The 72,089-nt window shown below is 36.3% G+C and overlaps 5 protein-coding genes across 5 annotated transcripts; 1 reads left to right on the forward strand and 4 right to left on the reverse strand.

Moving 5' to 3' along the window:
• Positions 1-18,877: 18,877 nt before the first annotated feature.
• Positions 18,878-19,956, reverse strand: LOC142162255 (uncharacterized). Its single transcript, XM_075218586.1, has 2 exons — positions 19,465-19,956; positions 18,878-19,189 (listed from the first exon to the last, which is right to left on the reverse strand). Exons 1-2 carry the CDS (start codon positions 19,954-19,956, stop codon positions 18,878-18,880), a joined length of 804 nt encoding a protein of 267 aa, XP_075074687.1.
• Positions 19,957-27,071: 7,115 nt separating this feature from the next.
• On the reverse strand, positions 27,072-27,551 carry LOC142162256 (uncharacterized). The gene has a single exon (XM_075218587.1). It carries the CDS (start codon positions 27,549-27,551, stop codon positions 27,072-27,074), a length of 480 nt encoding a protein of 159 aa, XP_075074688.1.
• A 2,080-nt stretch (positions 27,552-29,631) lies between these two features.
• On the forward strand, positions 29,632-32,312 carry LOC107792881 (pentatricopeptide repeat-containing protein At1g14470-like). Its single transcript, XM_016615130.2, has one exon. The coding sequence runs from the start codon at positions 29,741-29,743 to the stop codon at positions 32,015-32,017; it is 2,277 nt and encodes a 758-aa protein (XP_016470616.2). The 5' UTR covers positions 29,632-29,740; the 3' UTR covers positions 32,018-32,312.
• Positions 32,313-32,458: 146 nt separating this feature from the next.
• On the reverse strand, positions 32,459-37,516 carry LOC107792882 (PHD finger protein Alfin1-like). The gene is made up of 5 exons (XM_016615131.2): positions 37,156-37,516; positions 36,987-37,019; positions 35,115-35,343; positions 33,011-33,131; positions 32,459-32,927 (listed from the first exon to the last, which is right to left on the reverse strand). Exons 1-5 carry the CDS (start codon positions 37,241-37,243, stop codon positions 32,652-32,654), a joined length of 747 nt encoding a protein of 248 aa, XP_016470617.1. The 5' UTR covers positions 37,244-37,516; the 3' UTR covers positions 32,459-32,651.
• A 6,392-nt stretch (positions 37,517-43,908) lies between these two features.
• LOC107792883 (uncharacterized) lies at positions 43,909-46,403 on the reverse strand. Its single transcript, XM_016615132.2, has 3 exons — positions 45,972-46,403; positions 45,347-45,615; positions 43,909-44,848 (listed from the first exon to the last, which is right to left on the reverse strand). The coding sequence occupies exons 1-3, from the start codon at positions 46,225-46,227 to the stop codon at positions 44,141-44,143; spliced, it is 1,233 nt and encodes a 410-aa protein (XP_016470618.1). The 5' UTR covers positions 46,228-46,403; the 3' UTR covers positions 43,909-44,140.
• Positions 46,404-72,089: the final 25,686 nt, after the last annotated feature.

Below are 72,089 nucleotides of genomic sequence, written 5' to 3' on the forward strand. Positions count from 1 at the left end.
GACGATGTCAGGGAAACCAAAATAAGCATCCACATTGAGTCGAACATCAGGAAGTAACTAATCAAAGCACTCATTGAATTCAAAGATGTTTTTGCATGGTTGTACGATGACATGCCGGGCTTAAGCACCGATCTAGTGGTTCACAAATTGCCCACTGACCCGACGTGCCCTCCCATCAAGCAGAAATTGAGGAAGTTCAAGACAGATATGAGTGTGAAGATTAAAGAAGAAGTAACCAAACAGCTGCAGGCAAAGGTTATTCAGGTCACTCGATATCCTGATTGGTTGGCTAATGTGGTGCTAGTGCCGAAGAAAGATGGGAAGATCAGAGTGTGTGTCGATTACCGCAATTTGAACAGGGCAAACCCCAAGGAGAACTTTCCATTACCCAACATCCATATCTTGATCGATAATTGTGCCGGACGTGAGATCGGGTCTTTTGTAGATTGCGATGCTGGGTATCATCAGATTCTGATGGATGAAGAAGATGCGGAAAAGATGACATTCATTACGCTGTGGGGGACTTATTGCTACTGGGTAATGCCTTTTGGCTTGAAGAACGCTGGGGCAATGTACATGAGAGCAATGACTACGGTGTTTCATGACATGATACACAAAGAGATTGAGGTGTACGTAGATGATGTGATCATAAAATCTAAGCGTCAAGAAGACCACGTGGCAAACCTAAGGAAGTTTTTCCAAAGACTTCGAAGGTACGACATTAAGCTCAACCCGGCCAAATATGCATTTGGTGTTCCATCTGGAAAGCTACTGGGATTCATCATCAGTCGGCGAGGCATTGAGTTGGACCAGTCAAAAATCAAATCCATCCAGGAATTGCTACTGCCGAAGAACAAAACAGAAGTAATGAATCTGTTGGGAAGGTTGAATTATATCAGCAGGTTCATCGCTCAACTCACGGCGACTTGTGAACCTATTTTTTCGGCTACTAAAGAAAGATGCTGCGATAGAATGGACGGCAGAATGTCAGGAAGCCTTCGACCAAATCAAGGGGTATCTATCAAACCCACCTGTGTTGGTCCCACCTGAACCAGGAAGACCGTTGATTCTCTATCTAACGGTACTGGAGAATTCATTTGGTTGCGTACTGGGGCAACATGATATCACAGGAAGGAAGGAGCAAGCCATCTATTATCTTAGTAAGAAGTTTACGGTCTATAAGGTTAAGTACACTCAACTTGAGAAGACGTGTTGTGCCCTAACTTGGGTGGCACAAAAGTTTAAACATTATCTGTCATCATATACTACTTATCTCATTTCACGCTTGGATCCACTGAGGTATATTTTCCATAAGCCTATGCCCACAAGGAGGTTAGCAAAATGGCAAATATTACTCACAGAGTTCGACATCGTCTATGTGACAAGGACGGCCATGAAAGCCTAAGCATTGGCCGATCACTTGGTTGAGAATCCTGTTGTTGAAGAATATGAGCCATTGAGGACGTATTTTCCTGATGAAGAAGTGATGCATATAGATGAGTTGGAATTATCCGAGGAACCAGGTTGGAAGCTCTTCTTTGATGGAGCCGCAAATGTGAAAGGAGTTGGAATAGGAGCGGTACTTATTTCTGAAACAGGACATCAATATCCTGTTATGGCACAGCTATGTTTCTATTGTACCAATAACATGGCTGAATATGAGGCATGCATTTTGGGCTTACGGTTAGTTGCAGACATGGATGTCCAAGACGTCTTGGTCTTGGGAGGCTCGGACCTCCTGGTGCATCAAATCCAGGGTGAATGGGAAACAAAGGATTTGAAGCTTATACCATATCGACAATGTTTGCACGATCTGAGCAAGCGATTTCGATCAGTGGAGTTCAGACACATCCCAAGAGTTCACAATGAGGTTGCCGATGCTTTGTCTACTTTAGCATCGATGTTGCACCACCCAGAAAAAATTCATGTTGACCCGTTGCATATCCAGGTTCGTGATCAGCATGCTTATTGCAATATGATAGAGGAAGAAATGGATGGCGAGCCATGGTTTTATGATGTCAAGGAATACCTCAGGATGGGGATATACCCAGAGCAGGCCACCGGAGATCAAAAGAGAGCCATTCGGCGATTGGCAAATGGATTTTTCCTCAGTAGAGGAGTGTTATACAAAAGAACACCAGATTTGGGATTGCTGAGATGTATAGATGTTGGTCAAGCCACGACAGTGATGACAGAGGTACATGCGGGAGTTTATGGGCCACATATGAGCGGATATGTATTGGCGAAGAAGATTCTTTGATAAGGGTATTATTGGCTCACTATGGAGCGTGATTGTATCAATTTCGTGCGAAAATGCCATTAGTGTCAGATACACGGAGATTTGATTCATTCTCCGCCAACAGAATTGCATACAATGTCAGCACCATGTCCATTTGTTTCATGGGGCATGGATGTCATTGGACCGATTGAGCCGGCAACTTCCAATGGTCATAGGTTCATTCTGGTCACCATCGATTATTTCACCAAGTAGGTTGAGGCAAAAACTTTCAAGTCGGTAACCAAGAAGGCGGTGGTGGATTTCGTTCATTCCCATATCATCTATAGATTTGGGATCCCCAAAGTGATCATCATGGACAATGGCGCTAATCGTAACAACAGTTTGATGAAAGAAGTATGTCAACAGTTCAAGATTACACACCGTAATTCCACCCCGTATCGTCCCAAGGCGAATGGCGTGGTTGAGGCAGCCAACAAGAACATAAAGAAGATATTGAGGAAGATGGTAGAAGGGTCCAGGCAATGACACGAAAAGTTGCCATTTGCATTGTTGGGATATCGCACTACTGTCCGCACTTCAGTAGGTGCAACTCCTTATTTGTTGGTATACGGAACAGAAGTAGTGATACCGGCAAAAGTAGAAATTTCGTCCCTCCGGATTATCGCTGAGGCTGGGATTGATGATGATGAATGGGTCAAAGCCCGATTGGAGCAGTTGAGCTTGATTGATGAAAAGAGTTTGACAGCAGTATGTCATGGTAAGTTGTATCAAAAGAGGATGGCAAGAGCATATAATAAGAAGGTGCGTCCTAGGAAATTTGAAGTAGGACAGCAGGTGCTGAAACGAATCTTGCCACATCAGGCCAAAGCAAAGGGCAAGTTCGGCCCGAATTGGCAAAGGCCGTTTATTGTGACCAGAGTGTTATCCAATGGCGCCTCATGTCTGACAGATGTCGAGGGAAGATGCATCGACATGGCTATCAATTCTGGCACAGCCAAAAGATATTATGTGTAATTCCTTTAATTGCAGTTGATGTTTGTCTGTTTGTACTTGGCATTTATCGGAGAATGAAATGACGGAGGCAATTCTTTCTTCTATCCAAACACTTTAACCTTTGCTTCCCCCTTTGAGACTTATTTATTCTTTCATACCCCTCTCTTGGAATCACTAATGAAAATGAAAAAAAAAAAAAAGAAAAGGAAGAAAAAATAATAACAAAATAAAAAGAAAAGCCACAAGAAAAAGAAATACAAAGGAATCGAATGAACTACGTTCGACCTGATTCCTCAAAGAGGATACGTAGGCGCCTCACGACTCAGTCATAGTATAATAAAAATCAAAAAATCCCCCAAACAAGAAAACTGGGGCAGAAGTTACGTTTTAAATTGTGGAAAAAAGTTTGATTCCGAGAGTTGTAATGTTTTACCCATTAAAGTTATTTTGAATCTTTTGATATCCTTTTCCTTTTAGCCCCACACAAAAACCCATATTTGATGTCCAAAAAGACCTCCCGATCAGTATCCGAGAGATGCCGAGCAGGCAAATGAAAGCCGAGAATAACACACTGATCCCCGACTGGAAGAGGATTATGAGCCGACGGAATTGATAGCCAAAAGAATCCCCAGTAGAGAGAATCTTATCGGCAACACTCCAATCCCCAGCTGAGAAAGAGAAAATAAAATGAGAGAGTCTTATGGTGAAAACCTTCACAGGCACCGTAAGACGACGAAAGCTGAGAGAAACAAAATGAGAGAGTCTTATGGTGAAAACCTTCATAGGCACCAGAAGGCGACGAGAGTTGAGAGAAATGAGAGAGTCTTATTAGTGAAAACCCCTCGAAGGGCACTATGAGGCGACAAGATAAGATTAGCGGAAAGGATCCGTCGAGGCATCAAGCAATGCAAAAGTGTTGATTTGGCAAAAAGAGTTCGGCGCCTACATATCCCCCAGCGAAATGAGGCCACCAGAAAGATTGATTGATACAAATAGACTGGGTTGATTATCCGGAATGCACGACATGATCGTTGGGATCGGTTATATCATTCAGATAAGTCCTTTTCCTTTTCTTCTCCCCAACATTCGTTCGGAAAGACTTCTTCTTTTTCCATCTTTTGAAATCATCACTTTTCATTTCTTTTGTTTTAAGAATTTTTCCTCCAGCAGTTTGTTTTGAAAAAGATTTTTCAGAGCTTACTACCAGTTGCCAAAACGATGCAAAGCAAAATGCAAATAGGACAGGCCAAAGATAAGGCGACAAAGCGAAAAGAAGTTTGTCGCAAGACCAAATGATGAATGAGTCTAGATTCCAAGAGGACCAAATTTCCAGGGGAAGTTGGAGAAAAACAGAAAAAATAACAGTTGAAAAGTTATGGATCAAATTCCAAGAGGATCCCCAGCAGATTTGCGAGATGCAGGAACAACTCCGACAGATTATCGACCAAGTTCCGCGATAGTCGGACAACACAGAGCGGGGAAGGAAGAGAAAAGAAAAACCATCCCCAGCAGGAATATCATCCCCAGCAAATAATATCAACCTCAGCAAGTTTTGTAATAAAACGCAAAGCAGGGAAAGATAAAAGGGAAAAACCATCCCCAGCAGGAGTGGCATGACCACTCACCACGTTTTAAACTAACAAATTTTTCTTTGATTTGAAGCAGGTAAAGTAAATGTTATTGACAGCGGGAAGACATGGCCACAAAGAAGATTATCAAACTGGGGCAGAAAATTCTCTCATTGCAAAAAATTTCTTGAAATCAGATACCCACTTGGGGAAGATGGAAGATAACACAAGTTTTGAAGGAAGTGGAATCTCCAGCAGTTTACGAGAGAAGGCAATACAAGTTTTAAAGAAAGCAATCTTGGAAGAAGCAAGATAACCCAAGTTTTAAGGGTAGTGGTCTTTGAATCAGTATCATCCCCACCATTGTTAAAAGGAGGAAAGTAACTAGTCTTAAAGAATGAAGATAATTCCCCAGTAGTGTTATTCCCGGCAGGTTTCAGAGAAGTGAAAACACCAGTTTGAGGGAAGTAATTGTTGATGAAGTCAGGAGACCGCCTGTAGAATGGAGGTTGTTAAATTTTAAGTTGGAGTCAGGAGCCCGCCTGGAGAATGGAGGTTGTTAAATTTTAAGTTGGAGTCAGGAGCCCGCCTGTAGAATGGAGGTTGTTTATGTTTTAAGTTGAAGAAGTCAGGAGCCCGCCTGTAGAACGGAGGTTGTTATATTTTAAGTTGGAGAAGTCAGGAGCCCGCCTGTAGAATGAAGGTTGTTAAATTTTAAGTTGATGAAGTCAGGAGCCCGCCTGTAGAACGGAGGTTATTATAATTCAAGTGTTTAAGAAGTTAGGAGCCCGCCTGTAGAACGGAGGTTGTTATATTTTAAGTTGGAGAAGTCAGGAGCCCGCCTGTAGAATGGAGGTTGTTAAATTTTAAGTTGATGAAGTCAGGAGCCCGCCTGTAGAATGGAGGTTGTTATAATTTTAAGTCGAAGAAGTCAGGAGCCCGCCTGTAGAACGGAGGTTGTTATATTTTAAGTTGGAGAAGTCAGGAGCCTGCCTGTAGAATGGAGGTTGTTAAATTTTAAGTTGATGAAGTCAGGAGCCCGCCTGTAGAACGGAGGTTGTTATAATTTTAATTCGAAGAAGTCAGGAGCCCGCCTGTAGAATGGAGGTTGTTAAATTTTAAGTTGATGAAGTCAGGAGCCCGCCTGTAGAACGGAGGTTGTTATAATTTTAAGTCGAAGAAGTCAGGAGCCCGCCTGTAGAATGGAGGTTGTTAAATTTTAAGTTGATGAAGTCAGGAGCCCGCTTGTAGAATGGAGGTTGTTAAATTTTAAGTTGATGAAGTCAGGAGCCCGCCTGTAGAATCAGGAGCCCGCTTGTAGAATGGAGGTTGTTAAATTTTAAGTTGATGAAGTCAGGAGCCCGCCTGTAGAATGGAGGTTGTTAAATTTTAAGTTGATGAAGTCAGGAGCCCGCTTGTAGAACGGAGATTGTTATAATTTTAAGTCGAAGAAGTCAGGAGCCCGCCTGTAGAATGAAGGTTGTTAAATTTTAAGTTGATAAAGTCAGGAGCCCGCCTGTAGAACGGAGGTTGTTATAATTTTAAGTCGAAGAAGTCAGGAGCCCGCCTGTAGAATGGAGGTTGTTAAATTTTAAGTTGATGAAGTCAGGAGACCGCCTGTAGAATGGAGATTGTTAAATTTTAAGTTGATGAAGTCAGGAGCCCGCCTGTAGAACGGAGGTTGTTATAATTCAAGTGTTGAAGGCAGGAGCCCGCCTGGAGAACAGAGGCATACATTCCAAGTTTCAGAAGTCAGGAGCCCGCCTGAAGAACAGAGAGGAATACATTTCAAGTTTTGAAGTCAGGAGCCCGCCTGGAGAATAGAGGAGTACAATTCAAGTGTTGAAGTCAGGAGCCCGCCTGGAGAACAGAGGCATACATTTCAAGTTTCAGAAGTCAGGAGCCCGCCTGAAGAACAGAGGAGCCTGCCTGGAGAACAGAGGAATACATTTCAAGTTTTGAAGTCAGGAGCCCGCCTGGAAAACAGAGGAGTACAATTCAAGTGTTGAAGTCAGGAGCCCGCCTGGAGAATAGAGGAATATATTTCAAATGTTGAAGTCAGGAGCCTGCCTGGATAACAGAGGGATATATTTCACGTTTTGAAGTGAGGAGCCCGCCTGAAAAATAGAGAAGTCAGGAGCCTGCCTGGAGAACAGAGGAATACCTTTTTAAGTCAAGTAGTCAGTAACCCGCCGGAAGAGCAGAGGAATACAACAAAAATCAAGAGGAATACAACAAAAATCAAGAGAAATACATTCAAGATCAAGAAGTCAGGAGCTCGCCTAGAGAGCAGAGGAAGACGACAATGATCAAGATGGAGACATTTAAAGGATCAGTAATCAGGTACTAGCATAGCGAGAGGGAGATCATTTCAAGAAGTCGGTGCAAAGCGGCAACAATGGATTTCACCGGGAGAATACAAGTCAACATGACAACAAGAGTTGCAAGATCGAGTTTGAAGATGTAGATAAAAATCTTGTAACTCATAGTTGATAGACTTAGTTAGTTTTTTTTATTTGATGTAATAACAGGACCGCGGATCAGAACCTCGACGGAACGACACCTCGACTGGCTCTCCACCTCGACATACTCGATAATCTCACTCACTTCTGAACTACACATGACCTGATTCCTTTATAGCCAAGGATATGTAGGCAGCCCAAATACCAGGGCTTGGTCACATTTCCCTTTTCTCTTAAGTTTTGGTCTCTTTAAATAAAGGTCGGGTCAAAAAACATGTCTAGTCGTTCTTTGTCTGAAAACTCTTCACGTTTCCAGTCAAAGAGGGGCAGCTGTAGACATGTGATTTTTGATCTTCCCCAAAAATTTTATATTTTGAGCACGTAAATATTTAATTTAGGCCTAATATAGCTATTTCAACTCATTTTAACTCTTTTATTTTATTTTCTTACAAGAAAAATACAAATTACAAACAAGTATTTTAGTTTATGTACTTTTCATAAAAAACAATTTTAAAAAAATAGTACCTTATTTTTATCTTTATATAATTTCAAAACACAAAAATAGTTTATATTTAGTTTAATTAATTAGGATTAGCTTTGGTATTGTGCAATATTTCTATCTTATTTTAAAATGCATTATGTACTATTTCAGATTATGAAAAAATACAAAAAAAAAAATATATATATATTGCATCTGCATTTTGGATTTTATTTTACATTTTTAGATTAATTAAGTAAGTTGTTGTTGAAAAAATAGAAAAAGATCATAAAAAATAGTCATGTTACATTTTACTCTTTAATTTTCAAATTTTGGCAATTTTCTTTTAATTTGGTTTTTAATTGGTTGTAATAATTATTAGAGTTAATTAATTTAATTGTCTAAGATAATTTGGGGATAGAAATTAATTTAGGTTTTATTTAAAAAAAATGAAAAAAGAGTCTTACCTAACTAATTAGGAAGCTTCTATATTTGTAGGGTAAAACTAACACTAATGAAAATTAAATAATAACACTAACTAGTGGATAATTAAAGAAGATAAAAGTATAATTTGTAATGGAAGATGCACTAATTTGATGCCTATTTAGAGATTAGAGAGCTGGAGAAAGAGGGAGGAGAAGTTAAAAAGATAGAGAGGAAAAAAAGATGGCTTCTTCTTAACGAAGACAGGGGGTATACACTCGATATACAGTCATTATACATTATATATACACTAGAGATATTCTCGATATACACGGACAACCAACGAAAAGAGGGTCTTCTTCCTCCTAAAAATTCTACATCTAGAGCTTAACATCCACCATGAAAGAGCCACGAGATCTCATCTTCTCCACCTGAAAAACACCCCATAAAACGCCCCAAATAGTCCACTTCCAAAACTGTTCCGGCGAGTTTCGAGGTCGTCGAAGAACGTAGTTATGAGGTTTCCGGTTTGAGGTTTCGATTTTGCTTGCGGTTCCTGTTTGACTTTGCCGTTGTTGTTTTGTTTGAATTTGAAAGATAAGGTCAGCTCCTATTTTCTAGCACTTTGATAATACTACTGTATCAGTGTTGATCTTCTCAGCTAGTTTGGTTATTGTCGATTTTGCATCCCTGTATTTGTTTGACATAAAATATGTTATTATCTTTAGTTAGTTGGAAATGTGAGTTTAAGTTGAAGGCTTTTTGATTTATTTGAAGGTTGCTGAAGAAGTACATGTGGTTTCCCTTTGAATTTAAAACTCATTATTTAGAAAGTAAACAACAAAAGCTATGGAAATTGTTAGCTAAAGTTGAAAAAGTATTGCATCATTGTGTCCTTTAGATGTGTTTTAACGATGTGTTGTATGTAGTTGTCAAATTAGTGCCTTTATTTATTATATTAGCGGTTAACTTTTAAGATGCCTGAATGATGTGATGTATCGTATATCTACTTGTGAAATGGCCACGTTTCATATTATTAAATTCTATGAATATTCTCGCGATATTTTGTCAATAAAGAATTTAATATCTTTTGATCTCTTCTATTTTGGTTTCACCTGAACCTATGTCAAACAATTTTGATATGCTTGTTTTCTGCACATATTGGAGCAAATGTTTACTTTAGCAGTAATGTACCGCAGATGTATCCACAATAGTTCTCCTATTGAAGATGGTTTTCCACAATATATTTTGTTCATAATCCATAGCCCGCATATAACTAATTTTAATACTTTAGAAATCGAGGCATGCCATTAGTTGAATTTTCCATGGCCCTCGCAAATTTGAAAGTGCGTAGTTGCTTTAGGCGCGTTATTTTAATAATTTATCTTCCTAAACTCGGGTGCGCATTTATGTGACCCAAATCTAAATCTCAATAATGTTGGATAAAATACGTCACGGACCGCGGGTGCATTTATGTGACCGGGTTCAAGACGTGTTTTAGATGACGTTGAATTTTTCTTAAAAATTAAATAAAGAAAAGCGGTTTAAGTTAAAATTTACACATAGGTTTAAACATGTACTAAAATCAGATAATAGGCCAATTATAACAGTTGAGCGACCGTGCTAGAATCATGGAACTCGGGAATGCCTAACACCTTCTCCCGGGTTAACAGAATTCCTTACCCGGATTTCTGTGTTCGCAGACTGTAATACAGATTCAATCTTTTCCTCGATTCGGTATTTGAACCGGTGACTTGCGACACCATTAATTATCCCAAGTGGCGACTCTGAATTTTAATTAAAATAATCCCGTTTCGATTGTCACTTAAATTGGAAAAAACTCCCTTTATTATACCCTCCCTGGGGTGTAGGTGAAAAAGGAGGTGTGACAGACACCATACTTTGCAAGCAAAGTGTCAAAAGCTCTATTGCAAAAATGAGACCCCCAATTACTTATGATTGCACGAGGAGTACAAACCTTGTAAAAATGCTCTTCTTGAGAAATGCAACAACACTCCGGGCCTTATTGTTGGGCAAAGCCACGACTTCAACCCACTTTGAAATATAGTCCACCGCTATAAGAATGTATGTGTTCCCACATGAGCTAACAAACGGGGCCATAAAATCAATGCCCCATATATCAACCTTGAGGATGGTATTGAGAGGCATCTTGTTTTCTTCGAAATTCCACCCGCTCTTTGACGTCACACCACTTCACAAGTTCACTTGCATCTTTGTACAAAGTTGGCCAATAAAACCCACAACTAAGAATTTTGGAAGTCGTCCTTGCCCCGACATGATGGCTACCATAGGGAGAGGAATGACAAGCCTCAAAGTACTCAATTGCTCTTCCTCCGGGACACACCTTCGGATCACACCATCTGTGCAAATATTGAACAAGTACGGCTCATCCCAATAGAAATCCAAACTATCCCGCTTGAGGTTCTTTATTTGATTAGAAGAGAGCTCACACGGGATTATACCAGTCACAAGGAAATTAGCAACATTCGCAAACCATGGCATACCATTCATCGACACCGAAAGAAGTTGTTCGTCGGGAAATGAATCATTGATCTCTAGGCCCTCACGAGGACTCCCCTCCTCCTCCAAACGGGACAAGTGGTCTGCCACTTGGTTCTCACTACCCTTCCGGTCCACAATCTCCAAATCAAACTCTTCAAGTAATAAGACCCATCGCATCAGTCTAGCTTTGGAATCCTTCTTTGTCATCAAGTACCGGAGTGCGGCATGGTCGGTATGGATTATGACCTTGGCACCCATAAGATACGACCGAAATTTCTCCATTGCGAACACAATAGCCAAAAGTTCTTTATCGGTCACCGTGTAGTTTACTTGAGCATCATTCATTGTCTTGCTCGCATAGTACACCGGATGAAACATTTTGTTCACTCTTTGACCCAAAACCGCCCCAACCGCAACATCGCTCACATCACACATGAGCTCAAGAGGTAAGCTCCAATTAGGTGTGGTAATGATAGGAGTGGTGGTCAACTTATGCTTGAGAAGTTCAAAGGCTTGCATACATTTTTCATCAAACATGAACTTGACATCTTTTTCCAACAACTTGCACAAGGGATTCACTACCTTCAAAAAGTCTTTGATAAATCTCTGGTAGAACCCCGCATGCCCAAGAAAACTTCGAACTCCCTTGACAGATGTAGGGGGAGGGAGCCTTGAAATCACATCAATTTTTGCTTTGTCTACCTCAATACCATGCTTTAAAATTTTATGCCCAAGAACTATGCCCTCTTCCACCATAAAGTGGCATTTCTCCCAATTGAGAACAAGATTGGGTTCTTCACAACGGGCCAAAACTCTATCAAGATTCTTCAAACACTCATCAAATGAATCTCCCACAACACTAAAGTCGTCCATGAATAACTCCAAAATGTCTTCTACCAAATCGGTGAAAATGGCCATCATGCAACGCTAAAATGTAGCCGGTACATTACACAACCTAAAAGGCATCCTAGAGAAGGAAAATGTGCCATATAGACACGTGAATGTGGTCTTCTCCTGATCTTCTAGAGCAATCAAGATTTGGTTGTTCCCAGAATACCCATCCAAGAAACAGTAGAAGGCACGCCCAACAAGTCGGTCTAACATCTGATCAAGAAAAGGCAAAGGAAATTGATCCTTGCGGGTCACTTTATTCAACTTGCGGTAGTCCATGCATACCCTCCAACCGGTGTTGGTTCTGGTAGGAATCAACTCATTTTGTGAATTCGCAACTACGGTCATGCCACCCTTCTTCAGTACACATTGCACCAATGAAGTCCAAGAGCTATCAGAGATGGGTTACACAACCCCGACATCCAACTATTTGATCACCTCTTTTTTCACAACCTTTTGCATTGCCTCGTTCAACCTCCTTTGATGCTCCAAGGAGGGCTTTGCATCCATCTTCCAGAATAATTTTGTGCATACAAAATGTAGGGCTTATCCCCTGAATATCAGCTAAAGTCCATCCAATTACCTTTTTCTGCTTTTGAAGCACCGCCAATGTGGCATCAACCTGCACGTTAGTAAGACAAGAGGAAAGAATAATTGGCAAAGTAGAACTACGGCCTAAGAACTCATACCTAAGGTGTGGAGGCAACAGTTTCAACTCCAACACCGAAGGCTCCTCAATTGAAGGTTTTGTTGGTGGAGTCTTCCTATTCTCGAGATCCAAAGAGAGTTTCCTAGGTGAGTCATCTTTATAGTTTCACAACCCATAGACCGCTTCTTTGTCACCAAGTCCTTCATGAATTTAGCATAGCCCGACATTTGTTCAAGAGCCTTCACTAAAGACACATTAATGGATAAGCTCTTCATCATGTCAATAAAGTTTTTAAACTGATTCTCATTTTTTTGCTTCGCGAGCCTTTGAGTATAAGGCGGAGGTGACCTTGGCAAAGGATCCTTGGCTTTAGGCACAACCAACTCCGACATGTCTATTATGTGTTCCCTAGACGGCTTCACATCATTTTGAGTTTCCACCTCGGAATCTTGAATATCAATCCTCACTTTTTCATTCACATTCTCATCAATCACATTTTTAACCACCAAAGGAACTTCATCTTCTTGCAACTCAACATCATCACTAAAGATTTGCTTTTGTTTGGAGGCATTCACATTACCGCCTCGTCCACTCCTTGTAGTTACCTCCATAACATGATTGTTCCCACCTTTTGAGTTCACTACCGTATCACTTGGTAGAGCACCCTTAGGGCGAGTATTCAAGGACTGGGAGATTTGGCCCAACTGAACCTCCAAATTCCGAATAGACGTATTGTGGGGAGACAACTGAGCATCAGCATCCGCACTCTTTTTCATCATCTGTTCGAACATCATTTCAGTTCTCCCCATATCATTTCTAGAAGAACTGAGACCTTGAGATGGAAATGGGGGTGGATTGTTCGATTGTTGGTACATTGGGGTCCTTTGAAAGCCTTGCCCCCAGTTTCCTTGGTTTGAATTGTTCTATCCACCTTGATTATTGTTACAACCCTAATTGTTGTTACCATTTCAATTTCCTTGATTGTTTTGATTGTTGTTCTGATTGCCCCAGTTAGAGTTTTGGTTGTTGTTCCCCCAACTACCATTGCCTTGTTGTTGCTGATTGCCCCAATTGCTTTGGAGTCTCAATTGTTGTTGGTTGGAAGAATTTCCCCTTTGGCCTTGATAATTATTCACGTATTGCACCTCTTCACTTTGTTCATCAAAATCATCATCTTGAAATCCACCACAATTATTGTCAAATTGCTCCAAATTCCCTTGGTTCTGTTGACCTCTTTGTCTTCTTTTATTGACAAACATGTTAACACCCTCCATGACATTCACTTGGTGAGCATTTTGAACTTGTTGTAACTGTGCCTTTGCTAGTTGGTTCATAGTAGTTGTCAACTCAGCTATAGCCTACCCATTATCATGTAACTCCTTATGCAAATAAGTAACCGTGGGGTCACCCTGGGGCACGTTGGCTCTACTTTTCCACGCAGAAGAAGTGTCAGCCATCTCGTCAAGTATGTCACAAGCCTCATCATAAGACAGCTTCATAAAGTTTCCCCCAACAAGTTGGTTTACTATGCACTGGTTTGTTTTGTTAATGCCCCGGTAAAAGGTTTGTTGGATCATCGCCTCGGTCATATCATTGTTGGGGCATTCCTTCACCATTGTTCTATAGCTCTCCCAAATCTCATGCAAAGGTTCAGTGGGTTCTTGCTTGAACGCCAAGATCTCATCTCTCAATGCAGCCATATGCCCCGGTGAGAAAAATTTTGCAATGAACTTATCCGCTAACTCATCCCAAGTAGTGATGGAATGGTTGGGAAGTCGCTCAAGCCAATCAAGTGCTTTCCCTCTAAGTGAAAATGGGAAGAGTCTCAACTGGAGAGCATCCTCAGACACATTAGTTTGCTTGCTCCCCCAACAGGTGTCCACGAACCCCTTAAGATGTTTGTAAGCATTTTGATTCGCAACGCCCGTGAAATATCCACACTGCTCCAGCAAAGTCAGCATCACATTGGTTATTTGAAAATTGCCCGTCCGAATCTGGGGCGGAACAATTGCACTTGCATAGCCTTGGTTTGGAAGCACTCTCGGAGACACTCTTGGAGGTGGCGGATGAGGGTCTGGAATATTGTCATTGGCATTAGCATTGGCCTGGTGGCCTATACGTTGTCCTTGAGGTATAAGAGGCACCTCATCATTTTCAACATCATTTACCTCCTCCCCCGCAATCACATTTCCAAGAGGGTCATTAAAATTTGCTGTCATTTCGTGCCTGAAGTTGTGATACAAACAAGTTAGTAACAAAGAAGGAAAGAAGAACAATACACAAGACTATTTAGATAGATAGACAAAACCATTAGCTCCCCGGCAACGGCGCCAAAAAGTGATCGAGAAAAACCCTGTACTACTATTGAGTAGCGAGAGAGGTCGAAGCAGCTTTTACCCGATTAAGGTCGGGATCAATTTCCACAGGGAGCTAGATATTGGAGTCGGGTGTCTATCTAAAAAATAGGAAAAGAAGCTATTTATACTAAGCTGACAATTCTAGATGAAAATACCCCTGCGAGGTTAGTGCGGACCGCACAAAATCAAGTGCGGCCACACTAAGGCTCTTGACTTGAATTTCTAGCTCTCTGAACTTGGGCAATGATCGCACGAAATCGAGTGCGGCCGCGGTGGCTACTAGTGCGGTCCGCACAAAAAGGAACGCAAACCGCATTGACCTTCATCCTCCAAAACACCACCTCTCTGAACCCTGGCTCCGCGGACCGCACTAAATCGAGTGCGGCCGCAATGATCCCAATGCGGACCACACAAAACCTCTTGCGGTCGCATTGCCTTTTGGCCTGAATGACAACCTTTTTGAACTTCATTTGTACGGATCGCACAGAATAGTGTGCGGCCGTACTGGCCCTGTTTGACTGAGCTTTGTCTTGTCTTGGTACTTGTGCAAGTTTCACTCCTTTTTGAGTTGATATTTGACATCTTGTCACCTTGTTGATTAAACCTGCAATCATGCACAACTTGTGAGCCTTTAGGACTATTTTGTACACATTTCTAATCAAAATTTGAGCATGAAGGAGTGTAAAATGCATCATAATTCCTAGTTATCAGTCACGAATCAACTTCTTTTGCTCACATTTCGTCCAACTTGCTCCTACACATATGAATGCACGTAATGAGCATAATTCACTACAAAAACTCATGTAACCTACTGTAACCACACAAGTTATGAGATGAAAGTATTTGGCCGCTTATCAGTAATCTTGAGTTTCAAAATGATAACAATCCTCCTTCTTTAAGATATATAATTTTGCTTGTCTTCACTCTCAATTTTGCCTCCAATATTAATAGGATCATATGTATTGTTTCAGATATTTGGGAATAAAATTTTATTTCCTTAAACATTCAACAAAAGTATCGTAAGGTTACTGCACTTATTGTTACTAAAATGTGGAGTTTATATCGCATAAAGAAAGAAAGAAACTGATAAACACAATCAAACAAGTTTTATAATTGCGAAAGATCTAAATCAGCTGGGATAGTTTGAAAGTCATCAATTACCCTTCAAAGAGAGAAAATGCAAACATGATATAGGAAATCTTTTTGAAAAATATTAATACCATATATATAGAAAGAACATGAATGACAGAGGTGTGATGAAGAAATAGAGATGTATCACTTGCATTGCATATTTAAAGTTAGACCAAGTGTTAAAGGAATGAGTCTTTCCATCACTGTAAAATATACTTGCATAGTTCACTTTAGTTTATTTCACACGTAATGCGGTAATGGGTTCGCAAAATGTAACTTCTTGTGTACACCCAAAAACATTCAACAAGGACTAAAGATTCTAGAGATGGGACAATTATATTTAGTTCGGAATTAGCCTAAAAATGCCACTCAACATTCATAAATGGCCTATCGAAGCCATCCGTTAAAAATATGTTATTTCCATGCCATTGCCGTTAAAGAAATGGCCTATCTATGCCATTATTTGACTAACAGATGGAATTTGTTTTTAATTTTTTTTTATAAGATTTGAATTTCCACGTGTCCTGTTATTATTTGTCCGAATTAACCCTTGCCCCACTTAATTCTATCCTTGGTTAGATCCATCTACCCATACCCAAACCCAACCCGGTTAAAACAAAACAAATTCCTAACCCAAACCTAACCCTTCATACCAAATCCCCACTCTCCAATCCTCTCTTTCATAAAAAAAAACTCATTTCTCAAAATTCCCTCTTTAGTCTTACTAGGTTTTCGAACGGAAGCAAAGCTATTGTCGAAGGTGGCTTCAAAAATGTCTGATGGGTCAAGCAGCTCAATTGACTCAAAGAGGAAGTGTCGTTGTGGATTTGTAGCGCATCATTTTACGGAAACAACTCCTATGAACTGTGGGAGACGTTTTTACAAGTGTCCATTGCCTGAAGTAAGTATAATTTACATAATGCAATTCGGCATTTTTTGTGTAATATTTTATTTTTATCGGAACATAATCGGAGATTTTATTATATAATTACTTGGCAGAAACAAGGTTGTGGGTATTGAAAATGGGACGATGTTGAATTTCCCTCGCGAGCTGTAATCGTCATTAGCAGTCAAAAGAGAAAATTGGAAGCTTTTGAAATTGAAAGAAATAGGTTGTTGAAGAAGATAGATGATTTAGAAGCTTCTATTGTTATTGATGTTCCAACGATAACAGAGTTGAGGGAAAGATTGGATGCACTTGAAGTATCTTCTATTGAGGATAACTTGAAGATTATGGAGTTAAGGGAAAAAGTATTCCGGCAGTCGATTTTCTTGATTTGGTTGTTCGCTTGCCTTATTGTGTTCATGGAAGCATGGGCTACCAAATGATCCATGTAATGATCATTGCTTAGAATTTTAAAAGTTTGGTCTTTTGTTAGGTATATGTTTGTTCTATGTAATTTGGACATGTTTCCAATTTTCCCGAATCATGTAATAGTCTATATTGTGAACTTGTAATAGCTAGACTTGGTAAAGCTAATGCATAATCATTGTGCAGTTTTGAAGTTGATAGGCTTGCTGAACATTTTATGAATTAGGACTGTTTGGATGGCATGAGGAAAAGAGACTTGTCAATTTGCTCTTATCCTTTTCAAACATGGAAGCAATAACTGGACATTAAAACTACACATAATTGATGCCATACTACACTGCAAAAACTGGACATAAAACAGCACAGAATTGAAGCTAAATACTGCAATAACTGGACATTAAAACTACACATAATTGATGCCATATAACACTGCAAAAACTGGACATAAAACTGCACAGAATTGAAGCTGAACACTGCAATAACTGCAGATAATTGAAACTAAGCAACACTGTAAAAACTGGACATAAAAACTGCACATTCAGCAGTGTCAAACTGTATTCACACAGTATTTTGCTTAGCTAAACATTACAAAAAATAGTAGGTTAGCTGCCAGTGCTAATTATAAAGAACAATACTTTAAACACTCTAGCTGCTAGTGCTAATTACAAAAAATAATACTTTAAACAGTCTAGCTACTAGTGCTAATTACAAAAATAGTAAACTAGCTTTCAATCAATCTGCTGGTTCTCTTTGGCCCTTCCTTGCCTTTATTTTGTACTTCTTTTTTCTAACTTCTACTTGAAGTTGGCTTGAAGTAATTGCTGGTTTTCCATTCCAAGTAGCCTTTGTGGGTGAATAAGGCAGGTTTGTTGGTGTTGCTGCACCTATTTCATCTCCAGTAAACTGGATCCTTCTTGTACCAGTTGCAATCATCTGTACCTTCCTCATAGCTAGTCTTGTGTCAGTTTCAGATATAAACATTGGCCTAATTGTTGGGTCTTCATCATCTCCAACATCAGGTCCATAACTGTTGAGCTCTTGTGTTCCAGCTTGAGTGTTAAATACTGACTGTTGTGACTGTTGTGTTCCCACTTCAGTTTCAAAGAATGCTTCACCAAACTCATGTGTTTCATCTTCTGAAGATGTCAATGTGGGGATTGTGTCCACAACTTTCCCCTTGTTTGAACCAAGTCCAACCCCACTACCCTGCCAACCAAAGACAATAGTTAGTAAATAATCTACAAAAATTGTAATTATTTCATAAACTACAATAAATATAAAGCTTTACCTTGTAACATCCTCTTGCATTATGATTTTCATCACCACATTGCCTGCATGTCATTATAATTCCCTTTCTTGAACTACTCCACTCACCTTTCCTCTTCAAAGCTTCATCAGCAACCCTATTCCTCTTTATTTTGGGTCTTCCAACCATCTTGACAATTTCAGGTGGCTCCATGGCCTGACTAGGCAGAACTTTCCAGAATTGCACCCCTCTAACAGGCTGAATTTTGTACTTGTATGTTAGCAAGCAAGCCTCCTTACTATACCACCAGTGTATTTGTGTCACTGGTTCAATCTTCTCATGCATCACTGCCTTAATAGCATGGGGACAAGGTATTCTAGATAAATCACTGTTTGTCTTTACCTTCTGTTATTTCATAGCCATTGTCTCCATTAAAGTTCAAAGTGCAAGCATGTGATTTTCCCTATAATCATGGTATAGTTTCATACATGGTGGACTGAAATTGTCAGTCCAGCTCATAGCTTTTCCTTCATAGTTTGCAAGCCTTTCCATTACCTTGATCCTTATGTTCTCCAACATCTTGATAATTGGCATATGTCTAGCATTTAGAATCCATGCATTGAAGGACTCAGTAAAATTGTTATCCACATTAGATTTTTACATTGTGTATCAAAGTAGGCTCTACACCATGCTTTTGGTGGATAGTTGATCAAGTCCCTTGCAACATCCTGTGACATCCCTCCAAGCTTCAACAACTGATCTTTAAATTCTTCTTCATGAGTACTCCAAGCACACCACCATATCAACTTCCTCATTTCCCCACTCCTCCATTTTTTTAACCAGTTGGCTTCAATGTGTCTAGCATAATACCTATGATGAGCATCAGGTAGTACAGTGCTCACAACATCTAATAACCCCTGTGATGGCAGATGAGAACAGAAGAAAACAATAGAAATTAAACATACTTGAAACAGATGAGAACAGAACATAATTGAAACAGCAGAGAATAGAAGAAAAAACAGAATAAAAAACAGCAGTTGAAAACAGAAAAAAATAGAAGAAAAATAGAAGTAAAAACGGCAGTTGTAATAGATGAGAACAATAGAAAAACATAATATAAAACAGCAGTTGAAAACAGAAAAAAATAGAAGAAAAACAGAAGTAAAAACAACAGTTGAAAACAGATAAAAACAGAAGCAAAAATAGAATTGAAATAAGAGTATGGTATCTTTTGCATGTCTGATATAAATGTCACTCCAGCCCCATTATTTAGGTCCAAAGACCTCTTCAAAAGATCAACAAACCAACTCCAGGTCCTGCTTGTTTCCTTGTCAACCACTGCCCAAGCAAGTGGATAGAACTGATTCATAGAATCCTGTCCCATTGCCACCAATAGCTGACCCTTGCATTTTCCCTTCAAGAAAGTACCATCCAAACCAATAAGTGGTCTCAGTCCACTTTTGAAGCCTAGCTTCAAATCTTGGAAACATATGTACAATCTCAAGAACCTCCTTTTTCCTTCTTCAAAAGCATCCTTTGATATGTTGATTGCAACATCACTCCCAGGATTAGATAGTCTTAGTTCTTGACCATAGGCTTCAAGCTTGTTATATTCATCCTTGAAACTCCCATCAAACTTCTCAAGGATCATCACTTTAGCCCTTTTAAGCTTAGATCTTGTCATATTAAACTTAAAATCATTCTCTAAGTATTCTTAATAGTATACTTGAGATTGTTTTGCAGTTTATTCTTAAAGTATTGTGCTAATGTCTTTGCATCAGCATTTGAATTTTTATAACAAGGATTATAATTATGTTTTGCCTTCAAGTTTTTGATACTAAACTTATTAGTCTTTTTATCCCTTGAGATAGAACATCTAAAAGGGAATCCAACATCACAAATATATCTAGCTCTAGTAGGATCTGTTTTTTCAATCTTCAAGCCATATCCATTAGCAATTGCATAATAGTTCACTACCCTTCTAGCTTCCACAATATCTTTAAATGTCATGCCCTTATCCAACTCCTTAAAGTTCTCCAACCTATCACTCAATACCCTCATCCTTTGTTTGCTAATAACCTCAAGTCCTTCAGAATCATATTCAACATCAGATGGAGCATCAACATCAAAATCATAGTCCCCAATAACATGCTCATTTTCAGATACTGCTTCAACATCTACATGGAATGTTTCAGTATGGTGCAGAATACTTTGAGTATGGACAGTCAACTCTAACTCATCTACAACAAACAAGTTCATGATTTTGAAGCTATATATAGAACCTATAACAAGAGACTGTAATGCCCTGATACCATCATCTCCATCAATTATATAGAACCTACCCGACGGCCCAACAACTAAAAGTTGTTTCACTTCAATAAACCCTAACTCTTTTGTGAACTCTTCACATAAATCTTTATAAGACAACAAATCTGGGTCAAACCTATTCCACATATGGACCAGCCTGTTATTATACAATACTTCTGGAGAAATTACCCATTCACCCCTATAGTTGAAATACACGTCAACTGTGTCAGTCATGCTTCAATGAAGTTCACATGCAAAAGAAAAACAAAATAGAAAATTGAGGGAATAAATCAGAATTACACATTTCGGCAATTAAAAATACAAGAATAACAAAACTCTAGAAAGATAATTTTTTTTTGGGGGGGGGGGGGGGGGCGGCATAGAAAAGAACAAAAATATAAAATTAAACCCCACATGCACAACATTTGAAAGACAACCCCAAATAAAAGACAAAAACATGTAACCCCACATGCACAACAATCCCCACATGAACTGAATTTACACCCACCCTATTAAACCACAACCACCAAATTAAATAAGTTTTTCGATCTACTAACCTTGATAATTACATTAATCTTCCAACAAAATCAAATTTTGAAGCCACCTTCGACAATAACTTTGCTTCCGTTCAAAAACCTAGTAAGACTAAAGAGGGAATTTTGAGAAATGGATTATTTTTGATGAAAGAGACGACTGGAGAGTGGGGATTTGGTATGAAGGGTTAGGTTTGGGTTAGGAATTTGTTTTGTTTTAACCGGGTTGGGTATGGGTATGGGTAGATGGATCTAACCAAGGTTAGAATTAAGTGGGGCAGAGGTTAATTCAGACAAATAATAACAGGACACGTGGAAATTCAAGTCTTATAAAATAATTTTAAAAATAAATTCCATACGTTAGTCAAATAATAGCATAGATAGGCCATTTCTTTAACGGCAATGGCATGGAAATAGAAAATTTTTAACGGAAGGCATCGATAGGCCATTTCTGAAAGTTGAGTGGCATTTTTAGGCCTTTTCCGTATTTAGTTATTGATGTGCAAAAAGTAGAGAAGGTGAAAACTACCAAAGTCTATTTTAGAACAAATAAGATATGTTTATTTAACTATTATCACTTGATTCTTGTTTTTCTGAACCTGTTCCATGGCTACAAATATTCTCTAGATTCCCAGACTAATTCCAACAACAAGAACCCGCCGTGTGCCAAACCTCCCTATTAGATTGTCATAACTTCCACTGGCAGACTAAAAAACTAAAAAAATTATTTTCTCAATCCGAAACCAAACAAAAAAATCGAAAAACCAATCCAAACTGGAATTTCGGATTGGTTTGATTTGATTTTTTGATTAAATCTGAATAATGCACACCCCTCATGGCTCTTTATTTAGACACTTCATTGTTTCTTTTTTAACTCTAATATTTTCTGTTTTTCAATTACTTCATAATTTCAATTGGAGTGAGTTAAAATCCTTGGGATCCTTTGGTTACCGAGATAAAGATACTGATTCTGAGGATAAAATTTGAGTTGTATTTATTTCATATTTGGTTATAGGTCTTATCTAATATCGATATAAATTTTATACAAAAATAATGGTATTGACAATCTCATATAGAAGATGGGATAGCTAATCGCTTGAGATATCCCACAATTGTAAACCAAACCAGGAGAGAATAAAAAGTTGAAAGTATATGTTACTGAATTCGTTCCTTGCCTCATTGTTGCTATTTCAGTCCAGAGATGGTAAATTCTCGTCAAGTTTGAGAGATCAAATCTCTCATGAAAATCATTCCACATTTTCCTCGCATCTGATGCATAGACAGTACTTGGCATTAATTCATTTGAAATTGTGCTTCCTATCCATGACAACACTATTGCATTGTATTTTTCCGTTGTTCAACCGATTCCCTTCTGTACCTAGCCATTACACACTATCCATCCACAAATCTAGTTTGCTCTTTCCTCACAAGGCCAATTTCATTGCTCTGCTCCATAGGGTATAATTTCTGGCCCTGTGAGCTTTATTGAAATTAAAACCAGCCTGGAGTGTATCCAGCTTGAAGGTATAATGGATGATTGTGATCAAGTGAACTTACTTCATTTTTCGTCATGTCCGCCTCTTTCAGCTCGAAATTGTTCTTATTCAGTCGGAGCTTTATGCCGGAGTTCACGCCACACGATCGCTGCTCTGATACCATATTAAATTGAGGATTAACTTTGTGAATCTCAATCAATTAACAGAAATAGGAAGCTAGGGTTCATCTATGCAAGAAGAATATTCTAGAATCTAGAGAGAATGAAGTATGAGAAAGAAGATATGATTTTTCTTTCTTGCTTTATAAAATGCACAAGTCACATACTTTTATACAAATACACTTGGTAGGATCACGTGCACATCATGTGCTGCTCACTAACCAGCTTACCAACAACCTTAATTAACTACACCAACAGTAATTAGCTAATATAGCAGACTAAATACTCTTTACTCTATTTTAATACTCCCCCTCAAGCTGGAGGGTGAAAGACACCGAACACTCCAAGTGTGGATAGAAGTGACTGGTGCTGTGTAATTCCTAGAGCTTTGGTCAGTAAATCAACAAGCTGGACTGTTGTATTGACATGTTCATCATAGTCTACAGTAGTGAGCTTTGTGTTCACCTCTAGTGGTGTGTTAACTGGTTTAGCACCACTTAAACCAAAATCTGAGATCAATTCAAGCGTGTACTTCCTTTGATTGAGAAGTATATCATCCTTAGATCTTAACACCTCAGTTCCCAGGAAATACCTTAGCTCACCTAGGTCCTTCACTTTGAAGTTTCTATGCAGTGTATTCTTGGCTTGCTCAATTACTCTTTCACTGTTATCGGTGATTAGAAGATCATCCATATATACCAAGACAATGACAATTTTATCATTTTCTTTTCTGGCGAATAGAGAATGATCATAAGGGTTTTGAAGATAACCTTCTTCTTGGAGAGCATCTATGAATTTTATGTTCTATTGCCTTGAGGCTTGCTTCAATCCATATAATGATTTGAGTAGCTTGCAGACTTTATACTCCCCCTACCTCTGAAAACTCTAAAGTAGGATCATATAAACATCCTCTTGTAGATCTCTTTGTAGAAATGCATTATTGACATCCATCTGGAATAGATGCCCCCACTTCGAAGCTGCAACACTGATTACTGTTTTCACTGTCACCATCTTAGCAACAACCTAGAGCTGTCAAAATGGGTCAGCCCAGTCCATCCCAGCCAAAGCCTCACGTGTATTTAAATTTGGTGGGCTAGGACGGGCCGACCGACCACATGAACATGCCTTAAAATAGCCAGCCCAAGCTGGCCTTTCAATTTTTTTTAAGAAAAAAGAATTTCTTTAAGTCCTTAAATACCTTTTCGTGATATAGTCGATTAATCATGTAAATAACTTTTGTTTGCTTAGAGCGTAAAAAAAGCTTGATATTTGACGAGGAATTTCGTAATTGAAATGCAAATTCTCTATATCTCTAACTCTTCTTTTTTAAAGTTATATGAATATTTTCTTAATGCTTTTCTTTTATTTTTTTCAGATTCAGGGTTTACTTCAACAAGTTTAAATGCTAAGGTTTTTTAATTTAGGATTAATATCATTTGCTGATTTCATCATTATAGTCCATAAAATTTTTAAAATTTCTGAAATTTGCTAGTGGTCAATTATTTTTTTAAGTGTATTTAAAATTGATCTTTTTCTATACTAAAGAGCAGTTTAAATATTAATAGTATATTAAAGTAATCCAAACTGATCATTGACCACTTAAAATAATATTTTCTTTTGAAAAATAATTATTATTAGCCAACTAAAACTTTTCGAGTTCGTTATTAATTAAGCAAAAGAAAAACTAATTTTGGCATATTACATACATGTCAAAAATCTAAATTTTAGTTGATATGGAAGGGTAAATGAGCAATCTTGGATTGGGGAATGGGGATTATAGTTAATAGTTTTTTTTAGTTTTTAATTTTTTAAATATTAAATATTTACTAGCTAATTTTTAGCCCACGGGCCGGCCCAGGCCCAACCTCGGTTGTTCTCAAGGGCCAGCGGGCTGACTTGGGCCGGACTTATAAGCCTTAGTTTGAAATGGGCTTAAAAATTCTAGCCCAACCCTACTCAAGCAGCGGGCTGAGTTGGGCTGGCCTCACTGATTAAGCCCATTTTGACTGCTCTAGTAACAGGTGAGAAGGTTTCATGATAGTCTAATCCTTCCTGTTGAGTGTAACCCTTTGCAACAAGCCTGACTTTATATTTTTCCACTTCTCCATTTTGCTTGTACTTGACTTTATATACCCATTTTAACCTATAGTCTGCTCCCCTTTAGGTAAGTCAACAAGCTCCCAAGTGTGGTTTTTCTCTAAAGCATCAACCTCATGTTATATTGTTTCAATCCATTTCTGATCTTGAGATGCCTCCTTGAAGTTTCTTGGCTCAGTGGGGCCTGAAAACATGCTCAAATGCTGCTGATAATTAGCAGATAAGTGATCATATCCCACATAATTTGCAATGGAATATGAGTACTTAGCATACCCTATTTTGATAGTGACATAGTCCTTTAACCAAATGGGTAGCTTAGTAACTCTTTTACCTCTGTCATTATCTGCCATTTGTTCAGCTGAATATTGTCCTTCTATTGGTTCCTCGTTAGGCATCTCTTCATTAGATTTTGTTGGCTGACAATTATGTATTGTCTCTATTGAAGAATTAGGTGCAATGTGTTGTGTATTTGTCTGATGATCTGCAATGTCATGTGTGTGTGTAGTTTCTGTAGACTCACTTCCATCTTGGTGTATTGGATCAGGTAGCTGCTATGGTGTAGGTGAAGCATGAGAATTCTCTTTATTGTGTCGATGTGTACCTCCTAAATTGGTTATTGGCATGAATAATACATCATCTTCATTTTCAATTGGCATGGATCTGAAAGGGAAAGTTCTTTCACTAAAACTGACATCCCTACTGATAAAAAAGGTCTTAGTGTCCAAGTCAAATAGCTTGTACCCCTTCAGAGTCTCAGAATAGCCCATTAACACTACATTCCTTGTTCTAGGAGCGACTTTATCAGACCTAGGTAGATTGTTTGCATAGCATAGACAACCAAACACTCACAAATGATCCATCACGAGTTGCTTGGTGTTTTGCCTTCTAGTACCGGTGTAGGCAACTTATTTATTAGATAGACTGTTGTTTTAACACATTCACCCCAGAATCTGACTGGAATAACGTCTTGAATTTTTAATGCTCTTGCCACTTCTAAAATATGTCTATATTTTCTTTCTACTGTCCCATTTAGCTGTGGTATGTAAGCACAACTTCTTTGATGAATGATTCTAAGAGGAGTGAAGAGCTCATCATATTGAGAATTAAAGAATTCTTTGCCATTATCCGACCTTAATATTTTCACACATACATCAAACTGATTTTTTATCATAGTCAAGAAATCCTTAAGTACAACTGACATTTCATAGTTAGATAGAAGTAAACAGATGCAATTGTACCTACTATAATTATCCACCACAGTAACAAAGAATTGTTTTCTATCAAAAGTAGGCATTCTATAAGGTCCCCATACGTCTACATGTATCAGTTAGAAAATACTACTAGTGTTATTCTTACTAATAGGAAACTTTAATCTCACTTGTTTTGCCATTGGGCATATTGAGCATTGCTCTTGCACTGTGTTATTTAGCTTGTTCTTCAGTCTTGGTATATGTTGCATTGCTATAGCTGAAGGATGCCCTAGCCTTAAGTGCCACAACTCAGCTTCATCTGCACCTTTTATTACAGCTGCTCCTACTGTAGGCTTTACTTCTCTTTGCAATATGTAGAGTCCATTATTTTCTCTACCAATCCCCATTATCTTGCCATTGTAAAGTTCCTGAAACACACAAAAGTTAGGAAAGAAAGTGACCTTACACAACAATTCCTTGGTTAGCTTTGATACTGAAAGCAAATTAAATTTGAAGTCTGGCACGTGCAACACATTCGTGATTTTATGACTTCCTAATATCACTGTGCTTCTTGCACTAGATATAAATGACTTATTTCTAGTTGGTACTTGTACTCTGCTGCTATGACTCTTTTTTAAGCTTCTTATGTCTTCTAGCAATTCCTTGCAGGGTGTAATATGGTGTGATTCCCCTGAGTCTATTATCCATTCACATATATAAGTCTCAGAAAGCAATGTAACAGTACCTGTTACCATGTTCGAGTTGAATTCACCTGGTGGAGTTTGTTAAGCAAGCTCATGAGTTGTGAATACTCTTCCTCAGTAAAAAAATATCCCTGAACCTAATCCTCTACTACTGCATTGTTGATGCTTGGCTTATAGCCTCCTCCAATCTGTGTTCTGCTGCTAGATTGCCCAAGATTTCTACCAAAATGATCGTTTTTTCTTCTTACTTTTAAAGTCTGGGGGTACCCTACAATTTTATAGCAATTTTCCTTCAAGTGGCCTTTATAGCCACACTATTCACATATCATCCCTGGTCCTCTTGGTTTGAACCCTTGCGGTTTTCCTGCAAGCATAGTTAATGGATCTTTGTGAGTGTCCACAACACCAAGTGATCTCTGGCTCTTTTCCTGTGTGACAATCGCATAAGCTTCATTTACTGTCACCACTGGTCTCCTAGCAAGTATATTGCTTCTTACGTTACTGTAACTTTCATTCAATCCCATAAGGAATTGCAGTAAACGTTGTGACTTCAGGAGTTCAATAGATGTCCTCGCTTCCTCACAATCACAACATGATAAAGGAGCCAACACATCCAATTCTTCCCACAAATCCTTCATTTTCGTGTAGTAACTTGTTACTGAATCCGTTCCTTGCCTCATTGTTGCTATTTCAGTCCAGAGATGGTAAATTCTCGTCAAGTTTGAGCAATCAAATCTCTCCTGAAAATCATTCCACACTTTCCTTGCATATGATGCATAGACAATACTTGGCATTAATTCATTCGAAACTGTGCTTCCTATCTATGACAACACTATTGCGTTGTATTTTTCCCATTGTTCAACCAATTCCCTTCTGTACCTAGCCTTTACACACGATCCATCCACAAAATCTAGTTTGCTCTTTCCTCGCAAGGCCAATTTCATTGCTCTGCTCCATAGGGCATAATTTCTGGCCCCGTGAGCTTGATTGGAATTAAAACCAACCCTGGAGTGTCTCCAGCTTGAAGGTATAGTGGATGATTGTGATCAAGTGAACTTACTTCATTTTCCGCCATGTCCGCCTCTTTCAGCTCGAAATTGTTCTTATTCAACCGGAGCTTTATGCCGGAATTCACGCCTCACGATCGCTGCTCTGATACCATGTTAAATTGAGGATCAACTTTGTGAGTCTCAGTCAATTAACAGAAATAGGAAGCTAGGATTCATCTATAGAAGAAGAATGTTCTAGAATCTAGAGAGAAGGAAGTATGAGAAAGAAGATCTGATTTTTCTTTCTTGCTTTACAAAATGCACAAGTCACAGACTTTCATACATATACACTTGGTAGGATCACGTGCATATCATGTGCTGCTCACTAACCAATTTACTAACAGCCTTAACTAACTACACCAACAATAATTAGCTAATATAACAAACTAACTACTCTTTACTCTATTTTAATAGTATACGTTCATATAAACTTATTAGAGTTGGTAGTGTATTTATTTTTAACATTTTGAGTATACGTTTATATAAACTTATTCATTTCAAGACTAGTATCAGTGAATCAAATCGAAGTAATTTGTCCACGTTTAGAAAACAAATTTCAATGATATAAATATTATTAATTAGAGTCAATATGAGAAAGTCGTAGAAGTTATTTAAAAATATACGTAATCGAGTCGAGGTATTCAAGATGTTACAATTCCAATTCCTACTTGTTTTTAGTACACTTTTTGATAGCTAAAGTTGAAGATAAAAATTGTTTCGCCTGGTTAATGATGGTTACATTAACAATATAATATATATACACCTAGTAAACTATTAAATTATAAAGGTAGTTTATTTTTTTAACATAAGTAGTGAATACATAGCCATACTCCACCTTATGCAGGTAGGGAGGCTGGTTTCTATAGACCCTCGACTCTAAGCAAATTGTTGAGTATTGAGATTTTGATGATTAACAAAGTTTGTTCAAGGAAATGCTATCAAGAACCAGGTCTCAACGTAGCTGCTTAACTATTCTAAGAACTAGGTCCTCAAGGCTCATGATTGCACGTTCTTATAAGACAGTAACTTTATCAGAAAGTGACTCAAGTCCGAGTTTGTTGGAAGAGGACTGCTACATGATAAGGTTGTTGTCTAAGAAGATATGCTTGCATAGGTGAGAGACAAGAGTCCCAAGATTTGTGGAGTCATTGGAGCAGTAGGAGTCCGATCAAACGAGAAGCTGAATGTGCATAGGATTCCTAAAAGATCTCGGAGTCCAGGGAGTTTAAATACTACTATCTTTTTGTACTGCTGAGATTATCCTTGTACACATTAACAGAAGAACTACATTTTCTATACTCAAGTTGATTACTAGTGTTTGTGTTCTTCTTGAGTCAGTTTAGTAAATGTGTTTTAGGAAATCAAGTTGTAATCAAAGTGTCATATATAATCAGTGAATTGGAGTAATTGTTAGGTTTTGCAAGTTAGAGTAACTTGTAAGTCAAATAGTTGAAGTAGGAGAACTGGAGAATATTAAGTCACAGGTTTGTAATCGATACATTTGGCTCATTGTTTTAGTGAAATTGAAGCTAAAATCCTACGTGGTAGGTCGTAGTTTTTGCAGCTTTTGAGTCGGGTGAAAATTGATGCGTTTACTTTACTGTTTATTTTACTTATACTTAAGAAGTAAGGTAACGAACCAAGTTCTTTAGTAATCTATAAAGGTACTCAAATTAACACAAGTATACAATATCATAACATTGTAGAGAAGATATGCATAGTGTACAAGTCAGGAAAACACTAATAACAATAAGATAGTAGAGCAACCAAAACATAGGCAACATCATATAGTAATAGACTTTTAAGAATATAAAAATGCTAATATAACTACTTGAATGAAAAGAAAGACCTTAACTGCATACTAGTTGTAGGGAACAGTTAAGTTGGTTGACAATAAAAAAAGTCCAACGTTGGCACCGAAACAATGTAATGTAATGTCACACTTGAACACGGCAGCACTAAAAGCGACCAAACTAAACCACTTGAAACAGCTTCATGCACAGCTCTTTCAAAACTCCCTTTACCCCGACAACTACTGGGTGGCGCAGCTCATCAATCTCTGCACGCGCCTCCACGCTCCACCCACATACGTTCGCCGAGTTTTCGACTCGGTCGACCAACCCAATGTCTTCGTTTTCACCAACATTCTCAAGTTCTACTCCCAATTGGGTGCCCACGCTGAGGTACTCTATCTGTTTGACAAAATGCAGAAATACAATGTAACCCCTGATGCGTTTGTATATCCCATTCTCATCAAAGCAGCTGGAAAATGCGGCGTTGTGTTCCATGCTAATTGTATTAAATTGGGTCATGAGTGGGATAGGTTCACTCGCAACGCGATTATGGATATGTATGGAAAATTTGGGCCTTTGGAGATTGCTCGGGAACTGTTTGATGAAATGACCGAGAGAGCTGTTGCGGATTGGAATGCTATGATTTCGGGGTATTGGAATTGGGGGAATGAGGCTGAAGCGAGGAGTTTGTTTGATTTGATGCCTGAGAAGAATGTGGTTACTTGGACTGCAATGGTTACTGGGTATTCGAGGAGGAAAGATTTGGAGAACGCTCGAAGGTACTTCAATCAAATGCCGGAGAGAAATGTTGTGTCGTGGAATGCAATGCTGACGGGGTATGCTCAAAATGGGTCAGTTGAAGAAGTTATAAGGTTGTTTAATGAGATGGTGAGTTGTGGGGTTCGCCCTGATGAAACTACATGGGTTACTGTCATCTCTTCTTATTCTTCGCTTGGTGATGCTAGCCTCGCCGAGGCCCTTGTCAAGATGATAAATGAGAAGGGTGTTCGCTTAAATTGTTTTGCAAAGACTGCGCTACTTGACATGTATGCTAAGTGTGGGAACCTTGCCATGGCTAGGAAGATCTTTGATGAATTAGGTACATATAAGAACTTAGTTACATGGAATGCAATGATTTCGGCGTATGCAAGAGTTGGTGATTTGGCTTCTGCAAGAGAACTCTTTGATACGATGCCTGAGAAGAATGTCATCTCTTGGAATTCAATTATAGCTGGTTATGCTCAAAATGGGCAATCAAAAGTGGCTATTGACCTTTTCAAAGATATGATAGAAAAAGATATGCTGCCAGATGAAGTCACCATGGTTAGTGTGATCTCTGCCTGCGGTCACCTTGGGGCTTTAGAATTTGGCAATTGGGCAGTGAATTTCCTGGAAAAGCATCAAATCAAGTTGAGCATTTCAGGGTACAATGCTCTAATTTTCATGTACTCCAAGTGTGGAAGTATGAAAGATGCGAAGAAAGTATTTCAATCAATGGAAACCAGAGATGTAGTTTCCTATAACACATTGATTACAGGTTTTGCAGCTTATGGCAATGGGATTGAGGTTGTTGATCTGTTGTGCAAGATGAAGAAAGGAAATATTGAACCAGATCGAATAACATATATTGGGGTACTAACAGCTTGCAGTCATGGTGGACTGCTAGAAGAAGGTCGAAGGATATTTAACTCAATCAAAGATCCAGACTCTGATCATTATGCGTGCATGGTTGATTTATTAGGTAGAAATGGTAAACTAGACGAAGCAAAATGTTTGATAGAAAGTATGCCAACTCGTCCACATGCAGGAGTATATGGGTCCCTTTTACATGCTAGTCGAGTTCACAAAAGGATAGACCTTGGAGAATTTGCTGCTAAAAAGCTCTTTGAAATAGAACCAGAAAATTCAGGTAATTATGTTTTGCTTTCGAACATATATGCCTCAGCAAGAAGATGGGAAGATGTAGATCGGGTGAGAGGGTTGATGAAAATTGGAGGAGTAATGAAGACAACTGGATGGAGTTGGATTGAACACGAGGGTGAGATGCACAAGTTTATAGTGGGTGATAGGTCACACGTGCAATCAGAAGATATTTATAGAGTGCTGGCTGAAACAAAAAAGAAGATGAGGCTAGCTGGATACATGGCTGATAAGAGCTGTGTTTTAAAAGACGTTGAAGAAGAAGAGATGGAGGAGATGGTAGGGACCCATAGCGAGAAGTTGGCTGTGGCTTTTGCACTTCTTGTTACTGAACCATGTTCGGTCATAAGGGTGGTGAAGAACCTCAGGATATGTAGGGATTGCCACACAGCAATCAAAATCATTTCAAAGTTGGAGGGGAGAGAGATTATTGTAAGGGATAATAATCGATTCCACTGCTTCAGTAAAGGGCAGTGTTCTTGTAAAGACTATTGGTAGTCATGCCATTCTGTGTACCAAACTACAATATCTGATGTTCGGCTCGCACATAAGCATATTTCCTAGTTACAGGAAAATAGTTAGGCTCTGTTTGGCTGGCTACTTTGTTCTACCAACAATCTTTATGTTGTGTGGATAGAAACACACTTGGACATCACAGTTGACCATAGAGAAATGGTTCAGCCAGAGGTTATTGCTTGCTCTGATTCTATTATGAATTGGACAAGTTATAGGGCGGTGATTGTTAGATTGTTTTTGTTCCACCAGCAATTGAATTCATTTCAGTTTCACATAATAACAAGTTTAAGGAGGTTGCTGTTCCCCTATTAAAATTAAGATTCTCAAAAGTTTCTAAATTTCTCATACTACCGCAGCCTGGTATTTAGATAAGCCATTATAGTAAAAGAAAAAGATGAAAATATACCCTCAAACACAAGATGGTAACAGGCACAAATGTAATTATCTAAAACGCAATCCAAAAGCAAGATAAACAGACAGAAAATATTTATGAAAGGGACATCCGATCAGCAAACATTCAACTTTGATACAGATGACACTTAAATAACTGAGCTAAAAGTTCTAGACCTTCCAACATCACAACTTGATTGATGCTGCTCTTTAAAGTTACCACAATTTAAACTCTAGCTCTCTTGCTACTGCAACTAGGACACTTATACTGCTTGATGTGTTCAGCTTTTGCTGGAGTAATCTTCACACATTTGCCATGGAACCATCTCTCGCAAATATCACAGCAAATCCAGAATTCATCAGTGGCGTAATTATCACCACAAGCTCCACAGAGAGTTGCCCCTTGTTCATCATCTTCTTCTTCTTCCTCCTCCCCACTTTCATCCTCCATTTTAGGTGGAGATATCTTTACTGCCTTGGGCTGGGGGTCTGGCTGTCGAGACTGCAAACCAAAGATGATAGCAAAAATCATTTATGAGAGGAATAAAAATATAATTATACATGTTAGGTCATGTATATGAGAACCTTTCCACTTGATTTGCTTTTGCTGCTATTATTGTGAGCGGCATCATGTGCCTGCTTAGCAGCTCCGGTTACAACCTCAAATACTGTTGGCAGATCATTTATCATTTGGAAAAGCCTCTTCCTGTATACATAATTTCCAGAATAAAACAATTATCCTCTCTAAATTAATATCAGATAACCATTTAACCAATGGAAGCCACATCTATGAGATTGGACTAGCTAGGCAAACTATGGCACTTGACAAATATAAACCAAATTCAAGTTAACATTTATGGACATAGAACACATGATTATGGAACCCCACGCGATCCAACCAGTTTCCCAGTATAAAATCCAGCTTATAAGGATTTCTGTCATAGTTTTGTGTTCCAAGAGATCCTCTAACCTACACGAATAAAGAGTAGAAAAGAAAAGAAAGGGGGGAGGGGGGGATGCTACACAAAAAGTTGCTCCAAGTGTTATACAGCACTTGTGCCATCCTGACATGTTAGACATCCTTCGGTAACTCAAGTAATCACTAACTTATCCAATGATGCTACAGCCAGTATTAATAGCTGATGGTGAACCTCTCAAGATGTCAGACCTCCTTCGGTTCACCCCACTGAGCACTATTTTATTCGATGAACATCCAAAAACACCAGCAGAAGGTAAACATCTCAACATGTCAGGCATCCTTAGTTTCATTAACCAAACACTATCTTAACCAATGATGCCACAAACCAATGCAACTAAGTGAATGAATTTGCTTTTATCTAAAAACTAGCACCTAATAACCTTCCCCAGAATAGAGAAAGGACCAAGAGCATTGCAAATCTTTAATCATTCCCTTTTTAAAATAAGGAAATTGTAAAGAAATTCTATAACCATAACCTAAAAATGGAAGATGTTTGAAATCTCATCACACCAAGAATATCATTGCAACAAGTCATCAATGTGCCCACCAAGACAAAGAAAAACAATTCTTTTCATGATGGAGAGAATATAAAACACCGTCAACTTTGGTTAAAGGTGGATTCCTATATTGGCCAAATAATCTAACTGACAGTAATTCTTCATCCTAGAGTTTCTAACTTGGTTAGTAATTACAGCTAAGACTTATACTTTAGAGGGTTACTGTTTTAAACTCAATATATTTGCAGTTTTGCACCTTCTTGGTGCTTTTGTGAGAATATATTTAACATGAAAAAAATATTTTTAAACTCAATACCATCAATTGACCACAACTCTGTCTATGTGAGACTTGCAAAGCATGGCTGGCCCTATGCCAATAAAGGAGAAGGGTTGTGGTAGATAAATGGCAAGCGTAAGATCGTCTAACTATGATGAATTCCAAATACTGAATCTTGGAGAGTGCAAAGCGGATAAAATGAAGCAGACATAATTTGTTTGGGATAAGGCCTAGTTCATTGGTCAGTTGACTGTTGGGTCAACCTCAGTGAGATACAGCAAACAGGTCAAACACTATGTGGTAAGCGAGAGGACAATAAAAAGGAATATATATACCAATTTCTTCATCAGCGATTGAAGGGTAGAAAAGGGAGCTCCAACTGTCTGGGTTAGAAAAGGGAAAAAAGAGACTTCCATAACATGATTCTTGATTAAATTTCTTCTGTGATTTTTCATGGAACAATGATGTCTCACCTATGAAACAAAAAAAAAAAAAAAAGAAAAAACGGACAGCAAGCATTTAAGCTTTTCTCCCTGAAATCGGTCAGCGGAGCACACAAGTTCTGGATGCACCAATTGCTTATGGAGGTGAGTTTTAAGCAGCATGACGGAAATTAGTATGTGAAAGAAGTAGCTCAACTTATGCCACCACAGCCACCCCCGAAAAGATAAAAAGTGTTGTAGACAAGCAAAGACTACCCGATAGACACTGCAATGACAGAGTTTAGAAGGGAGCACAGAAAATCCACACAATTTATTAGGACGCCAGCACATGGCACAACACTTATTTACATTTGCCAAAAGGTAGCCCCAGCCCCCAATGTCTTCATCAAACAAGATAAACATAAATATGCAAATGAAATACAACAGATAGGAGCAAGGTGGAAAAACAGTAAAAGAAGATGGTGAAATCTAAAGGTAACAGACATTATAATACCTTTCACTCTTGCCGAACCCAAACCGTGCACCAAAGTAGAACGCAACAGAAAGCAACCATGAATCACTGTGAACAGCAACAAGTGATAACCAGTCTTTCTCTTGCATTCCATCACGTGCAAAATTTATGCCTAATGCTGGCTCCGGAAGTTCTGGAGGCACCTCTTCCACAGGGAGGTTTACTTCCCACGTCTCACTAGGAAGCCCATAGAGACACAAGTTCTCCTTTTCTGAAAGTAAAAACATGTGTTAAGTTCAGAAAAGGTTATAAACACTTCATAAAGACATAAATGATCTGCATAAGTAGTCTAAATAAACCAACAATTGAACAACACCCAATGAGGGAAACACCCAACAAGCTCAAAACAAGGGAAAAGAGAGGGTACACTGTGAAGTGAGGGAAAGGGGGGGGGGGGATGAATGATGCGACAACACAAAAGAAAAATCTATTTTCCTGACAACTTCCAAGTCGCAATTCCACGAAGCCCTTAAATAAATACACTGTCATAAAGACTGACACAACTGTTTGATATAGTAGCCGATTGATATACTTTGTGATGAAGGTCATAATCAGAATTTCTGTTAATGGGAAAAAAATAAATAACAGCAACGAAATAAAGAATTTGAACGAGTTCTTCAAATAGAGTTATTTACAGACACTATAATAGATATAAACAAGTTAGACACTGCATCAAAGAAAGAAGTCAAACATCCGGGACAAAGCTACATTATGTTTCACTATTATATCAAATATTTCAAAAACAATTCATGAATTATGGCACAAAAAAGCACCTCTAATCCTGGCAACATGCAAAATAAGGTTTTCCAAATAACAGAACTCTCACCTCCTCAACCCCCCCAAAGAAAAAACCTAAAAAAAAGAACTTGTCCAGAGAGGGAAAAATAGAAGACGAGAACATTTATTAATCACAAGGTGAGAATATACTATCATCACACACTACCACAAACTTCAACCATTTTAATTAAACTGCCTCAAGACACCTTAAGTAACTATACACCAAATGCATCTACATCAAAGTGCTTTCAACACTGCAATCATATTTTTCTATCCTCATAAGTATACCAGTTGATACAATCAGAAAAAATCTGACATTTTTTTTAATGCAACAGACACCGAAACAGGCCTATTCACCCATAGTAAACAAGATTAACGGTTATTAGACTTTTATATCAATGTGATAGAGAAATGATGATCACTGCCACATAAAAGAAGTTTTACAGCTCTTCTTCCTTGAGATTTGATAACAGTCATCAACATTATAACGAAAACACTTCTGACATTGAAACTCTCGCTAAACGACATAACATTCTAAGTAATGATCTCATTGTTACAACTTATTTTGGAATACAGTTTAAGATCATGACACTTTTGTCATAAATGCAGAAGAATTACTCTTTCAAATGAAGACGACAATTAACTACTCGTTAAAGATTTGATCTTTCCATTCCTGCATAACAGCCAAAGAACACATCAAATGCCAAAATGATGCAAACAGACAGAAAGCTCTAACAACGTGTTTTAGACCACCCTACGGGGCAGCAACATTAAAAATTACAGAACTGATACAGTAACACTACAAGAAGCAAATTTATGAAAATCTGATATATTAACAGTCAAAAGGTCCTAATCAAGTGGCTTAATCACTCTATGGACGAAGACGATTTAAAATAAAGTAGGAACATGAAACAACAGAAATTTATAAGAATTAGAAATACAAAGAAAACAATTCCAGAAATTAAAAGCTACTGCATTCAGAAATACAACTCAAGCTCAATTATCCAAAAAGAACCAAATGTACACATATAGATGGACCACAACAATCCAATCAAACACTGAGAAACGAAAACTCACCAGGATCACACTGCTGATAAAACTTCTCAACATCTGCAATAATTAATTAAAAAAAGCAAAAAATCATAATTAGCAAAACCAACAAAATTCAGAAACACCCAGAAAGTGCTTATGCTCAAAAACACATAAAAGCGCATGAGAAAAAAAAAAAGGAAACAAATTTACAAACCTACGGTAAGTGCTTTAATTAAACCAGCTCTACGACCTTTGAAATCGTTGAATACTTCTTCTACAGTCCTAGGTACCGGATTTTCCATATTATCCTTTTCTCCACGCAATTTTCAACAAACCCACAAGCAAAAAATTGAGTCTTTGGAAAAACCAAGAATTGGGTAGAAGGGAATTAGGGTTTTGTGCTAAGAGCTAGGGTTTCCTCTTCATGTTTGCCCAAAATTTAAAATTGGCTTGCTATGTGCTGTAAAAATGAAGAAGATAAATAAAAGTTTAATTTTTTATGAGAAATTGTAAGAAGTAATAAGAAAAATTGTAAGAAATGGATATAAAGAGAGAGAGAAGAAAGAGAGGAAACAGCGGGAAGAAAAAGGAAAGTGCAGGGTGGTGGGGGAGAGGGTTTTAGCAGCTGCCTCTTTTTTTTTTTTTTTTTTTTTTTTTTTTTTTTGAGGGTAAGCGCTATTTTAGTAAAATAAATACGTAGTATATACTGTAGTATATTTTTTGGTTTTAAAATTTTTATTTTTTGGTGAAAACTTATTAGATCTATAGGGGTTTCTTTTCTTGTTGGGAGAGATGAGAATTCAGAAATCTGATGCGAAATGCCTTTTTCTTTCTTGTTAAAAATTATAGCCTACTACTTGAGAATTTTTTATTGGTTGGGCCGAAGATTTTGCCTTGGAGAACGAAAAGGTTTCTCTATCTTCTTTTTCTTCTTGTTCTGAGGAAGAGGTGTTAGAATAGAATGATAGTTGTGATTTGTGAGTTTTGATTTTGACATTTGTTAAGCAGAGGGTCTATCCTAACAGTGTTTTAATATTCTAGAGCAAGTCTATATACATATTACTCTCTCTAAATTTTATTTGTGTAAATTTACTTGATTTGTTGTTGTTGCTATCATAGGAGTAAGGGTAAGGATAAGGTCGACATCCGCACCTTCTGTGAAAATTCGATGTTATTATTGCTAACATTGTTGTTGTCAATAAAAGTTGGACTGGGATAGAAATAACACGAATGGCTTCTTTGCTTATAGTACTTTTTAGTCTTCGTTATCCAATTTGGATGTCCTTGTTTTGTAATCAAAAGTGGAGTAGTTTATATTTTTCACTTTTTTAAAGTGAAAAGTACGGAGGGTGAAATTCGTTGGGTTGTGTCTCGGTTGCAATTGCACCATTATTCCAAATGAAGTAGCATCGTTTTTTCTCTTTTCTTTAAAAAGAATAGTCATTTTCGGTTAAAGCAAGACAAAGCTTTCATTATTGTATCAAGTATAGTCAGTTCCAAGACGGTTTGGTTATTGTAGTTGATGGCAAACATAAAAGTAGTTTAATTATGATAAAATCCTTTGAGTGGTTTCGAAATGTTCATTTAACCGATGATTCCAACTAATTTGAGAATGTAGGCTCCTGATGCTGGACTTCATCAATGACAGTCACTGCTTCTTCAATCCGAGAATCTGCTTGTTTGTCTTTTAAGGCCTGTGTGGCTTGGTTCAGCTGAGCATGTGGGCGAATGGAGTACCCCCGAAGGCCAATGGAGGCCTGAATACAAGACATTCTAGAAAATGGTCTTCTATTCATACACTTTCAAGAATAGATTAAATGAGACTTTGATTGACAAAGTAGGGGAATGTGAGTCTTGTCTCCTTTCTCTTTGTCCTACTCGGAGGAATGATACTGACTGATTTTTTTTTTCTTTTAGCTTGTAGTTGATTGATTGATCGATGAAAAAGATGAGCCAAAGAGAAAGAAGAAAGAAGCTCTCGAGTAAAAATTGAATTAAAACGCGATTGGTTATACGGGACAACTCCAACATGGAAATAGCTGAATAGCTTTTTAATCGCTAATTGTCATGTAGTAAAATTACTCTTTATTTTCTCGCATGGTTTCACCATTTCTATGTTTTCCTAAGAGCTCATGTTCTAGTTGGTTTGACTTCTTTTCTCTCCAAATTAAAGACTGTAAATATCAAATGAAAGCCAATAAACAAAAAGGCGTTTTCGAATTTTGACCATCTCATCATCTTAGCAATGGTAGTTGGTGTAAACTACTCAAGAACAGAGAAGAATGAGTAGTATGTTTATTATTAAAGGAAACAATAGTGCAGTTTTCATTGATTCTGATCTCTTTTTATAAACTTGTTTCACTGCTCTGAACTCACATATACTTTCTAAAACAACCACTTCACAGAACCTGCCATTGGTTCGATTCAGCTTCAAGATCCCATAATTGATTCAGATTACTCGATCACTTCTCTGCGCTATTAGTAGTGAGAATGGTCTCAAAAGTTCTGGTTTTGTCACCACAACTTGGATTTGGCTTGAGGCTTTGTAGTAGTAGTAGTAGTAGTTAGAACAGTTGGTACTCATTTGATAGTATCACTTTTGTTGTGCTGGTAAATACAACGGTTTAAGCAGTTGGGTATTTCAGTTGGATGGTTATTTGTCCCATATTCGGTTACTTCTGTTAGTGATTCCCTATTTTAGGTTTAGTTGCAAATAGCTTCACTACATATGTGATGAGAAGTCACTGTGAATTGTGAATGGGAGGCTTCCTCTCTTTGTTTCTCTAATTTATCCTCTTCTTTACCCTCTATCCACTTTGACCGAATTCCTTCATGGATTGTTCTTCCCCTCAATCCCTTAAATTCTGCTCATCAAGTAGTTTGATCAACACTGGTGGTGGAACTGCACTTTCAGGATAAAATTATTGCCAATGGCAATGGATATTTATGTTGAAAACTCTGGACTTTTTCGGCGCAAGATTTGCAAGATGAGTTATCTGATTTTGATTTTGTGGCTTCAGATGCTGATAGGTATTTGTTTTCTAACGTTAAATCTGCCATTCCTAGTTGTGCTGATGGGCTAAAAGACAAACGTCCCATTAAAATGTTGATTTGTATTGTCGAGCTTCTACTGTTGTGATTGTAGGACGTCCTAATGTAAGGAAATCAGCAGCAAGGAGATTCCAATTTCATTTTTCAAAACACGTCTATTTCTAGTGCAACGGAACACTCCGTTTGATATGTGTCATGTAACTATTATTTGATTTGTCTGTGTATACAAAACTCTACTGAGCATGTTACAGGAGAAGACTAAGAGGTTGCAAAATTAGGCGATTTGCAGTTTATGGAGTTAGATTCTGCTGGGTTTTAGAAGCAGTGGCTTGTTCTGTTTAGGTAGAAGCGACAACATGACTGGAAAGGAGCTGGCAAAAGATGAAGTAGCACTCTTTTATCGTTGATGCAAGGTTAGTCTTGGTATGAGTAACTCTCTCTTCTTAAATGTACATACTACTGCTGCTAATATTCCAGAATTTACTTGGACATAATTTCTAAAATAACTTCTCGTTTTTGTCAAATCACATGCCTCAAGACTGATAATCTATCATGAATGGGGTACCTGCATCTTTGCAAACTGGATGTAGAATATCTAACTGAAGTGCGAATTCATTAGTTATCAGCTCACTTCGTCAAGCTTGAATTCTAAATGTAACTGTCACTATATCGTGTTATGACTAGAGACGGAAAACAACCCATTTTTTATGCGGGACACTGGTTGAGGAACAACGCAATTGGAATCAAGACTATTGTGGTGACAAATAAATCTGAGAACTTGATGATGGTGATGGTTCACTTGCTTACATTCCCCATTGTATCTGTTAACATTGCATGACAGCTTTCTACAAGATGTTCCTTCACGTTTTGAATAAACTTTGGCCTTTAACTTTCTCCTTATGTTAGTACTCCTTCTCAGAAAACTGTTCCCTAGTTTACAAAATAGAATACAGCTGTATATTATCCTTCTGACATATCTGCAATATTCGCCCCCGCCACTTTCAAATCCTGGGTCCGCCTCTAAATATCAATAAGAATATAGTAATCATACATTACGTTACTCTGTTCATCAATTTCAATTATTCAAATACTATACAGAGGTATCTTTTCCCCTTAAACGAACTCCAGCATCTAAACAGATGTGAACTCCAATACTTCAAGCTTGATGTAGAAGTCAAATAATGCTTCCTTGATATGATATGTGCTTTAATTTTTCTAAATATAGAAGACTTTAGTAGCAATTCTTGTAGGTTCTGCAAAATCACTATCATACTGAATCTTCAAGAGAATGACCTATTACTATTAGTAGTTGGACAACCTATATATACGTAGAAGAAAAAGGAGCTCGGAGCAGAGCCGGATCCAGTATTTAGAAGTAGCACACGGGTGCACATTTACATTCAACCAAAATTTGCTTTGTATATAGGGTATCATTGCTAATATATTATTTTTTTAACGACATGTACATGTATATATCGAATTTTTATCAAACTTTACGGGTGCCGATGACTCCTCATTTGTCCGCCTTTGGTTCGGAGTCTATTCCTACACTACAAATTAAAGAGGTAATTAATGTGCAAGTTTCAAAAAGCCATCGAGATCAATATACATGTTTCTTTTTTCTTATTTCAATTTATAGTAGATTAGTTCATGCAGGTTCAATCATTTCAAATTGAAAAAAATTAGTGAGACACACCAAAATGAGATAATACTCAAATCAATAGTATTCAAGTTAGTAATTATTCATTCTTTTTGGTCTAATAAGAAAAAATCTCAACAGATTTAATTGCATATCAAACAACACTAAACAGTCATTTCCTCTTGACTTGTCTTGGACGGCTAGTGTCACATTGGCCGTTTCCAAATTTTTGTTATAAAGTCATGTCATTCTCCAGTATCTTAGAGTCTGGTATCGTTTAGAAAAAAGATTGTTTTTAGTCAATAAAATGACTCAATCTTATGCATACTTGGTCAATTAAATGATTCAAGGTTCTGTCACCTACAAATAAGAAAAACTAAGAAGAGTTCGTTCTTGAACCTTTTATTTTTTCAACTGATTTTTTGCCAATAAAAAATAGACAAAATATTATATGTTAGAAAAGCAACGTATATGAGATTACGAAAGGACTTGTTGTTACAAGAAGATAGATATGGGTTTAGTAAGTATATATATTTTCCTATAATAATGATTCATATTAATAAATAGGAAATTAAGCATGGATAGTAAAATACGAAATTATTTAAACAAGTGTTCTTCATACATTTGAAATAAAAGAGAAAGAATGTAAAAAAGAATAATACATCCAAAGAAGAAAATAAACCATATATTGTTATCAGCAATCCGCACTTCCCTTTGAAATTGAAGAACGTAACCTCTCCACCAAATAATTATTTTTTGAAAAAAATATTAGTCCAAGATAGTATATATAATTTCAGCCAATTATACCATCCAATTAAATATGGCTTTCCAAACAGGATCAAAATCACATTTTCGTCGTATTACACGTGAATTTGGAATGTGCTTGGCCTAGTCATTTCATAATTCCGTCCCGCCACTTAATATAAAGCTCTTTTAATAAATAGGAAATTCTAATTAGTAATTAATAAGGCTCTTACTCTTCTACCCTCTAATTAGGAAAACAACTTTTGACAATCAAATACTCTAAACTTAACAGTTTGTGAGAACACGTTTATCTTTTTTTGGGTTTTCCAGCCGGTGTTCGGTAACCGTATTTGACCCCGGCTATATCCGAATTCGCGCTGCGTAGGGTCCCATTGGGGGGAGAGGGGGGAACACCCCATTGGGGGGAGCGCTCCATATCAAGAATTTTTCCATACTCAAAACTCGAACCCAAGACCTCTGGTTAAGGGAAGAACAATCTCATCTACTGCACCACATCCTTTGATGGTAGAAAACGTTCATCTAAAATACCAAAACATGCAACCTCTCAATGGCGCACATATACCCTCTCCCTCTAGTCACAAATGTTAAGAAAATGTACAAGATAATATTTCTCCTTGATGGATAAATAGAGTAGCATTTTGTTAGAACGATGTAAAGAACTTTTTAGACTAGCCGACACATATATATAGAAAAGATAATCTCAAGAAATAACGTAGCTATATATATAAATAAATTGGATCTAGTACTGATATTTTACTCAACAATGAAATCTTTGTAATGGATTAGTTACCACCAGAACTATTCAGGCAAATCTTGATGTACAATTAATTTGTCTTCTATATAGATGTTGGCTTGTGAAAATGCGTTCCTTTTCCAACATTTTCCATATGCAGTTTTGTCTCTTCATAGTCATCTGTGAATCAATCATATTATATCATTATTTCTCATGAATAACAGTATGTTTATTGGAACAATAGACAGTCAGCTTTTTATGTTCATCCCTTTTGATTCCAAAAACTTCAATGGAAACGATTTTGCCTCTTTATCATTTTGTTAGCTATATACCTGAATAATGAAGGGACATATACTAGACCCGTGGGGACGCAGGTGGTTGCAAGCGGGTTCAACTGAATCCGCTTCACAAAAAATAATATTATGTATATGTATAAATTAGGATTAAAGCTACGTAAATTTTGTATAAATATTTTATTTGAACCCACTTGACAATTACTATTTTGCGATTAAAGTTATATACTTCTAAGATTGAACCCGCTTGCACAAAATTCTGGGTCCACCACTATACAAGGCACAATGTTTTGATTCCTAAAATAATTCTAGATATAATTAGTAGGTATTTTTCTTTTGCTTAATAGTAGAAAGTAAAAGTAATTCACTCCATTAGTACTTCCTCTCCAAATTTTCCCAAATATATGTCAAAGCTAAAACTTGTAAACAAGAAGGCCTTTAACTCGATATAATCAACAAAAACAAAAATGTTGGATACCATAGAAGTTAATGAATTAATTAACTATAATTAACCTTTTTCCTTATTGAAAAGTACAGCTAAATCACATATTTAATCAAGTACCGATAGTAAGAGAAATTACAATTAACTAAAAACTAATAATCTAACTAAGATCCCAAAACCCTAACAAAGGTACCATGCACATTATTTTGACCACTGCTAGTAAAAATATAGAGCTCTATGTATATATATATGTCTATTAGTAGCTTATTCATAAGACTACCTGAAGGGGTTATTGGGTTGGTAGTCTTTACAGTTTGCATCAGTTTGAATTGAACTCCATTCCCATAATCTGTCTGAAAAAGACGACGAGGACGACTGAAGAGATCCTTGGAACAATAAAGATTGAGGCTGCGCATGTTGTGGTAATACTTGTGGCTGCAAAAATTGCTGGGATGCAACAGCAGGAATATGGTTAATGGGATTATTATGAAAATTCTGATTATGAAACACGACCTGCTGATCTAAGTTGATTAGTTTGTGGAGATCATCGACTACAGCACCAGTACTACTCTGTGAGACTAACGAAGCAAAAGGCGATAAGGAGCTGGATGTTGTAAGGAGGGCTGAAGTGACTGTGTCCCTAGCCATGGGGTCTAACGCGATGGAATTGTAAGAATTTGAAAGGGAATTGAGGCCGAGAGATGTAGCGACGTGATGATGATGGTGGTGATCAGTGCTAGTACTGCTTGCACTTGTTTCAGTACTCAATTTTTCATCAATTTGCTGTTGGGAGGTTTGACCTGCTACATATGGAGAGATCAATGAATTTTGTACTACTTGTTGATGGTGTTGTTTCTTGATTGAATTAGTTGTCCCTCTTGAGGAAGAAGAAGATGATGCTCTTGTTGTGGGAAGTGATCGAGGGAGAGATGGATGGTCTTCTACTCCAGATCTTTTATGGACACGACACAGTGAAATTTCAGCCTGAAAAACATCGTATAGATTCATTCAGTAACTTACACAACAATCAAAATTTGACCTCTTGTGAATTGAAAAAAAGGATCAGGAGGTCATAAATTCGTAACTTCCATGCATGTTAATATATTGGATCTACGTTTTCGTCATGGGCATTTAAAAATTAAACTCAACTAAATTTATGATTAAATGAATCCCTTGTCAACTTGGTAAACTACGTGCATTTGTTCTATTCACATTTTTCTTCCTCATATGTTGCCCTTTTCATCTTCTATGAGCTTAATCTTAACATTGAGAATGAAAAATTAGTAGTATTAGGTTTTCTAATGAACCATTAATTGGAGCTAACATTGATTGATTCTGTAGCTTCCCACTTTTGAATAAATAGTAGGTCAATAGTCAAGCTTGATATGCACATCTTTGTAACCAAGAACACCATAAGACGGTCAAGAAATGAGGAATTTGTGAAGTTACTCTTATTATAGAGCAAGTAATTGAATCCATTACCTTTTGTAGGCGTTCAGTCTCATGCTGTGGCAGACGATATTCATTCATAATCCAACTAGTTCTAATCCCCTTAGGAGCTTTGCCGGAGTAGAAAACCAATGTCTTTTTCAGGCCAATCGACCGCGAATTCTCGCTTCGAATCATTCTATCAGCTCCAGTAGCTTTCCAGTAACCTGAAGTTGTCACCCTATTAGGCCTGTCCCCATTTCTGTACTTCCGATCTCTTGGTACATAGAAATACCATTCCTTCTCTCCAATTGATGCCAACGCTAAAACCAACAAAGCAAACCAAGTTATAAAACTTACAAGAAAACCCCCTAAACACTTCCAAGATTATGTGCTAGCACCAAGAGGCGGATGCAATATTTGTACCATTAATTGTCTCAACTAAACTCAGTATATTCGACATGGAAACATTAAATTCTGAACTCATAATTTCAAAAGTACAACAAGTTAAAGAACGAAAGGGTTGAACCCATCAAGTTTAAAATTCTAAATCCGCCTCTACTAGTACCAATATCAATACGGAGAATGATTGAGAAAAAATAGGAAAAGTGAAAGAGTAAGAGATTGGAATTCAGTGAAATAGGGAGATAAAAGGAGAGTAGAAAATTAATATATATACCAGGAAGCTCCCAAGGGTCATAGCGATAAAGATCAAGAAAAGTGATGAGTTCAACATTAAAACGCTTGCCTTCAACCTTACGGCGAAGATAAAACTCTACAAGTTCTTCTTCAGTAGGGTGGAAACGAAAACCAGGCATGACCATGTCATGTTCATGATCATCATCATCATCTTTAATGGTGTTGTTAATGTTGTCGATGGTGTCATCTTGTTGGCTTTGGCTCATGATGATGCTTGTAAATGGGACAATTGCCATAAAAATACTAAACTAGTATGAACTTTAATTTCTTTAGTAACAGTAACTTGTCATAAAGGGAATCCAACTCCCAATTATCTTTAGGCTAAAAAGTGGGAGTTGCTTCGTCCCCTTTATATTACCTGGATTTATTGTACGATAATGCAAGCTGTGGATGAGAGATATGAACAGAAAACAAACCCACACAAGTCAAAGTCTTAACTATAGTCCTCTCTCTTACTCTAGAGGGTAGAAGAAAATGTGGAGTTTCTTTTTTTTTTTTTTTTTTTTTTTGCATGGGGTGGGGTAGGAGTTATTAGAAAGATCTACATAGCTATCAGACCCTACATGAGAAGATGTTGAGTTAAGATGAGAAAAAGACATCACAAAAAAATATGACAGGGTGTCTAGCGGTGGGTTTGGAGGTTTCTTAATTATCCCCTGTTGAAGTTATTTTCGTTTAGTTACTAGTACTACTTTCTTACCCAAGATTTCACATTCAAGAGTTATCTCTAACGACTTTAATATGAAAAGTGTTGAGTATTGAGATTTTAATGATTAACAAAGTTTGTTCAGATAAAATGCTTTAAGAACAAGGTCCTCAACATAGATGCTTAACTGCTGTGCTCTAAGAACCAGCTCTTCAAGGTTGATGATAGCATGTTTTTGCAAGACACTTACTTTATCTCAAAGTTACCCAGGTCCGAATTTGTGGGACGAGGACTGCTAAACATGATAAGGGTTGTTGCCCAGGAAGATACGCTTGCATAAATGAGAGATAAGAGTCCCAAGACTTGTGGAGTCCTTGGAGCAGTAGGAATTCTATCAAACGAGAAGCTGATTATGCATAGGACTCCTAAAAGAATTCAGATTCTAGGGAATTTAAATACTATCTTTTTAGACTACTGAGATCAACCCTTTACACATCAACTGAAGAACTACATTTTCATATACTCGAGTCGAGTACCTGTGTTGTGTTCATCTTGAGTCAGTCTAGTAAATGTATTTTAGGAAATCAAGTTGGAATCAAAGTGTCATATATAATCAGTGAATTGGAGTGAGTGTTTGATTTTGCAAGTTAGAATAACTTATAAATCAAATAGTTGAAGTAGGATAACTGGAAAGTATTGAGTTACAGATTTATAATCGATACATTTGGCTCATTGTTCTAGTAAAGTTGAAGCTAAAATCCCACGTGGTAGGTCATGGTTTTTGTACCTTTAGAGCCGGATGATTTTCTACATAAAATTATTGTATTTACTTTACTGCTTATTTTACCTTATGCGTAATAAGTAAGGTAATGAACCAACTTTTTTAGTAATCCAAAAAAGCACTCAAACTAACAATTGGTATCAAAGCAGGTCGTTTCATACACGATTAACACTTAGAGAGATCTTGAAAGAAAAATGAGTGATCCGTCTGGATTTAACGAAGGACAGTCAACTACTAGACCACCTCTATTTAATGATAAATATTACAGTTGGTAAAAAGCAAGAATGAAAGATTTCCTGATGGCAGAAGACTGTGAACTATGGACCATAGTGAACCAAGGTCCACTAACTCCTACTAAACAAAATGGGCAAAATGAAAATGTTCTCAAAGACCCCTCTGAATTTGTGGCAACAAATTTCAGAATGATGGAGAAGAATGCAAAGGCTAAGAAAATACTTATCTATTGACTTAGTTTTGATGAGTACAACAGGATATCAGCTTGCTCTAATGCAAAGGAGATCTGGGATGCACTTAAAACTGCTTATGAAGGAACAAACCAAGTGAAGAAATAAAGGATTGAATTTCTTATGAGGAACTATGAGCTCTTCTCCATGAAGGAGTCTGAGCCCATCCAAGAGATGATGATTAGGTTTACTATAATAACAAATGAACTGAAATCACTTGGGAAGGTATTTACTTCAGAAGAGTTGGTTAGCAAAGTTTAAGGATTCTTATAGCTTCATGAGAATCAAAAGCCACAGCTATTTAGGAAGCCAAGGAGATGGATAAGATATCGCTTGATGAGTTGGTTGGAAACTTAAAGACTCATGAAATGAGAAAGATAGAACTGCGCCAAGGAAGAACCAAGAAGGGATAAAGTCTTGGCTCTTAAGTCATCTGAAGAAGATGAATCTGACAGTGATGATCCTAACCTAGCAATGTTTTCTAAGTTCATGAGGAATTCCAAAAATGTATCTAAGAGAGAGAACAATGGTAAGCCTAAACAGATCGATAAAGCCACTTATGATGGGTGCTACAAGTGTAAAGAGCTAGATTACATGGTCAAATAGTGCCAAATGTGGGAAATTGAGTGGAATAAAGAAAGAGCTAAAAAGGAGAAACAGGAAAAACTGAGAGAGAAAGGTCCAAACAACGGAAAATTTTTAGGTAAGGATTCACTGAAGCAATGAAGCAGTCTTTTCTAGCATTATATGAGGACAATGGAAGTGATAAAGAAAAAGATAAAGAGGATGGGTCCACAAGTCTCTATGTTGTAATTGATGCACATCAGACAGTGGAAACAGAACCTCCAGTACATCTTGGAATACACATTGGAATACCTCTTCTATTTGATGGACATCACTATGATAAATGAAAGATGTTGGAAACATTCCTTCAAACCACTAACTTTGATCTATGGCTGATTATCAGTCATGGACTAATCATCCCCACCAAAGTGAATAGAGAAGGAAACAAATAAAACAAGAGAGAAGAGGCTTATAATAATAAATATTATCATGTAATCCAGAAAAATGCTAAAGTAAGGGACCTGTTCAACAGAATTTTGCCCAGAAATATTCTCTACGAGGTGCCATCTTGCATTTCTGCTCATGATATATGTTGAGGACCTTGGAAACAGATTTTGGAGATGAAAGCCTCGAGGTGGCGCTGATAGCAATTGAGGAAAGCCAAACATAAGAACAAGTGATAGGGATGATGTCCATGAGTGATTCAGAGACTGAAGATGAGACAAATCAGGTAAGTGTCTCTAACTTGAAATAAACCATTCATGTTATGTCTAAAAAATAGCTAATGGCTATAACTGTGGCCATGATGAGTGATATGGACAAGATGAGTAATGGAAATGATCAATTAATAAGCAATATTTCATGTGTTAAACTTGACCTCAAAGAACTTGAATCTGACAAAGCTGATCTTGAAGGACAGGTCCAAGACCTTCAGAACTAGGTTCTTGAGCTCATTTCTAAAAATGATAAATCATCTGATACACACGGTAAAGGAAAAATGAGTGATATGCAAGATAAGCTTCAAAAAGGAACCAAAAGAGGCTAAAGATAATCTTTGTGATGTTGAATGTAAAGTATTGCAAGAAAATCTAGAAAAAGCTAAATATGAACTATCTAGGCTAAGGAAGTGGCATAGATCCTTATATGCATTAAATTGGCTTAATGAAAACTACAGCATTAACAAACTAGGAATTGGCTATAAAAAACTTGTTCCTAAATTGATCCAAGGTATGTAAGAATTTCTGATAACAAGATGTGCACTCATTGTGGGAAGGAAGGATACTTTAGAGATACTTGCCCTACCTTAATTCATGCTCAGTTTAAGAGCACTTATGATATTGCTAAAAATGTGAAGAAGGAAGAAGAACCAAAAGTCAAGCCTCTTGTCCAAACTAAGATGTTAAAGTCAACAAGAAAACAGTTGTTAATCCGCTTCCCTTCTGGGCAGGATAAAATATGATTCATCATTTTTTAAATAAAAAGGGACACAAGCTTCTCTGGGTTCCCAAGACTAAATTGTGATTTCTGGTGCAAGCTAAAGTGGGAGGAAACAATCAAGACTGGTATCTCGTCAATGGTTGCTCAAGACATATGACTGGAGAAAAGAAAATTTTCTCTCGCTAATAACCTTCTAAGAAGGGAGTGTATCATTTAAAAATGAGAAAAATGAATAGATAATAAGTATTGGTAAGGCCGGTAAGTCACTCTCTCATGCTATAAAAGATGTGTATTATGTAATAGGACTTAAATATAATCTCCTTAGCATTTCTCAAATGTGTGATAAAGGAAATGAGGTAAAATTTAATTTCTAAATCTGCAGTGTCACTAAGCTTGATATTGATGAAATTGTGTTAAAGGATAAAAGACACAACAATGTCTATAAGATATCCATTATATCTTTTCCTCAGAGTGAGCACACATGCTTTAGTGTAGTGGAAGATGACCCACTGTTATGGCATAGAAAACTAGGACATGCTAGTCTATCTCAACTCAGCAAGTTGGCAGCGAAGGACCTGGTCCTTGGACTACCAAAAGTTGAGTTCACCTCAGACAAGGTATGTGATGCTTGTGTCAGAAAAAAACATGTAAGGTCGTCTTTTAAATCTAAAAAGGTTGTCAACACCTCCAAACCCCTAGAACTCCTTCACATGGACCTATGTGGACCAATAAGAGTGAGGAGAAGGGGAGGCAAGAGGTATGTATTTGTCATTGTAGATGACTTTTTAGGTACATATGGACCTTATTTTTGGAATCTAAAGATGAAACTTTTGATATTTTTTGTGTGTTTGTCAGAATGATCCAACAAAATCTGGTTGTGATGTTTTAAGTATAAGAACAGACCATGGAACTGAGTTTGAAAATTCTAAATTCCTTGAGTTCTGTAGCATACATGGAATTGATCATAACTTCTCTTCACCAAGAACTCCACAACAAAATGGTATTATGAAAAGAAAGAATAGATCTCTAGAAGATATGGGGAGGACCATGCTGATTGAAATTGGGTTGCCTAAGAGCTTTTGGGCTGAGGAAGTCAATATTGTTTGTTACTTGCTAAATAGCTATATGGTCAGACCCATTCTTGAGAAAACTCCCTATGAGTTACTTCGAGAAAGAAAGCCCAACATCTCTCACCTAAGAGCTTTCAGGTGCAAATGTTTTGTGCACAATAATGGCAAAAAAGCTCTAGGTAAGTTTGATAACAGAAGTGATGAGGAAATTTTCTTGGGTTACTCACCGCATAGTAAATCTTACAAAGTTCTTAATAAAAGAACTATGTGCGTAGAAAAAAATGTTCATGTTATTTTTTATGAATCTAACAACATGGCTAAGAAAGGTCTACAAGATTAAGACTATGACATAGGACTCACTGATGAAGGAGCTTCTAAAGAACTTGAACATTAATATGAAGATGGATCAGAAGATCCTAAAGAAGTTGAAAGTGATCATGAGGTACAAGAAGAAGAGAGAACTACTTTGACTGCTAACCAGACTGATGAAGTTGTACCTACTAACATTGTTCCTTTGGTCACTCCTTGGGTGAACCATCTTTGAGGATGCTGATTAGACCTTGGAAACATCAAAGTTCACACCCCCTTGAGAAAATCATCTCTGATCCTAATGCTGGAGTGTAAACTAGGCCATCTTTGAGAAATTTGTGCACTTACAATATTCCTCTTGCAGGTTCACCCTAGGAATATAAAACATGCTCTGAAGGATCCATATTGGATTAAAGCCATGCAAGAGGAGCTAAATCAGTTTGAAAGAAGTAAGGTTTGTCACTTGGTGCAAAGACCTAAGAACAAAACTATCATATATACCCGATGGGTATTCATAAACAAGATGGATGAGCAAGGAAATATAACAAGGAACAAAGCCCGACTTGTGGTTCAGGAATATAATCAAGAAGAAAGAATTGACTATGATGAGACATTTATACCTATTGATAGAATGGAAGCTATAAGGATACTAATAGTTTTACTGCACACATGAAGTTCACCCTATATTATATAGATGTACAGAGTACATTTTTGAACATTTACCTAAAAGATGAAGTATTTGTTTTAAACAACCTCATGGGTTTGAGAGTGAAGAATTTCCTGACTATGTGTTCAAGTTAGACAAAACCCTGTATGACTGAAACATGTTCCAAGAGCTTGGCATGAAAGACTCTCAAAATTCATCTTAACCAATAACTTTGTAAGTTTATGAGGAGTAAAGAAAAAACTGTTCTGATTGTAGAAGTATATGTGGATGAATGAAGCAATGTGCAAGGAATTCGTTGAGATGACGGGGAATGAGTTTGAAATGAGCATGGTGGGTGAATTGAACTTCTTGGGGTTACAAATTAAGCAAACACCAACTGGAACCATGGTACATCAGCAAAAATACATCAAGGAACTGCTAAAGAAATTTAACATAGACTCTTCTAAGTCCTTAGATATTTTCATTGCCATGGCAACAAAGCTGGACCTTGATGAATGAGAAAAAAATGTTGAAAAGAAGCTATATAGAGGAATGATTGGGTCACTGTTGTACCTTACAGCAAGCATGCTTGATATTGTATTTAGTATGGGATTGTGTGCAAGATTTTAGGCAAATCCCAAAGAGTCTCTTCTAAAGGATATCAAAAGGATACTAAGATATCTAAAAGGGACTCCTAATTTGTGTCTGTGGTATCCTAGAGGGTATAGTTTTGATTTAGGTGGTTATGTTGATACTAATTATGCAGGTTTTCATATTGACAGAGAAATCACTTCAGGAACATCACACTTTCTTGGTTCTTGCCTAGTGTCTTGGGTAACAAATAAGCAAAACTTAGTGGTTTTATCTACACTTGAAGTAGAATATGTGGCAGCATCATCTTGTTGTGCTTAGTTGTTGTGGTTAAGACAACAACTATAGGACTATGGTATTTTTATTGATTGTGTTCTTGTATTTTATGATATAACTAGTGCCATAAATATTGCTAAAAATCCCTATCAACACAAGAGAACTAATCACATTGACATTATATATCACTTTCTTAGAGACAATGTTGAATAGAGAAATATCTCAATTAACTTATGTAAAACTAAAAACCAAATTGCTGATATTTTTACTAAAGCTCTGAGTAAGGATCACTTTGAAAGGAATAGACTGGATTTTGGTCCAATTAATACTTCTAACTATGTTGAACCCCAATGATTGGCTAGAAAATTTATAATAAGATGTAGATGGTCGAGCACAATGTGTTTGATTCAATATCGTGCTTGTTTTGAGTACAGACACTCGTCCAGAAAAGTCTAGCTAATAACAATGTCTTATGATACTAACCTATAGTGCTGAAGCTTTATTGAAGAAATGAGTAAGGAGTTACTAAGGAATTGATTCTTTGACTCAAGTACGTGACATATTATCTTAATTCTTTGGGGCTTAATATTTGAAATTACTGCAATGCTCAGACTCTTTAATCCAGTTAGCATCACCCTTAGTTGTCATCCAGTTAAAGATTAAGGGAGAATCCTATAGCAATTAGAGTCTAATTACTACTAAAATTCCAACAGTCAAAAGTAACTGTTATTAGAGTCCCACTAGAACTCAAATTCGGTTACTCTTTTTCTTCCAGTCAAATCAGAAGTTTCCTCTTTAAAAGTCCCCTTGTGATATGTTTCTCAGACCCCATTGTTCCTCTCAAACCCTAAGTAAGAATCAAGAAATATTTCTCTGTTTCCTCATCAATTTCATTCTCTCCTCACTATGCATAAATCTAGCCAAACCCTCTCTAAAGCAAAATCATCATCCAAGACTGAAGTCAAACCCAAGATCATGAAACCCAAAGCAAAGAAAAGTACAATCATCAAGTGAAAATGCACCCGCACCTATTCCTTCTTCACATACACCCTCCATTGTACCTGCACCATCGTCCCCTGTTCATGTTTCACCCACTATTACCACTTCTACTGGACCTTCTCTAGCAAAACCACCTTCCATTGTACCTGTGTCTACTTCGAAAAACATCTCTAAGTTTACTAAGATCAAGGCTACGTCAAGGAAATCTGTTAGGAGTGGCATGGTAATGATTGATGTTGTTGCTAAGGTGGACATAATGGTTAAGGAAGCTGTGGCTCGGGGGGAATCAATGTCAACTACTACAGATCAAGTAAAATTGTCTTATTTCTGCTATTGATGTTTCACCCTTAGATATTGTTCCACCCACAAGTGATAAACTATGAGTGGGGAAACTTACTATAGAAACAGACGTTGCAACTCAGGAGAAAATGGTAGATACCACCAATGTTATGCCTATGGTTGGGGGGAAACTGAGAAAGAACCAGTGAATCAAGAGGCTTTAGATAGTCTCTCTTTCAGCTAGATTGAGGATGATGATGATTATAGAGGCGAGGAAGAAGGATGAGTGGTGGCTAGTCATGAGAAGCTTTAGGGGTCAGGACATGGCTTAAGATACTGATGAGAAAAAGAGTGATAATGAGTGGGAATCTGGTGAGGGAAAGGAGAGTGAGGCAGAAGATAATTTAGATGAACAAGTGGGGAATTCTGGAGAGAGGAAGAAAAATATAGTGCGGAAAAAGATTATTATGAGAGTGAAGGTGAGGAAGAAGAAAAGCGATGTGAAAGTGAGTGAAAAGAAAATGTAAATGGGGAATCTGAAGGCTCTACGGCTATTGCGAACACTATCATAGCCCCTTCAGAAGAAGCAAGTGGATAGAAAAGGGCCGAAGAAACTAGCCTCTGTTAACTCTTTTTACTGGAGATGAGGAGATTAGCAGTGATGAGGATGATTTACCACTGTCTACAGTAGGGAAGAAGAGCAAGAAGGCCCATGTGAAAGAAACAAAGTCAATTATCCCTACAAGAACAAAAGTGGCTCCTCCTGCTAGGATTCCTCTCACAAGGAGTAAAAGAAAGGTTGTTGATGAACAAATTATTAAGGAGTCAAGAGGTACCAAGAAGCCAAGGAAGTAAGTTCCAGTATTGAACATGTGGTTGAGTTGGATGAAGAAGATGAGTCAGATTCTACTTTGTAAGAAAAGACATCAGCACAGAATAGGAAGGTTGTTAAACCCATTAAGGAAGCTACTACATCTAAGAAGGCCAGTAAAGGAAATAAAAAAGAAGGGTATGCTTGCTGTGGTTGATAGGCTCACTGAGTTCAGGAACAGAAAAGTGTTGAATGGGAAATTTTTTGCAAACAATGATGAGAAAGGGATAACTCAGTTAGTTGAAAAACTTAAGCTACAGGGATGGAGACACATGTTTGTTAAGGTATTCCCTCCTATGTGTGCCTGTTGTGGTGGAATTCTATGTCAACTTCCAATTTGATAGCAAAGTGGTCAAGAGTTCTGTAAGAAGGTTTGAGATGGAGTTTGATGCTGAGGAGCTTGAGATGCCACTCAATATCCCCTCTTTAGATTTTGATAATTACTTGAAGAAAAAATGGCTCTCCATAAACAATGATGTGGACACAGGAATTGTGGTCACAAGGAAGTTCTCTAAGAAGTTTGAGTTAGATGCTCCTCAGAAAGTATACAAGACTGATATGACTCCTTTTCACAAGCTGTTGTTTCACTTTGTGAACTCCTGCATATTGTAGAGATTTGAGAGAAGGCAAGAGTACCCTGTTGGACATTGCTGTAATGGAACTACTTGATACTCGTAGAGCTATCAATCTCCCTAGCTTGATGATTCAACACATGATAAGGGCTGCAGACACTTCCAAGTTAACTTCCAAGCCTAAGCATGATATGTCTTATGCCTTCATGTTGACTGAGTTGTTTGGAAAGTTCAATATTTTCTTTTCTGAGCTAAAGTTTGGAAACTGCAATGATATTCCAGATGATGTTACCCTCAAGCAGTATGGCTATGAGAAGATCAAGGCTAGGGGACCAACAAGTTCTGTTGTTTTACATACTAGCAGTAGGGCAGCAGAGCTCACTAAAAGGTTGGAGTTAGCTCTTAAGGAGAATGTCAAGCTTAGAGAAGACAATGATGAGTTGAAAAAAGAAACCAAGCAGCTTAGAGAGGAGCTCAGAAGGGACAAAGAGGCTCATTCCCAACAGATTGCCACCCTTGTGAAAGCCTTGATCCCATCCTCCTCTCACCTTTGACCCTAGTTCTTCACCCCATGTCTTTAGCTTATTGTGTTATCCCAATGGTGCTTTAGTTCTTGTTTCTTTTGTTCTAGTTTTGAGTAGGTTACATGATGTTTAGTTTATTTTGCTCTAATATTTTAAGTTAAGGCCCTGGGCTTATTTTGGCACTGCTAAATGACTTCTTTTATAATGTTTTAATGTTTCGCACATGGTTATACACTACAACATTATGCATCTACAGCTACGAATTCTTTGCTACGAATAAAAATAGTGTGGCTATTATCTAGCAATAGCCATAAAAATTGAAATTCACTGGCTGTTCACAATTTGGTGAAATTTCTTAGCTACAAAAAGTAAATTGGCAAAGCTAATTCATACTTTTTGCTATAGTTGGTTAGTATTGTGACAATAACTGCGAAAATAGCTATACATTTACTGCCACATTATAAATTTGTAGCTAATTGTTAGTTTTTGCCATACATTTAATTTATTGTAGCAACAATAAATATTTAGCCACAATAAATTATGCCAAATAAAATATCGAATATATTTGCTTCAAGTTATAAAAATCGTGGCAATAATTGGCTCAATAGCTACGATGAATATCATGGCAAAATAATATAGCCACGAATTTATATGGCTAATCTATTTCTATAAACAACTATGCTATGTTTACCAATATTTATTTATTAATTTAATAAAAAATTCGCCATAGTTTCCCTTGAGAATCCATCAATATAATACCTGGTAGAAAAGATCATTCAACTCAATCCAACACTATTGAATATTAACTCATATTCAATTGGAGTAATTCACTAATATAATAAAGTAATACATAAATTCTTTAAAATAATAAAGAACTAAACACCGTCTCTCAAATAAATAAGTAAAATTTTAACATTACTTGAGGATAAAAAAATATGCAAATAAGACTTCTAAATATTTTACAGTAATAAATCTTCATCATCAGTTTCAGGTTCTGATTCGATGTCTTCAATAATATCATCATCTAAGGTAACATTAGTGCTAATAATATCAAGATCATTTCTTCTCCAGTTCATAAAGTCTTCATCTTCATCAAATGTACCAGAGAACTCTTGAGCATTTTGTTGAAAAATTTCTTCACTGAGAGCACCACCAGTAAAATAAGTAGAATGACCATTCAAGACAATGGACCAATTGGGATGAAGATTATCCTTAACATAAAAAACTTGTTTTGCTTGAGATGCAAGAACAAATGGTTCATTTTTTGCTAGCGTTCGTTTAGTATTGACACTAACAAAGCCATGTTTATCTATCTTCACTCCTTTTTCAATGTGATCAACATCCAACCAATCACATTTAAATAAAACAATCCGTTTACCTTCAAGATATTGAAGTTCTACTATTTCGATCAGAGTACTATAATAATTTATATTTTGGCCATACATTATTCCTCGTACTAAAACACAACTATTTTGCTTCACCCTATTTCCTTCGAGTTGTTTAGTATGAAATCTAAAACCATTTATCTCATACCCTTTGAATCTTTGGACTCCATCAAAAGGACCTCTAGCCAAAGAATATAACTTGCAACTTACTTGTAAATTTCCTTTCTTGCGCATTTGTACAATCTGTATAATAATAAATAAATAAAATAATGATGCTAAAGAAGTATTACAAATAAAAATTAACAATGTAATGAAAACTTACTCGATGGAAAAACCAATCATCGAAGTTCATGTTCCTATTATTCTGCTCACACTCACTCTCGTACTCACTGTTTAAAATAACCATAATAATTGAGAAAAAGGCTAACAAAATCAAGCAGAAATGTACAATGGCATAAAGAAACATACTGTAAAAATGGTTGAACTTCTTCACAATTTCTCAAAACATAAAGATGAGCTTGTTTTCGTTCAAGCTCTTCAAGATTTCTGGATGTATCTCCTAATAAAGGGCAACCCTTTGTTCAAAAATTGATAATCTACTAAATGGCTCAACCTGGTCACCTTCACAAATTTTGTCCACTGGATTATTCTCTTTCCCACTTCCATGTAAATACCTTGAACAAAATATCACACTTTCTTCAACAATATATCCTTCTGCAATAGTATATAAACTAATCAATACATACTCAAAATGCTCCCGGGTCATCCAAAATCTGATCCGAGCATACACACAAGTCCGAAATCATCATGCGAACCTATTGGAATCGTTAAATCTCGATTCCTAGGTCGTTTACTCAAAATATTGACCAAAGTCAAACTTAGCCTTTTTAGCTAACCTTAAGGAACTACTTGTTCCGATTTCAACCCGAACCCTTCCAAATCCCGAACTAATCATCCCTGCAAGTCATAAAACAATAAAATCACATAGGGGAGTCTTATTTAGGAGATCGGAGTTCTAGAAAGCAAAACGATCCCTAAATGAGGGTTTTAGTTTTAGAAATTGGACAGTAGTCGGAGCAGTGTGAAGACGACCACGAGATGGAATTTTGTTGGTTCTGTTAGCTCCGTTGGGTGATTTTGAGGATACCGAGAGATCTCCAGCATAGATATCGAGAATACTAAGAGATCCTCGGGATACTGAGAGATCCCCGGCACATATATTGAGGATACTAAAAGATCCTCGGGATACTGAGAGATCCCCCGTACACATATTGAGGATACTAAGAGATCCTCGGGATACTAAGAGATCCCCGGTTGTTATCTCTATGTTGAGTTGTACTCCTTTCCGTGATTATTTTGTGTCTGTTATAGTTGTTGTTGTTCTTTCTATTCTGTGTTATTTCTTACTATTGCACTTAATTATGCTGTCTTATTCTACATTGTTATACTTTATATTTTATTTAATCTCAGTAGGGCTCTGACTTTTCTCGTCACTGTTCGACCGATGTTAGGCTTGACACTTACTAAGTACCGTTGTGGTGTACTCATGCCCTTTCTGCGCATGTTTTTCATGTGCAGATCCAGGTACTTCGACTCAGTCCCATCACCCTTGAGGCGAGGCGTTTTCATAGAGACTTCGAGGTATATCTGCCGCGTCTGCAGACTGAAGAGTCCCTTTCTATTCGCAGTATTAATATAGCCCTTCTGTATTTTCATTTTGATAGACATTCTAGAGTTAGAGCTTTTATGTATCTCTTAGCTTGTGATTCATGAGGTTCCGTATTTTGGGAGTGTTAGGTTGAGATTTTGTATTGTTAAATGCCATGTGGCATCTTAAACACTGTTTCTTTTTGTTATATCAGATTTTAATTATCTTCCTTTCGCAATTGTTTTCTTTTCCGCATTTGTTAGGCTTATCTAGTCGTAGATACTAGGTGCCATCACGATAGTTCACGGAGGGCGAACTGGGGTCGTGACACTTTCACAATAGACAAAATTATAATTTAAGTTACTTTCCTAATATTTAGGACTTTGAAATTAATTTAAATTTTACATATTAAACATTTTCTTATTAATCTACAATTAACTATATTTGTGTCTTCTTGAATGAACTTGAGAATAACTTTTGAAATTTGTTTTTAGAAAATTCTTAAATCATCAAGGGTTGTGTGTTTTTACCAATGTCATGACCCAAAATCCATTAAAAGGTCGTGATGGCGCCGGACATCACTGTCAGACAAGTCAATACATACTCAAAACGCTCCCGGGTCATTCAAAACCTGATCCGAACATACGCCCAAGTCTGAAATCATCATACGAACATGCTAGAACCTTCAAATCCTGATTTCGAGGTCGTTTACTCAAAAATCCAATCTTAGTCAATTCTTCCAACTTAAGGTTTCCGAAATGAGAATTCCCTTTCCAAATCGACTCCGAACTTCCCGAAATTCAATTTCGGCCACGCATACGAGTCATAATACCTGAAATGAAGTTGCTCATGGCCTCAAACCGCAGATCAACACGCTAGAGCTCAAAACGACCAGTCGGGTCGTTACAACTAAAACTAAAAAGAAAGCAAGATTACTTGTAAAGTTGAATTGATAAAATTATAATTATATAGTTGGAAATGTCGTTCGATTTTTTTACCCTTTAAAAATTATAATTGTAACTATATTAAAAGCACGAAGACCCTTAGTGATATGTTGTTCGCCTTTTTTACTCTTTAAAAATATATTTTACTAGGATAATATTGTAATTTAACTATTCTCCTAATATTTAAAAAATTTAAATTAACAAAAATTTGGTTATAATATTTTTTCATATTTGAACTATACAAAACTACTTATATTTAAAACTTTCAAAATTTATTATAAATACACCACTTCGACTCTTCTAGATCTTTTTACCTAACTAATAATCGTGCTCTAACATTTACAAAAAAACTAATATTTAAGAATTTGGATTCAACTATAATTCCTTTAAAATGGTAAGAAGGAAATTGTCCCAACTTTTGCCGTGAGATATTTTTTCCTAAAACTTTGCTGCTCAACAAACCAAAAAAAGAAAAAAAGGAAATCTATCAACTATTTCACCTTCCTTTTTGACAACCAAACGGTACCAAAGGATTCTCCAACAAAATTTTATTGTTAATTTAATTCCTTTGAAATATGTTCATTAAGCTTAGGTTTTTTTTGCCAAAATATCAGAATAAATTTTTAGAAAAACAATGTATCCTAAAAATAAATAAAAAAGGAAACTATATTTCCAAAAGGAACAAAATTGCCGTCAAATAATAATTTGTTATACTTACAAAAATATGGAGCTTATTTTTTGTGGTTATTGATTATTAGAAGGGAAACATGAATTCTCTTTTTGAAGTATGTGAATTAACAAAAACAAAAGAATTCCCTCCATATTATTTCCCTCTAAATATTTTGTGCCTAAATTAAAGCCTCCTAATTCTATTAGAGAGTAATATACTGTTCCTTTTCTATAGAAAGATTAGAGTGCAAAAAAACCTTAAGACACTAAAAGCACAAAAGAAAGCCAAAAAGTGAGGTGTAGATTTTTATTACTTGTCTGAATCAACTTGTCATATCACTAGAAGCAAAAGTTCTAATTTCTTTCTATATCTCTGTTCCAATTTATGTATTATACATTTAAATTTCTGTTATTTTGTTTAATTCTGCAGACTTAGGCAAATTTTCTTGTTCTTAGATTATCGGCACGTATCCCTTTTTTTACTTTTTGGTTCAACTTTGTTAAGAAATGGAATCCTAGTGATTTCTTTTTGTGCTATCTTAAATATATGAAATTTACTTCTTCTTCTTTGTTACTTTTGAAATTTTGGGGCTGTAAGTGTGTGTTGATTGGTCTATATTTGTTTTCTCATGTCTGTTTGATTTTTTATTTTAAAGCACTGTGAAGTATTTGTCCGAAAATTATGAACTCTTAAAGTTCACTATTAGATACCGTACACTAATTAAAAAGATCTGGTTATACAATGGGGGTACAATATTTCTGAAAGTTCAAATGATATATAAACTCTATTACTATAGTATTTATCATGTTATAAGTATACAGTTTGAGGTTTTATTCAATTCTTAAAGTTGGCTACTAAGTACTTATAGGAAATATCATTTATATTTGTATTTATGATAATTTATTTTAGCGTCTTACAAATTCTTATTTGTAACCAAACATGGGTAGGAGTGATTTTTGAAAAAAAAACTAATCGCTTGACTGATAATCGTGACTCGGAACTTGTTAAGAGTTCTAAGAAGCCGTCTATTGACGAAAACTTGCTCACGCAATCTGTAGAAGAACTTGTTTATCCGGGTAATTGTAATATGATTATTGTGCAATATTGAATTTGTCATTAAATGTTTTTTCTCATTATATAAATTTGTGTCTTTGTTTATTCATATTTAGCTAATTCATCTTCAATAATTTTCTTGGAAGCGCGGACATGATAAGAGAGAAAGAAATTAGCTATCACTATGGTGACCATTTTGTATTCTCCCCTTCTAGAAAATATGTAGGTGGTCATTTGAAGAAAAAGAATATTGATGTTGCTTTTATATCTTTTATTGACCTATTGGATGACTTAAAAGAGTATTGTAACTTCAATATTTGTGAGGGAGACAAGTTCTTTTATTTGAGAGGTGATAGAATTATTAGTGATTATGATGGGCTAGTTGAATGTCATGACGATCAAGATATTAAAAACATGTTTGTTAGTTATAGAATGCATAAAGAAAGGCCTATTGAGATTTATACAGTGCTGAAAAATAATATTTTTATGAGTACTTCGCTTGGAGAAAATAGTTCTAGGGGTAATGAGTCTGAAGAGGTGACAGAATCAGTTGTAGGAGCACACGAATCAGCAAATTCAGTAGGTAATCACTATTTTTATTGATTTTAATTATTTCTATCGATATTTTTACTTGACGTTATTTATTTAACCTTCGTAGGTTCCAACGCTGTGAAAAGAAAAAATGGAAGTCCTACACGGTGTGTGAAAATAATTAACTTACAAGAGGGACAAAAATTACCGGTGGAATTTGATGAAGATCATCAAGGTATCAGTGAGAATGCAAGCAAATTAATTTGGTTTTTAGGACAAACAATTAGAAGCCGAACTTGTTGCCCTTTAAAGGTAAATGGCTGGAAAGAGATTGAGCAAGATAAGATCGACCATATGTGGGAAATTGTCTTGGTAAGAAAAACTAACAAACTAATAATTTATAATATTTTATAATTTCTTATGGTTTAACAATTACTAGAATATATGATTATAAATTTTGATTGTATTTTTTTTATATGGGAAAAGTTTATTTTGATGTGTCCGAGGGAAGAAAAAGCGCAATTCTTGGCAAAATGAGTGACCTCTATAGAGACTATAGGTACAAGTTGAAGAAGAAGTATTTTGATTCAAAAGCAAATTACCAACTTCGCCTACGAAACAAGCCTAAACTTGTTGCCGCAGATGAATGGAAATATTTGGTCAATCTTTGGAGTGATGCCGACTTTCAAGTATTTAAATTGTAAATTAATTTGTTTCTGCCCTTTTATTATTATGTGTTTCATATTTTGAGGATCTCAAGTTTATTTAAGAAAATTAATTATGGGCGTGTTTGAGATAACTAAAACTGTTTTACTCTGAATTATTATTTTTGTGATCCATGGTTTGGATTCCAAATAAAATTAAGCTCTCTTTTTATCACTAACATTTTCTTATATAAGAGCACGATACTTTTATTGTCTTTGTATTTCATATTCGATTTGCTAGTTTTTATGAGTAAATCCAAGGGCATATTAAGCTCTCTTTTATCACTGGCTTTTCTTTAGTAACTAATGTTCTTAATTTTTTTTTCAATTTTTATTTAGAAGAAGAGGACACAAAACAAGACAAATAGATCGAAACGTTCCTTGCCTCCATACATTGGGACCAAAAGTTATGCAAGACTTAGATACGAAATGGTATGAACGTTGTAATAATATTTTTAGAACAAATTTAGTAGAACTATATTCACATATTTTATTCATTTAATGATAATGATTATTTTTCCGCAGGAGCAAAAAAAATGGAAAAGCTCCTTCTCGTGTTGAAGTTTTTATGGAATCCCGCAAGAGAAAAAAAGGAAAACAAGTTGATGCTTTTCAATAAGATGTTATTGTAATGTCAATGTGTTCTCTTTTTGTTTTTATCTCCTTTTATATTACACATTTGTACTTATATTTGATTAATTTGCATTTTTTGATTGTAGGACCAATTTTACCAATTTAAAAAGCAGCAAAAAGAAGGAGAAATTTCTTTAAATGATGATGATATCTTCGAAAAAGTACTCGGGACCGAAAAAATGGATATCTTCGTGCGTATGGCCCCAGAAAAAATATCAGTGAATATTTTGGTGGTAGACCAACAAAAGTACAACTTATAAAGCAACTAGAATTGACCAGAAAAGAGGCAAATGAGCGTGTGGAAGAAGTTAAAAGGGAAGCTAAGGAACAAGTTGAAGAAATCAAGAAAGATATGAATAATCAACTAGTAGAGATGAATAAATAATGGGAAGAAAAATTTCGAATGATACTTGCAACACAAGGACTACAACAAAATGATATAGATCTAACGGTAAGTAACTTATTAGACTTTTATTACTATCTTTTTATATTAGTAATTTAGTATATATGTGATTTCTTTTAGGTAATATTCATATTAAAAATAAAATTTAATTTTTTATATAAAAAAATACTTCATTGTATCATTTAGTTATATGCTTTTTTTTCTATTGTTATTGCAGCCTGTGGAGGAATTATAAAAGCATCAAGGTCGACGGGCACGTGAATAATGTATTTCCTCTTGTCAAAGCTTATTGATATGTTTCAAACGATGTTTTAATATTTGGAATGATATTGTTGAACCTTTGTTAAATTTTGTTTATTAATATATTGTGTTTATAACGTAATTGAAGATCTTATGCTACAGTTGCCTATGTGTTTCACTGTCAAAATTTGATTGTATTTCTAAATAGGTTTTATATGAATTATTGCGACTAATAATGCTTGTGGCAATTTTTTAATTAGTAGCAAGGAATTTTTAAATTTGTAGCTAAACATATATATTGCAACATATTAAAACGTAGCTATATATTTTTTTATTTTCATAGCAAAAATGAAGAAATTTATTTCTACGATTTCATGGCAAAAGAGAATGGAATATTAGCTATGGGTTTTTCAATTTGTAGCTAAACATATACACGTACAATAACCACGTATCAAGAACATGGCTATTCATTTTCACTTTTCGTAGCAAATGATGAAAATCATTTGCTATAGTTCTATATATTTCATGGTTAAAAGTATGGAATATTAGCTACAATATGAAAAGGTTTATGGCAAATACTTCAATTCATAGCTACGGAGTTTTAAAATTGTAGCTAAACATGAGTACTATTGCCACGAGACTAAGCTCTAGAAATAGCCACAAAATTTGAGTTTGCATAGCAAATAAATTAAATCTTTTGCTACAACACAACAATTCGTGTCTACAATATGAAGATAACTACAAATTTGTTCATCGTGGCAAAAGAATAAAATCACTTGCTATAAGTATATTTTTTGTAGCAAAAACCTTTTACCATCATCGCTACAACATAAAAAAATTTCCGTAGCAATAAATATTAGTCCTTAGCCACAGATCATATAAAGTCTGTAGCTGAGTTTTAGCTATGCTACATTTTGCTATGAATGCTACGGAAAAAAATATTGTGGCTAAAGTATTTTGCCATGAAAATTTTCATATTTAGCTACGATGCTTTTCATAGCTATAGATGTGTAATGTTGTAGTGATATCATCAACTTAATTTATTTGCTTTGATAATTCTTGAGCCTGTGTTGTAGCCTAAATGGCCATAAATCTTTCATTAATTGTGCTTAGTCTGTCTAACATCTTTTTGTTATTTTTTCGATGATGCCACAAGGGGAAAGATAGAGTTGGGGGTATTGGTGTTGATGTGCGCTTGTTGTACAGATGTTGTACCTATTCTAGTCATAGTGTGGTGATATGATGATATGAGGTGATTACCTGGTTTTAATGTGCACAAAGTTTGTCATCATCAAAAAGGGGAATTTGTTTAGTATTGAGATTTTGATTATTAACAAAGTTTGTTAAGATGAAATGCTCTAAGAACTAGGTTCTCAACGTAGCTGCTTAACTGCTTTAAGAACTAGCTCCTCAAAGTTGATGATAGCACGTTTTTACAACACAATAACTTTATCTCAAAGTTGTCCAGGTCTGAGTTTGTTGGAAGAGGACTACTAAACATCATAAGGGTTGTTGCCCAAGAAGATACGTTTGCATAAGTGAGAGACAAGTGTCCCAAGACTTGTAGAGTCCTTGGAGCAGTAGGAGTCCTATCAAATGAGAAGCTGATTACGTATAGGAGTCCTTTACTGCTTATTTAAAGGAGAGTTAGGAGGTCCTCAATTGATTTTTGTTCGCTTTAAACACACACACATAGATACGGATTTAAATTATATACATACTAAGATTTTTCCAAGGGAAAAGATGTAGTGTAATATAAAGCTAGGCTGGGGGTTGGTTGGAGTCTACTTAAAGTGTGTGTCTATGTGAGGGGTGACTGCCTGCAACTGTCAAGAGAAGCCCGTGACAACTCTCAGCAACTTAGGATGATTACGAAAAATATCACAGTAGCTTAACTCCTCTCTTTAATTTCTTCTTAATTTCATGTAGAAGAGCAAATTACTCGTTAATTACTGCACTGATGTTCCCCAACATGCATATACACTAATCAATCTTCTATACACAACTTTATTGAATGTATATTCAATGAAAGAAGTTAGAACTATATACTATTAAGTAACGCAGCCGATGTTGTTGTATTGCAGTATAGAAGAGTCAAAACGTGTCCTCTTTTAGAGAAAACAAGACGTTCACACGGATCTTTATTGGAATTGTTAAAAAAAATAATATTAATTTGTCTAGTCACGAGTTATGAGGTCACAGTTCTCTCTTTAGAAGTTCCAGAACATTAATATAACTTGAATATAATGTTCTTCTTGCATCATACTGTCTTATGAAATAATATTATACAAGTATAATCCAATAAAAGATGATGATTTCTTCCAATGAAATGGACTGCCTTCCTATCACATCCTTTCCTCAACAATTTTTTAATTCGAAAGCATGCGAGTTAAATATTATTTTATTAAAACCCTAATTAAAGTAGGTGGAAGAGTAATTTAGTCCATCCAACTAGAAAACAAATGGAGATTTGATTTGCTTCGCTTGCATTTAGGTAACGTGCTTTAACAAGAATGGTGCAAGTTAGGCTAATTATTTTCACCTACTTCATATAATATAAATTATTATATGACAAGCTAGTATCTATTGATAGTACATGTTAATTTTCATTAATTTTATTGATTAGGAGAATCAAGTTTATTGATTAGGAGAAATCAAAAAAATTCTACTGGAGACCAGAATTTGCCACCTCCAATCATTTTCAAGGGACCCCATTATATTTGACTGCTCAGTTGGCCTCCTACTTAGAATCATTCAGATTAATTTCTTACATTAAAATTCAGCCATATGATAAATTTGTCTTCTCTACTGGAAACTTGTAGTCCCTCCTCATGTTTTATCTCTCGTGAAAGTAGCTAGCTTCCAAATATTGGATAGTTGACTTCATATATTTCCTATAATTTCATTAGTTGTTTTTGTTTTGTTTCCTCTACCCCTTTTTGGTTTCTACTTATTCTTTCTTGTCTTCATCTTACCCTCATTTATCATGAGTCAAAGCTTAGAGAAAACACTATCTCATGTAATACGTACATTTACGGAGTTTCAAGAAAAAATTGAATCTCAACTTTCTACGTAGCAAAACGTATTTGTATTTCTTAATTATGGAAATAAAAAACCGTAAACTCATTCTTTTTAGATAATCTGATATTCAAAATTCACCGGCTTATTAAGTTTTTTTAGAAGCATCTCTAGGTTAACGTATAGAAAATTTTAATATTTTTCTGAAAGTATATTATTTTGCAACTTCTTACCAAGCAAATCTAGTAATTTCTTCAGGTGGTCTATTGCTACCAATTAGAGAAATATTAGATCTACGTCATGAAACTGTTGACGTACTATAAAATTAGATATTATTGTATAGGTAACTTGTATTAGGGTCAGAGGATTTGAAGCTTATGTATCCTAAAATTGACTTCAAGAATTTACAATAATAACTCGGCTTACAGTCAAATATTTATAGATATTTAGTGGACTTTTTAATATATAAACAGAGTCTGAGCAAAAGTTGTTGGGTCCCCGTGAACCCATATGTTGAACTCTAGATCCACCCTTGATTAGGGTAGGTTGTCCACATCACACTCTCGCAGCGTGGCCCTTCCTCGGACTCTCCGTAAACGCGGGATCCCTTCCCTTTTTTGAATAGACCAATTATAAGTATGAATATGGAAATACTTAGGTTAAAGTGGCAAGGTAGGTATAATATCATTTCCCTATTTGGACTTGTGATTAATCTATTGTTATTAATCGATACATGAACATGCAGATTGGCTAAAATATCTCCTATATAGTGGCGTCATATTGGGATTGGGTCAAACAGATTAGCAAGCAAATATTTAATATATATACTTCTCCAATATTCTTTTGCATGATCATTGCTTGTAAATATTGAGGCAAAACGATTTATGGTATATTTTATGTTCATTGCTAGATTAAAAATAGAGAGCTTCCATATCTAAGCAGATGTTGACCTATATAACAACGACAATAAATTATGAGTTATTCAAGAAAGCACACTTGGTTCCCCCCAAAATACATAATCATAAATTAAATTTAATAAGATTATCCCCATACTTCTAGCAATTTATTACTCTTTTAATTTTACTGTTTTGGAAATGTGACCTCAAACTTCGTCTCAAGGTTCATTTTGTCTCCAAATAGTTCTCTCCCCTGCCCAAAAATCATAAAAAGTGCATATAGCTAGATATTATTGGATAAATCGTTCAATTATGTTCTTTTTTCGTCTGTTTCTACATTGAAAGTGGCAAAAAGTGTCTTTAAAAAAAGGGATGATTGAATAGCTAAGGAACTTTTAGAAAAGGTTCCATTTGGTGCATTCCTAAATATAGCGACCTCGTTCTCTGCTTATTTATCCTTTATTTAAATAAATTTAGAAGAAAAAAAAAAACTGGCCAATAATATTAGAATGGTGGCTCTGCTGGTTTTAAGCCAGGCCAAAATTGGGCCATACCCATATAGGGGCCCATCAATTATCCCACACGAGAATCTTGTGTGGCCTGGACCATTTTGACGGCTGTCAACCTTTTTCTTTGTATCAGTTTAATATTGAAAAAATAATTATGTATAACCGCTCTTAAAATAATAACTAAAAAATGTATATATTTTATATATATACAAATAATATATGAATTTTATAATACCTTATGGAATTTCCTCCCGTGAGTCGTGAAACTATTAAGCTAATAATAATCAACTGTAATCTTTTTCCGAGACGAAGCCAGGATTTCAAGATTATAGGTTCGAAGTTTCCTATTTGATTTACATATTTAATTCCACGTGAAGATGACAAGATACTCTGTTTTTTCCCCTCCTCCTCTTCTCAATAATTATTTCTCTTATTCTTTCATTTGAGTTTGCTGTAAAATTTATGTAAAATATTGGTACGGTAAGAGGACCATAACATGTTCATGTGATGAGTAAGAGGAGCATAACAATATTCATTTGGTACGGTAACGATTGCTGTAAAATAATTACGTCATTACAAAATTGTCAGTCTTCAGTTCAATTTCATATTGTATTTGTGTACCGCTTTCTTGTTAGGTGTTTGTCCTAACTTTTTTTTATCATATTTAGTTTTCTCATATTTTAAAGGAAGGACAATATATTTACTATAATTGATTTTTCCTTTTACAAAAACAAAAATATAATTCTTCCATATTTGGTTAGTATTTTTTTTTGGAGGAAAATGTTTTAGCATCCACAATATAGGCATATGTGGTTTGAGAGTCTTGTTTAGGGGGAGAATTTTTCGGAACAAGTGTTGGTGTGTCACTTATGTTTGCCTTTTCGTCGGGTTGTTCTCTCGATATTTTGTACTCTATTTTATATAGTGAATTGCTCATATTCATCTGTGGACGTAGGTCAATCGACCGAACCATGTTAAATATTTGTGTCTCTTTTGATATATTTTTTTTGTATTGTCTAATTTATCGTCGTTCAAATGTTGCTTTACTAGCTTCCGCATGCATTATCCCTTGTTATTTCGGTTCTAACATTTTCTTCATTTTGTCTTTGAAAGGATCTTTGTGAAAGACTGTTATAGTTCAAAATAGTAGTTCCCTAATGCCTAAACCGATTCACAGTAATTTGAAGTTTAGGAAGTAAGTGCATATATGTTCGAGTAGAAATTGTTTAAAATACGATGTATAGAGTCTGACATCTGTTCCGTGTTATAAGGCTGGAAGAAGACTTGTTCTAAAATTACGTTAGAGTTCGGTGTTCGTCCATTTGACGATTAACATTAACCTTTCTCTAAGAAAAATCATACTCCTACGAATTATTGACAAGGAAATTGGTACAATATTCCTCATTGAATGCAGGAGGTCCAAAATTCCAGAAGAGTAATAAGGTACGTACTTGACAAATGACAAATAAAACCTAATCACCGGCCATTTTGGGATCATAAGCCGTCCGACCAATCTTCTTTTGTTTTTAGATATCCCATTCTATTTGGGGCATTGCCAAACCACTCATTTTTGTTTTCTTCACTTTTTACTTTTATTGCCTAGATGATGATTGATGTTTGTATTTTCGTTTGTATGCATTATTAAGTAGGCCTAATTAATACACCCTCAATCAATCCCCTCTTTTCTTTTGTAAAAAGTCCTAAATTGAACTCTTCTGTTTGGGTTGGGGGGGGGGGGGGTGAATCTTGATTTCTCCATTCATAGGGTTGATGATCTTTTTCCTCTTTGCTTGATGTCACTTTTCATTGGCTAGAATTGACACCTTTGCTAATGACTTGGAACTTTTCTAGGCTCACATTTTCCTTTGAAAGATTTCAGGATTTTGAAGTCTTAAGTGATAAGAATTTTTGATTTGTTATTGGTCAGCCAGGAATTTACCATTTAAAATGGATAACAATTAAATTTATACGCAATTTAAAGAACATGCAATTTAATTTAACACAAATAATCAGAAAGCAGTACGTAATTGAATTGAACTGAGACGAAATGATCAAACCAAATGTGGTGAAGTGATTAAGCCTTGCGTTAGGCCTAAATGCTAACGGTCAGTTTGGGTCGAGCCCCCGAAATAGCGGTTCCAACTAAATAGATGTACAACCGAAAAACACTTAAACAATTGCTAAAAGCCACAATAAACTTCATTGCTTTGATATGCGTGTCAACAATGGTCAAAAAATAAAAGGGTTCTCCTCTTTATATAGTAGAGAAGTTTTAACCCTAATACAAAGTCAAATAATAAGACAAAAATTTTTTCTTCCCCTTTTCCCATGAAAATATGATCTGTAGCCAGTACCAAGAGTGATTCGTGACGCAATATTCGGCTGATGGCAGATATTTCGACTCCCCGTTTTATCTCCTCTAACCGTCTTTCCTTTATCCTCAATCTTTCATTTTACTAGAGCTTGATTCTTTCTGAACCCGTCATATCATTTGTCCCTGGTTCCGATATATGGGTATCTTCGGTCTCACTCGAGCCGGTAACCAATAGCCTCATTCGTCATTCCACAACGAAATCGGGGTAACTCTATCCCCGATTTTACCCATACACAAAATGAAATAACATTTTTTTTCTGGATTCAATGCACAACTATTTTAATAACGTGTTGATAAAACATAAAATACATCACGAATTAAAACCAATTTTTTTTATTATATAAAAAAGTAGATCAGTTGTAGGTAATTGGTCTCGTACGATGAAGATATATTATATACTATAATAGATATCATTGAGAAAATAGGCACCCGTGCAACTACCTAATTTTACTAGATTGTTCAGATATATTTTATTAATTAATATTAATCCCCAGCTTTCCATGCCAAAATAAGGATTTGAATTTAATGCCAGAGCTATCAAAGTCTTGCTCTAAATTGTCATCTTCTTCAACTTGAAGCCCATCTCTTTCAATAAGTTAGAAAAAAACTCATTAATTAAACCCTTTTCTTAATTCCAGTCACTTAAATTTAAATTCAACCCTGATTTCCTTTAATTTTGTCTCAAACAAGGGGAGCTACAGTAGCAAAGGGTGGTTGATAGATAATAGATTTGGTTGGCAAAGAGAGGCAAATCAATATAAAGTAAAAGGAGAATTCGAGGCTTTTTTCTCTTCAACATCTATTCCTTTCTTTTTAGGTTTCTTTTTCTAAATTTTTATTATTCATGATTGTTTTGAATCTCTGGAAACAACTTTCTTACGTAACTAGAAAGGACGTACGGTACTACTATTAATTGCACGAGCTGGGAAGTCATCTTACTATTTTAATTACTTACAAAATTGTCTAACAAATTAGACATTTTGATTATGGATCTAGAGGGTCGGTTACAAATTTACGTGAACTCAATAGCTTTATTTGTCCATAATAGTGTATATGGTAAA

This window comes from Nicotiana tabacum, chromosome 7 (assembly GCF_000715075.1).
Source record: "Nicotiana tabacum cultivar K326 chromosome 7, ASM71507v2, whole genome shotgun sequence".
NCBI lineage: Eukaryota > Viridiplantae > Streptophyta > Magnoliopsida > Solanales > Solanaceae > Nicotiana > Nicotiana tabacum.

What these genes read in the sequence shown, in the direction of transcription:
- LOC142162256 (XM_075218587.1), bottom strand. Translation starts at nt 27,551, where the DNA reads ATGCCAAGTATTGTCTATGCATCATATGCAAGGAAAGTGTGGAATGAT.
- LOC107792882 (XM_016615131.2), bottom strand. Translation starts at nt 37,243, where the DNA reads ATGGAAAATCCGGTACCTAGGACTGTAGAAGAAGTATTCAACGATTTC. An exon ending in TTATCAGCAGTGTGATCCTG is followed by an intron (nt 35,344 to 36,986) that starts GTGAGTTTTCGT and finishes TTTTACTTTCAG; the next exon opens with AAAAGGAGAACTTGTGTCTC. An exon ending in AAAGCAAATCAAGTGGAAAG is followed by an intron (nt 32,928 to 33,010) that starts GTTCTCATATAC and finishes TTTGGTTTGCAG; the next exon opens with TCTCGACAGCCAGACCCCCA.
- LOC107792881 (XM_016615130.2), top strand. Translation starts at nt 29,741, where the DNA reads ATGTCACACTTGAACACGGCAGCACTAAAAGCGACCAAACTAAACCAC.
- LOC142162255 (XM_075218586.1), bottom strand. Translation starts at nt 19,956, where the DNA reads ATGACAAGATCTAAGCTTAAAAGGGCTAAAGTGATGATCCTTGAGAAG. An exon ending in TCAATTCTATTTTTGCTTCT is followed by an intron (nt 19,190 to 19,464) that starts GTTTTTATCTGT and finishes CTGCCATCACAG; the next exon opens with GGGTTATTAGATGTTGTGAG.
- LOC107792883 (XM_016615132.2), bottom strand. Translation starts at nt 46,227, where the DNA reads ATGGCAATTGTCCCATTTACAAGCATCATCATGAGCCAAAGCCAACAA. An exon ending in TGACCCTTGGGAGCTTCCTG is followed by an intron (nt 45,616 to 45,971) that starts GTATATATATTA and finishes TGTTGGTTTTAG; the next exon opens with CGTTGGCATCAATTGGAGAG. An exon ending in AGACTGAACGCCTACAAAAG is followed by an intron (nt 44,849 to 45,346) that starts GTAATGGATTCA and finishes GATGTTTTTCAG; the next exon opens with GCTGAAATTTCACTGTGTCG.